The sequence below is a fragment of the Lissotriton vulgaris genome, chromosome 2_1 (assembly GCF_964263255.1).
Source record: "Lissotriton vulgaris chromosome 2_1, aLisVul1.2, whole genome shotgun sequence".
NCBI lineage: Eukaryota > Metazoa > Chordata > Amphibia > Caudata > Salamandridae > Lissotriton > Lissotriton vulgaris.
The window spans coordinates 1,218,964,279-1,219,036,367 of NC_141687.1; positions in this window are offsets into that span (position 1 = coordinate 1,218,964,279).

Below are 72,089 nucleotides of genomic sequence, written 5' to 3' on the forward strand. Positions count from 1 at the left end.
AGGATGGTTTTTACTTTTCTCTAGTTGGGGACCCCACGTCTGACTATCACTTAACCTAACTTAACTCCCAGATAGTCAAAATATGGGGACTTTCTCAAGGGGGATCCCCTCTATAAGCAGGTTTCCTCTATAAGTTCTATGAGCATTAATGGTCATTACTTTGGACGTTGAAGAATTTAGTTGTAGACCTCTTTCCTCACAGAGGGAGACAAAGACATTTAATTTTGCTTGGAGCCCCATTGGAGTGTGCGAAATAGGCAGGGTGTCATCTGCAAACATCAGAATAGGCATTGACACACCTGCTATTTTGGGGGCATCATGTTTACAGTTCATCAATCTACCTACTGCTCCATTAATGTATAGACTAAAGAGGGTGGGGCAAGGACACACCCTTGTCTAATCCCTTGATTGATCTCGATCTTGTCTGTCAAGTCTCCTGCATTGTTCCACCTGACCTTTGCATAGGTGCTTGTGTGCAAGACTTACAGTAACTTTAGTAGGTCTAGAGGAATACCATATCCATCCAAGACCTCCCATAGTGTTTCTCTTAGGACCAGGTCAAATGCCGCCCTCAAGTCTATGAAGGTGAGATATAGATGGTCACGCTTCAAGGTGACATATTTCCAAGGTATCACCTTGAAGCGGAGGACGTGGTCCAGTGTGCTGATCTTGGATCTAAACCCAGCTTGCGCCCCTTCTAAGATGTTGTTCTCCTCCATCTAGTCATTAAAGTTGAACAGCACCTGCCTGCAGAATCTTTTTTGGGTGTTATCCAGCAGGCTAATGGGTATGTAATTGGAGTGGTTTGATCTTTCTCCCTTATTAGGTCTCGCCTAGGCAGCGCTTGCATGATCTTGTTGAGGCATGCAGTATATACTATAGCAGGGAAGCTTTGTTTAAACCCTGTCCACTCTCCGCCCATCTTTTGCATTGGCTTGTATGTTAAATGCTGCCTTCCGATTGGGTGTACACTAGTTAGTCCCTCCTCCTGACAGCCATGTCATCATTTGTGTCCTTCCATGACTATTGGCCCCTTTACTGCACTGACTACTTTCTTCTGCCCCAGCAGTCCAATGCCTTCTCGCCCATCCCTCCGTCCCACCTTCCGCTGGCGGCAGACAGACTGCTTCGTTGAAATTAACCTGGGAGCCCGTGCAAAGAGGGTCGGCGGTCTTGGGCAATGCTGCCCTAAAGGATACTTACGCTCTTGTCATGGCGGCGCTGGCGGCTCTCCTCGTGCTGGGTGACAGCAGCTGCACACGCGGCTGCTGGCTTGGGACGCGCACTGCAGTCAGGCCTGGGTGCAAGGATGTATGTGGGTGGCGACTACACTACTTGTGCCGGGTGCGCTGGGAACAGAAATAGTTGCTTTGTTAATGCTCGAGGGCGAATGAGATACCTTCGGGTCGAGTTCGTGCTAAATAGAACTGCAACATACATACATACATACATACATACAACAAAAAAAGCACTTAATATTTTTTTTTAAAGTGCTTAATGTTTTGGTGTTTTGTTGCAGTTTACAATGAGCTTGGTGCCTTTCTCTCGTTGGCAATTGGGTGATTTAACATTGAAAAGAAACTCAGTTCGCAGGTTGTGTCTGAAACTCAAAGAGGGGCGGAAACTATGAACAAGCATATGACGGGCCTGGCAGCTGGCTAGGGAGTCGCCCATCTCCACTCAAAAGGCGCCTTTTTCACCCCATCCCATACTGCAGTTTGTTTCTTTTCCAGTCTAGGGGTTCTTCCTCCCGTCTGTACCATTAAGGAGGGTTAATCATTTTACAGTAAATACAGGCATGCTATCACAAAATGTATAATTGGCACAAATGACTTGCAATCTATGTGGGTATTTGGCTCTGTTAAATACAATTTCTACATAGCAAAAGCAGTCACGAGTGAGTCTTTAGGTGTACTGTATGGTAGTTTCCCCCTCGGAAGGCAGCACAATGGCGTGCGCTGACTCTGACGGTTCGGTGGCTCCAGAGGTCGGGGCTCCTCAGTCTATGGCGCAGAAAGAACACGCTGGGCTTGGATGTTTATGTGCTGGAAGCAGCATCTTCTAATGCGGGGATAGGGGGATGAAACTGCGGGCCGAGGCCATGCAGGAGCTGAAGGTCCCCGAGGACATGTTTAAGGATGTCAAGTTCTACCCGGTTGGAGATCTGGTTCCTCAGGTACTTGGGGCAGAAGGTCAGGGAGGTAGGACCCGGGTTCCGAGAGGGAAGGAGAGGTATCTGGCCAGTGCTTGCTGACCCGAGTCTTGGGTGGCAAGAAAGGACGCACCTGGGCATTAAAAGCACTGTCTCCGTCCTGCTCTTAAACCTTTAACACAACAAGAGGCCCATGTTTTGAGTTGCTGCGGATGGAAACTTGTCCACCGGCTATTAGCCGGAGGCCCTGCTACGCTTCTCCCAGATTGCAAGTTGCAGTGTTTAGCTTCCTATGTATGGCCCTCCAGGGCACCGTGTATCACCATAGGGACACTGCAGGGTGATGTGCGCCAACTGCGCTCGGAGCTACAGGTGGGAGTTCGGGAATCGAAAGGGCCAAGAAGGCTTGGCTAGTCCTGACTTTGCAGTCACAATGCGTGAGAGCTTAAAAGCTAGCATTTGGGGTTCTGATTCATATATGTTTCTTGATTGGTGGGCAATGTCCGTACATTGCACTTGGAAGGGTTTTTGTTTGCACACTTTTCCTCGTAAGATGTCTTTAGGTAATCTGTTCTTCAGCTTAAATTTTTCTCCGGGTTGCATGCACGTTCTCCCTGCTCGTGGGAGCCCTCTGCACATTATGCCTGCATATTGTGATGCCGGCTATGAGGAGGGTCCGATTAAAAAAAAGAAGAAACCCCACCAGTGGAGTTTACTACTCGCTTTTCACGACAGATTATCCAACTTAAACATGCAAATGGTAATGGGGAGAATGCTTGCAATAAGTCTAACCACTAGCAATCTCTTGACCATGCAAACTATATATCCCAAATCCATTGGTCTGTTAATGCTCGGTGAGAAAAATGGCATACCACCAATCTTGTATAATGTAAGATTGGTGGCATGCCATTTTTCTCACCATGTGAAATTTCCTTGTGGACATGGTGGGGGCACATTTAGAATCCTCTTTTTGTCAGTTCCTCATATACAATAATCAGTTGTTTAATGCATTCATTGTCACATTTCTCATTTGATATACACTAATGAAACTTTTTTTGTAGTGTGAATAGGTTAGAGTTTATATACAGGATAATGTTTTAGACTCTTCTGTCGTTAAAGACCTATTGTTTACACTATCAATACTTGCAGGGGGCTTTGTGTCAGCTCATTGCATATTAATGGTTGGCTTTCTTTTCAATTTCATTACCTGCTTATTATTCGGTGGTTTTCCTTTCTCTTATTGTGTTTGCCCCTGCCTGGAGCATAGCTTCTTAACCACCTTTTTGATTGGATAAAACATATCCTTCCACTGCTTGCATTCAGGGATCTACTGTTCTTTTGATTTTAGCATTCCATGGGAGTGCATGCATTTTATAGCGCTCTCCTTTGTGCCCCTCCCCTTCACTGGACAGAATACAAATATATAAATGAAATCCCCTGCTCAGATAATATTGCTTTGGCCTTCAAGGCTTGCTACTTTTAAATCTGCTTAAATAGAAAATATATATAGCATGTGCTTTCATTCACCCCCTTTTGGATTGTTTTGAAACTCTTCTCTAGCCCATTAACAAACCCATTGTCCCAATTCAGTGATGTAACCGCTGTGTATTATAAGGGAACTTTTTCTCCTGTTGTGCATTAAGGATTTGCGAATCCGTAGCTCTCTGATTAGCTGGTCTTCGCAGATAAATTGATTTGGCCATCAGTGGACACAAAGGCAAAGAAATAGGGCTTTAGAAGACAGGGTGAGCTTACCCTCATGCCCAGTGTGTGGAACCCCCATCAGTAAAATAAAGATTAAAAATGATGATAGGATTTATGGATATTTTTGTGGGGTCATGAATTCCAGACCCAGGATAGTCCTGTATTTGCAAACCCAACATAAGATTAGCAATTCCTGTTTAAAAAGTCAAATGAAAATAAAAAGTATTTACTGCTTTACCGCCCGTGGCATGTTGGGGCTCTTAGTGCACCTTCTGCTGTGTACAAGTAAAGGCCTTCCACAACAGTAGATGTTTCAGCACCCAGGCTAATATGCTGCATTGCTAAATATATATAAGGTCCCGAAGGCGAGACAGATGCATTGTAAATGCTTGTTGTAGATGGGTATGATAATGACCCTGTGCCATGTAGGTGGAATAGAATTGCCTTTTAAGATACTGTTGAATACAGCGTTCAGGTATGGTACCAGATGTCTGGTTGGGACAAAAAGAGATCACCTGGTATACCATCCAGCCCAAGCGCTTTTTCTTTTTTCATTTCCTTTACTGCTAAATGGGTTTCGGCTATAGTAAAGCGAAGATTAACTTCTGGTGCAGCAAATCTATCGGACTCTTCATGGATTATGTTTTCCTCATTGGTACTCTTTACCCCTGATGGAAAGCTAGTTGGGTTAATTTGATTCGATTTGCCTTCATACAAGCCACAAAAATGTGAAACTCATAAATAAGGTTTTGTAGTTAGTTCCACGTGGTTGGCACTAGTGGGGTTGACAGAGATTAATTGCCAAAAAGTCTTGTGATCACTCAGCCTTCTCTAAGGATTCGGCCATTAGTAACCACTGTTCCTCCTCCCACTCTATTTTGGCCTTTCCCAATATGACTTTATACCTCTTTCTGGCCTCTGCGATTTCGGCTCTTTGTCCCTTTTTGATCACAGTCAGTAAGAGGGATTTCGCTAAAGGACATGGTTTTGAATACCAAGAGGGGTTTGTCTTTTGGAACACCCCTCTTTTTTGGTTCTTGACAAAACATGATCTTAGTGTGCCCCTAAGGGCAAAGTTGATACTACCTATATCTATAAGAACTACCTGAGAAAGTTTCTGGACAAAAAGATTATATAAATGTGTCAATCTCTTTATGTCCATCTCCAGGGTTGCCCATTTAATATTTCTTAAATTAGATGTAGGGACCATGGACGACATGGTCACCACTTGATCAGATTTTGCGTCAGCAAACACAATCATGAAGAAGAATGTGCTTAACCCCTTAAGTGCTGCTGACGGCCAATGGTCGTCAGCAGCGCTACCTCCCCAGTGCTGCGCACGACCATTGAACGTCCATTCAGCACTAGTTCTAATGGACAGCGCAGCACTGGGGAGAAATGTTTACACGCAGCTAAGGTGTTAAGGCTTAGTGGTCACTAACCAGTCTGGGGACCACCATCATGTCATATAAATCTGGCCATATCTTGCTATGCACAAGGATGTAATCTATTCGTAAGGTAGCCATGCCTCTTTTAAAAGTTGGACAAGGGGGTAAATCAGACTTGGTGTTCCCATTAGCCACTCTTAAGCCATGGTCTAATATTAGGTAAACAAATTGGGGACCTACTTTGGTAATTTTGTTTTGTGCTTGGGGTCAGACAGGGGTGTCAAGAAAGTTTTTGTGTCCGTCCCGCTATAAAATTCTGAATGATTCTGCTCAACATTGGATGGTATTTGAGTGTTGATGTCACCTGCTACAGTCAATATGGCTTTTCCGTTAAACTGTCCTATTAGGCCATCTACCTTCTCCACTATTGAAGATTTAGTATTAGGGGGTACGGACCTAATATAAATATTAACTAGGGCTATATATCTTGGGCATGTTTGATTCGAGAGTTAGATTTCAATTGCTAATAAATCGCTAGAACTGGTTGGAACTAATCTAACAACGGGGAACAAGTCTAGCTGTAACTAAATTAGCAGCCCACCTGATGGACGTCCAGCCGGGTAAGGGATAGCATTTTCGCTAAAACTTTGGAAACCGGGTCGAGGAATTGGGTTGATTGCCCAAGTTTCTTAGAGGAGCGTAATATGGTGAGAGTGAACAAATGTGTTCCACTCTGGGTCTTGGAGTTTGGATTTGATACCCGCAATATTCCAAGAAAGCAAATTTAGACTATTTGGTTTAATCATTATTAGGGTCCTTGGAATAATACCAGTGTATTCACCCTTTAATGGCTTTTATGAGAATCCCCTTAGCAGTCCTACAGTCTGTTGTAAATCAGGGACAAGGTGTATATCTAGCTTGTGTCTTTCTAGCTTGTTTTGTCAAAAGAGATGAAAGATTTTCAAACAGCTCCGCATGTTTAGATCTGAACTTAAAGCTATTCACTTTAGATTGTGCAGTAGTATCAAGTGATTTAAACTTAGTCACAAAAGATTTATACTTGTTAGCCTTGATACATTTATCACTACTAATGGTGGCTCAGCTTCTATTTCTTTGATTGTTTGTAAGGACTAGTGAAAGAGTATAAGAACCATTAATAAGCTCAGGGATCTTACGAAATAGATCTGCACCAAACTTCACAACAAGGGCCTCATGGTCACTGTCTAATCTGTTGCCAACTTTCATTTCGGGCATATAAGACCAACATTTCAGATCTAGCAATATATAGTCTATATGAATAAAATACAGGCCTCTTTTGAAAGTAGGCTGAGGCCATTAATCAGCCTTGGTACTTCAATTTGCGGCTCTTAGACCATGATCTATACAAAAGTTTAAAAGTTGGGAAGTCACTTTTGGCCATTTTGTAGCTAGTTTCATTTCGAGCTCAGGGAGATCCCACTCAACATTTTCCTTGCCCATTAAAGCCAAACGAGGTTCGAGTGGTTCGAAATTTATATTACAGTCACCTGCTATAATCTTGGGCTATGTGTGGTGTAGGGTGTTCTCCAGCAAAAGATGTAATGCATGTAAGGACGATTATTCTGCATTATCTTGGGCAGAGCATATATGAACAAGTTACTTACCTTCGATAATGCTTTTCCGGTGGATACAGTATCGACCCATGGATTACTCACCTTTTGAATTACCGCAATGTGCAGCATTCCAAAGAAACTTTTCTCCTCAGCTCTTCCACATCGACATCATAATGGAACGGCCCGCATACGACTCCGTCAAAAGAAGACCTCGTAGGCGTGCTGATATCAGTTCCACCCATTTTTTCCATGCCTTTGAGGCGAACGGGTGAACCAACAACATTTTCACAAGTACACAAAGTATACAAACACAACCAAACCTGGAAATTCTTTATAATAGACATTGCCCAGTGCCAAGTATCACAAAAGATATACATTGATTATTATTCAGTATACGCAGATAGGCAACAGGGAGGCGGGTGGGCCAGTGAGGAATTTACAGGCAGATACTGTATCCAACAGAAAAAGCATTACCGAAGGTGAGTAACTTGTTCTTCTGATGGATACATCAGCCTGTGGATTCCTCACCTTTTGTATTGCATCCCCAAGCAGTCCAGCTCCTGGAAGAGGGTGCCTGCCTGCCAATACCAAAAATAGTCTGCAGCATAGAATGAGAAAAATGGTTGTCCCTCCTTGTAGGAAGGTGGATACCGGACTATGGTTACCCCAGATTTTTTGCCTTGTGTTTAGCTGGTTTTCGACTTAGTTGGCCTGGCTCCCTGCTAATCAGGGCCCCAGGCTATCTGCTCTCTCTGTAAAATGGATTCCATGTACCCTAGGTGCATAACTAAATTGGCTTGGGTCACCTTATCAGCCCCTGTACAGTGCACTATAGGTGCCCAGGGCATAGGTGCATCCAAGGCCTACCAGGGGCTGCAGCATATCTTTTGCCACCCCTGGCTGGCTATCCAAAATTGACACAACTGGCTGATCACTCACCTGGGGCAAGGTGGTGTAATCACCCCTTGCTTAGATATAGTATGCCTATATCTAACGCCAAACGCTGCACTTTACCGGAGGATTTTTGAGCTGTTGTCATTGGCCTGTCCTTGCCCGTGGGGGTTCCGCTTCTCACCGCTACTGCCCGCAGCACCCGCTTCGCGGGTGCCGCTTCGCGGAGAGGCGAGGGGTAGAGGAGACTTCTGGACGCTTGGGGCAAGATCATCGGAGGCAGCTGAGGGAGCGTGCTGCAGGGACTCTAAAGACCAGGAGTCCCTGCGCTGCACAGGTTTGCACGGCCGCGCCCCCAGCGAGACCCGCCCACCGCGCCTGAACAGTTAAAAGGTGTGTGCTCTCCTTCATCGCTGGGAAAACGCCAAACGCTGCACTTTACCGGAGGATTTTCGAGCTGTTGTCATTGGCCTGTCCTTGCCCGTGGGGGTTCCGCTTCTCACCGCTACTGCTCGCAGCACCCGCTTCGCGGGTGCCGCTTCGCGGAGAGGCGAGGGGCAGAGGAGACTTCTGGACGCTTGGGGCAAGATCATCGGAGGCAGCTGAGGGAGCGCGCTGCAGGGACTCTAAAGACCAGGAGTCCCTGCGCTGCACAGGTGTGCACGGCCGCGCCCCCAGCGAGACCCGCCCGCCGCGCCTGCAACGCCATTCATATTGGAGAACGCCGGCCGCTTCGCGGGATGCCGAGCGAAGCACGGGCAAAGGGCGGGCCTTCTACGGCCCTCAGAGGCCAGAGGAGGCCGGGCCGGGCCACATCTCTTTCCCGTTGACCAACGAGTGATAAAGGTCAGGATCCTAAGTCTTTTTTCCTTGTACAAACCCGGGTACCACCTCATTGCCCTGATATAAATATGAGGAAGGGTCTGAAAACCGGTAGAATGCCTGTTCTACGTTCTAAAACTAGACAAATAGAAATTGCCCCGCAACCGGTCCCTACCCTCACAGCAATCGATATCATGCTACAACAAACTATAGGGGCTGTATCTTCTGCTATTGCTAATACCGAAAGGAGGTTATCTTTGCCGCCAACAATATTTTTGTCTGACACCCAGGAGGCGGCAGTTGATCTTGTGGGTCCTTCACAAGATGTTACTGACCATCTGGACTTTAGCCACGGAGTCACCGCCTCCTTCGTCGATCTTCCATGTGGTTTGCCTTTAACTGAACAGCAGGGAAACCTTCAAAATATGTCACCCAATCCAGTTCCTTTAAGGGCCCACGGAACGACAATCAGTGCATCGCCAGGACTAGGGAACGCAGGTCCTACTAAGAGCGAACCTAAGCCAAAGAAAAAGCCCAAAAATAATACAAGGAACCATAACTTAGTGTCACCCGCTCCAAATTCTGCATCAGGCATACCCTGTTGGGTCGAAAATATGGTAGCTGACCTAAAATCGGATCTTGAAGCCACGATAACTGCTCATATTAAGCCCCTAATGTCCAAAATTGATAGATTGACATCACTGATCAACACTAAATGGACTGGTTCTAATAAAGCAAGTGGAAACGTGCCAATACAGTCACACGGAAAATCAAAAGAAGTGCCCCTGGGAAATACCACTAGTAGCAAACCCTCAAAAGATGCTACCACCAAGGCCAAAATATTACCAGTAAACTCAGGAGTAGTAACTCAACATCTGACTCAAATGGGGGAAAAATCTGCTGCCCCTCCCCCCACTCCTAGCGTTACTGGTTCTACCCTGGAGACTCAAACAAACTCAGGTCCTAAACAAGTGCCTAATCAACCAGTAAAGGGTTCTAAAAGTTTGGATACTAACCTAACATCAACCTCCTCTCCAAACAAGATCCAAGAACCAAAAACAAGGCCGGCTCGCTTTAAGACAATCAACTTGCCACCGGAAGTTTCACCTTTTGTGGTTGTATTGACGGGTGTACCACCACTGAAGGAGGGAAGAAGAGAAACCTTTGTTGAATTGAAAAATAAGTGTGCCCAGTGGCTCCAGCTGCACAAACCGTTACCCCTGCATATGTGTGGTGAAATACTTGCAGTTAGAAGAGGAGAGTGGGTGGGAAGAAATACCAAGACTATAGCAGGAGACGTTGTAACTGTCAACTTCAGGGATACAGGGGTAGTGAATTATATATGCAATGCACCTAGTAGTGGACCAGCCACCCAAATTCATCCACTTCCTCTATCCTACTTTCTACCTATGGCACCAAGACAACAACCCCCAAGATTCAGCTATCCAATCAATAGAGAGTACACACACGCTCCGCAACACACTATCCACCAGTGGCAGCAACCATGGCAAGGTCCACCTGTAGTCGACCCCTTTCTATCTCAGTTTGCTCACTGGAATAGATTTTGTGCCCTCGATGAGGTAGATTGACTCACTTTTGAGGAAACTTCCTGCTTACATCTGGACTTGAATAGTGGCGAGGAGAAGGGCTCACAAAGTATATTGCATCCGACAAGCCCCAATCCTCCAACCATGATAATCACTAGCCAGACTCAGTTAACATCTTCTGTTCCAGAAAGGGAATGTTCAGAACCCCAAAGCCATAGTGACACTATTAGCATTAAAAGCAAAACTGCAAAGGAAAAAATAAAAATCCTTAGCTGGAACCTTGCAGGCATTTATAGAAAATTGGGTCTACCCGAGTGGAGCGATTCGGTTGAAGCTCATAAGATCTGCATGTTCCAGGAGACCTGGAGCACTGAACCACTCCACCGGGTCGGATTTGTAACCTACTTTGTCCCAGCTGAGAAACCCAGGCATGGGAAGGGGCGTCCCTCGGGGGGTCTCCTTATCTGGGTAAGCATTTCCCTCAACTGCCGAATAACACCCAAGCAGGTAAACAGCCCAGATATTTTAGGAATCCTACTGACCAACCCTTGTAGAGGCTTATCCCTAGTCCTATACAACATCTATGCTAGAGGCACAAAAAATGGGTGTACTTCATCGGTAATATCTGACCTCGAGGTGCAGCTTAGAGACCACAAGGAAGTTAATCATATCTTAGTAGCAGGTGATTTTAACTGCACCTATGAGCCACTACCTATGGATGGCATCCCTGACTTAGGTGAGGAAGATAGTAGATGGGGTATTCCCACACTTACCATCCCTCCGATAAAACGATGGTCCCGTAGCGCAGTGCAGTTAAATGCACTGACACTAGAGTTTGGACTAAGAGCCACGAATGGCCGCACAACTTCAGATTGGATGGGTGCTCCTACGTTCAACAGAGTCGGTCACACCTCGAGGATTGACTATATTCTGTTGGACTTAAAACTCTGGAGCCTGGTCGAAGTTATGGCAGTTATACCTACTGTGGAGAGTGACCATAATTCACTTTCCCTATCTATAACGAATCCCTGGCTTAGCAATGCATCGACAGTACCACCCAATTGCACACACAAGGTCACTGTTTCTTCCTGTGGGAGACGCTTAAAGTGGAACAAAGTTGCCACTGACGCTGCCAAACTTTCTAGCATAGATGAGATTCTTATGGCCTCACAATTAGAGCTAGATAACATCAACCCAGTCATGCTAGCTGATAAGACAACATCCATTTTTGAAGCAGCCGTTAAGAACATAGGCGAAGTTTTTTGGGTAAAGGGCGCCACAGGGAGGAATATGTCCCAGCAGAAAATTAAGGGAATGCATGATTGGTACACCACAGCATGCAGGAGGGCTAAGACTCACTTAATTGAGGCCGTTAAAGGCAAATCCCAACCCCTGATACAGATAGCCAGGAAAGAGCACAAGAGAATACTGGCACAAGCAAAAAAGGAATGGGAAGAGGCCTATTGGTGTACCCTTAAAGAAGCTAGCTCCAAGAAAGATTCTAAATGTTTCTGGGATACTATCAGAGCTAGAAACAGGCCAGATAGCGATTTGATAACATGTAATATCCCAATCCAGGCGTGGGTCAAACACTTTTCAAAGCTTTATACCCGCCATGATGATCAATCTATTTCTACTGCTCCCAATGACTCTGAAGGGGGGGTAGTGGTTTTAACATCGTTCCCACTAAACTGGGACACCCACCCTGAAGATTTTGATTTCACAATTAAAGAAGTGGAATATGCGGTAGGCACTATCATGCCCCAAAAAGCTGCTGGCCCGGATGGTATTCCTGGCGACCTTTTGCGATCAGACATTCTGAAGTGGGGAAAATTGATTCACTGCCTACTTGTCGCCATCTGTAGGGGCGCCCCTATCCCCTCCTCGTGGAAAGGGGCGGAGGTCGTCCCTATTTTTAAAAAAGGTGCCAGAGAGGACCCATCAAATTATAGACCCATCGGCTTGTTGGACATTAGTCAAAAAGTAGTCGGCAAGGTCTTACTGGTCAGAATACTAGACTGGATAGAAGAAAATAAAATCCTTTCTGACTACCAGGCGGGCTTTAGAGTGGGTACCGGGACAATTGAACAAGCTTTTAGACTGATGATGGTGTATTGGAAAGTTGTGGTCATAGGCAAGGGCAGTCTTTATCTCGCGTTTATCGATTTAAAGACTGCCTTTGACCTTGTACCGAGGGAAACCCTATGGAGTGTTTTGGCTGATATGGGGTTGCCCCATTACTTACTCTCTCTACTCGTCAGGCTACATGAAAACAGCTTTGCCCAGATTAGGTGGGGCCCAGGAGGGGAAAAAACAAGTAGTATCCCGGTTGAGAGAGGGGTCCGCCAGGGATGTGTGTTAGCTCCCACCCTCTTCTCCCTTTACATCAATGGGGTGGTTGAGCATCTCCGGGAACATCCTTCAGACGAACCATCCCTGGCTGGCGAACGTATACCTACCCTCCTCTTCGCGGATGATACGCTTTTAATATCAAAAACCCCAATAGGCCTCCAAAGGCTCCTAAATAACTTTCAATCCTTTTGCTCTAAACGAGGCCTGGTAATTAACACGAGCAAGACAAAATACCTTGTGTTGAATCCTCCCAAAAAACCAGTCCGCTCCCCAACCCTGAATGCGGAACCCTTGGAGAGGGCAGAAGTTTTCGACTATCTAGGTATTCGTTTATCACATAAAATGCAATGGACCCCACATCTGGACAAAATGCTTTTAACCCATAAGAGGATAACAGGAGCCCTTTTGAAAGAACAACGCTCCTGCTCAACCAGACCTATTGCTGTTGTCCTCGAAATCTATTCAGCTAAAGGGGTTAGTTCTGCTCTTTATGGGGCAGAACTTTGGGGTTCATCTATCACTAACGACCTACCAAGATCAGAGAAGAAATTCTGTAGAGCGATTATGTCACTCCCACAGGGTACTCCTACGGTCCCGCTAATGCTGGACCTAGGTTGTCGCCCAATTGACGATCTTGCAAGATTTCGTCCACTTTTGCTATGGGCATGCTTGTGGCGAGTGGAGGAACTTGGTAAATATGCGCAAGGTCTTTCAGAAATCATGACATTACCAGGGTGGCATAAAATCAAATGGTTGAGAGATATGAAAACATTGTTACTAAACCTGGGCTTAAATGACGCGTGGGTAAATAGATCTTCACCCCCAAAGGCAATTCTTAAGAAACTTTATTGGAACTGGATCTCGCTACAAAGGAACACCAGTACATCCCTGGGCAGACTTACTGAAGACTTTTTGAGGTTCAAGGACCTCCCAAAACGGGAACTGTATCTTGACACTATTGAAAAACCCTTTGATAGGGCCCTGTATTTTAAATTTAGAACAGGAACTCTCCCTTTGTATTCTTTTACTTCACAATGGAAATCCCCTGCACAAACTACAGAGCTTTGCCCAGTATGCCTAGATAGACCAGAGACAGTGGCACACTTCATGTTTGAATGTGGAGAGTATGCCCTACCCAGGAGGGTATGGTTCAAAAACTTATGCCGTCAGCTGGGCACTAGGAGCCACATGGACGCAATTCGCATATTAATGTCTGATAGTCGCGCCACCTATGCTTGCGCCCTAGCCAAATTCTTATCATGGGCTTGGTCCATCAGATCTAAAAGGCTAAAACTAACTGTTTAATTCCTTTTTAAATCGATTATCAAACGACTTTTCTTAAAAAAAATTGTAACTTTTTAACAAATCTTTTCTTTTTGCATATAAACTCTTGTTGCTTGTTTATGCTTGCTTTTGCGTTTACTTTTAAACTTGATGTACTTGTGTTTTATGTGAAGCTTTTATGATAACTTTTTATCGAAATAAAACCTTTTTGACTTTGACTTTGACTATTTGGTTTAATCATTATTAGGGTCCTTGGAATAATACCAGTGTATTCACCCTTTAATGGCTTTTATGAGAATCCCCTTAGCAGTCCTACAGTCTGTTGTAAATCAGGGACAAGGTGTATATCTAGCTTGTGTCTTTCTAGCTTGTTTTGTCAAAAGAGATTAAAGATTTTCAAACAGCTCCGCATGTTTAGATCTGAACTTAAAGCTATTCACTTTAGATTGTGCAGTAGTATCAAGGGATTTAAACTTAGTCACAAAAGATTTATACTTGTTAGCCTTGATACATTCATCACTACTAATGGTGGCTCATCTTCTATTTCTTTGATTGTTTGTAAGGACTAGTGAAAGAGTATAAGAACCATTAATAAGCTCAGGGATCTTACGAAATAGATCTGCACCAAACTTCACAACAAGGGCCTCATGGTCACTGTCTAATCTGTTGCCAACTTTCATTTCGGGCATATAAGACCAACATTTCAGATCTAGCAATATATAGTCTATATGAATAAAATACAGGCCTCTTTTGAAAGTAGGCTGAGGCCATTAATCAGCCTTGGTACTTCAATTTGCGTCTCTTAGACCACGATCTATACAAAAGTTTAAAAGTTGGGAAGTCACTTTTGGCCATTTTGTAGCTAGTTTCATTTCGAGCTCAGGGAGACCCTACTCAACATTTTCCTTGCCCATTAAAGCCAAACGAGATTCGAGTGGTTCGAAATTTATATTACAGTCACCTGCTATAATCTTGGGCTATGTGTGGTGTATGGTGTTCTCCAGCAAAAGATGTAATGCATGTAAGGACGATGATTCTGCATTATCTTGGGCAGAGCATATATGAACAAGTTACTTACCTTCGATAATGCTTTTCCGGTGGATACAGTATCGACCCATGGATTACTCACCTTTTGAATTACCGCAATGTGCAGCATTCCAAAGAAACTTTTCTCCTCAGCTCTTCCACATCGACATCATAATGGAACGGCTCCGCACGCGACTCCGTTTGACATCATCGGAGACAAAAGAAGACCTCGTAGGCGTGCTGATATCAGTTCCACCCATTTTTTCCATGCCTTTGAGGCGAACGGGTGAACCAACAACATTTTCACAAGTACACAAAGTATACAAACACAACCAAACCTGGAAATTCTTTATAATAGACATTGCCCAGTGCCAAGTATCACAAAATATATACATTGATTATTTTTCAGTATACGCAGATAGGCAACAGGGAGGCGGGTGGGCCAGTGAGGAATTTACAGGCAGATACTGTATCCAACAGAAAAAGCATTACCGAAGGTAAGTAACTTGTTCTTCTGATGGATACATCAGCCTGTGGATTCCTCACCTTTTGTATTGCATCCCCAAGCAGTCCAGCTCCTGGAGGAGGGTGCCTGCCTGCCAATACCAAAAATAGTCTGCAGCATAGAATGAGAAAAATGGTTGTCCCTCCTTGTAGGAAGGTGGATACCTGACTATGGTTACCCCAGATTTTTTGCCTTGTGTTTAGCTGGTTTTCAACTTAGTTGGCCTGGCTCCCTGCTAATCAGGGCCCCAGGCTATCTGCTCTCTCTGTAAAATGGATTCCATGTACCCTAGGTGCATAACTAAATTGGCTTGGGTCACCTTATCAGCCCCTGTTCAGTGCACTAATGGTGCCCAGGGCATAGGTGCATCCAAGGCCTACCAGGGGCTGCAGCATATCTTTTGCCACCCCTGGCTGGCTATCCAAAATTGACACAACTGGCTGATCACTCAGCTGGGGCAAGGTGGTGTAATCACCCCTTGCTTAGATATAGTATGCCTATATCTAAACCTATCTGGACGCATATATACCTATAAGTCATTCCTATGGCAGGCCTTAACAATCCTGGAGGCAGAGTGCTTGGTTTTATGTGAGATGGTGCTCTATCATGAGCTGAGCCTGTCTACAGCTGTCGGGACCAATTCCCTAAGCTGTTCCGGGATAATGCCATACCATATACTATTAAGTGCATTATGATCCTCGAGGTTATATGTTAACTTTGGTTTGGCTTTATCAAAACATGTCGTGTAAGGTGTCATACGATTTGGAATACTATCCCATCGACAGTCCTGTCAACGGGGATAGCATTCCACCCCTCTAGAGGGAGACGACATGTTACTTTGCTAAAACGCGGTTGATTTTAATAGGAGCCTCATCACCACAAAATGGATGCTTCTGCCACAGACACGGGTCTGACCTCCTGCTGCTGACCGAAACTCAGCCAAGGAGGCCTGGACAAAGGGTTTCCTGTCACAGGGAGGTGTCACACCACCCCAGACAGGAGATAGTGGATTGTAGCAGGGAGGTTTGAAAGAAACCAGACAGTGCCTGGGAAGCACAAGGCTTCACCTTGCATAATCCGGTCAAACTGGTTCTGGGGCACACCAGCCCCAGTCCCAGCGTTACCTGGGCAAAGAGAAAGGGGTGTAACCACCCCTTTCCTGGGTCCCACCCATAGGAGGGGACCTAGCAGGTAATCCAGCCCCCTAGATTGGTATAAGAATGAGACCAGTGCCAAAGCACTCAGATTATCCTGACTGAAACTTATGAAACGAAACTCTGGACCCTTCAACATCCTACTCGACGTAGAAGACTGAAGAATCTCCCTTGTGGTCAAGGAGTGACCACCCTGTGCAAACAGGCACCATCCAGCACCTCGACGTTTGCTTTGTTGCAGTTCCCGCCGGAACTCGAGCGACAGAGATCGATAAGACTAAGCGTGCCTGCCTTCTAACAGCCCGATCCACAGTCCCTGCAGAGCTGAGACCCATGGAGGTGACCGGAAGCGTGGGGCCCGCCATCTTGGAAAGACTATGAGACGCTGACCGTGTAGCCCACGAGTGACCCTTGAAGCTGTACATCGGGGTTTGAGAAGCCCCAGCCCTGAGCCTCTTTTGCATCGAAGCTCACCCCTCTACACTCACCGAGTGCTACGTGGGGCCCTTGAGCTTCTTTTGGCTCAACGCGTTGGCCCGGTCACTTGCACGTTGGCTTGTGGCCCCTGTGCCGACGAACTACGAAATCTAACTTGTGATTCTGGTTGCTCCAGACTTGCACTCGCTCCTCTGAGAAGGAGCACCCGCTCTGACCCTCCTGGTTCGAGTGAGAAGCAATCTTCCAGTCCTGCGTGGATTGCTCTTGCCAAGTGTTGTTTGCTCCAATCCTGAAGGCAACACCGCCGACGGCGAGAGCCTTCGTGGGACAGCTCGTGATCCACTCCTGGACGTCGCAGATGCCCTAGAGTCCACGTGGCAGCAGGGAGAAGCTCCTCGACAACCACCTGATTGCGCCCGACATTGCCTGGTTCCGTCCTGGTTCCACCCTGGTCACTGCTGAGTGACCCAGAGTCTGTCCCCTCTGCTTTCAGGTACTCTACAACTCCGATCCACCCTTGGATCACACCGGACACTTCTCCTTCACAATGCCTGCAGCATCTTCAGCTCCAAGCACCATCAACCAGCGTGACAAAACCCGACACTACTTCGCACCTGTGCACCCGCTTCCTGTGGGTGAGGTAACTCATCAACGCCAGTGTTCCCACACTGGTACACACCTCTAGTGTATGTGTCTAAAGTTTCATCTTGCTAGGTTAAGCGGAAGTCTCTTTAAGCTATAACTTTATAACTTTTAAGCTGCACCCGAATCCTGCGGGCTTTTCCCGACTTCAGCATTGCTAGTCCCGACTGCTCCCAGCGATTCCCTAGGCCCTAGGCCTAACCACTGTTCGATTGGTATATCTTATACCATTTTTTTAATATATGGTTTGCGTGGCCCCCCAGCCTCATCCATAATTGTGCAACTTTCATATGTTTAACTGTGCTTTTGTTTAAACGCTTGTGCCTCTGCACTCAAAGAGTACAGAGGATTATTCTAGTAATAAATACATATATTTTTATAATATATACTTGTGTGGTGTCCTTTCATTTGATATTACAGGATTGTGATTGGTAAAACAGTTTGCTTAACACGATCTCTAGAGTTAAGCCTTTAAGGCTGCTTAGTCCATGCTACCATTGGGATAGCTTGTCTATAAGGTTGACTTACAACCAGACACCATAAGGGATTGTTTGGACTGATACAATGTGGTTCCAGAATTGGAAACATCATATATCAGGCCAACTTCTCACACTCCTCACCTTAGAATTCAAGCAATAGTGCTTCACAAAAGTGTTAAGAGAGGCCGAAGTTGCCGTCTTCTAGCTGTCTACCACAGGGACACCTATTACCAAAGTCGAAGAAGACTTAACTCTGGTAGAATCAGCGTGAATGCCTTCTTGGCCAAGGCATAGCAGATCTTGATACACCCGGACAGCGCTCTTTTGTGGACAGCCTTGCCCATCATCTTGCCCACATTACCAATGAAGAGTTGATCATCCAACCTGAAGTCATTGGTTCTGTCCAAGTAGAAGCTGACCACCCTCTTTGGGTCCAGGCGATAAAGTCTCTCTTCCTCCCTAGAAGGGGAGGGTAGAAAGTGGGTAAGGTGATGCACTGCCCCAAGTGGAAAGAAGTGACAACCTTAGGCAGGAAAGCAGCTCTGGTCCTAAGAACCATCATATTCACATGGAAAGATGTAAAGGGAGGCTTGGAACTAAGAGCCTACAATTCAGTCACCCTCCCAGCGGAAGTCATTGCAACTAAAAGTATAGTTTTGAAAGCTAGGAACCTTAAGAGACTACTATGCAATGGTTCAAAGGGTGAACCCATCAAGAATGTGAGAACCAATTTCAAAATTCCACTAAGGCATGATAAAAGGAGTGGGAGGAAATCTATTATTTAGACCCTTAATGTGTTGTGTAGTTCCTACCAATTTGTAGGATCAGCGCATTGTTTGGACAACATAAACTAGGGGCTTGGTGTCAAGACTGATTCCAGACACCCCCACAGGATATGTTGGCCTATAGACCAGCTAGCTCACAGTGCCACCGTAAGCCCCCCTAACCTACCAGGGTGCAAATGGTTTTCTGGCAACCACTGAACATGACCCTGACAACTTAGGGATCGTGGAAACAGTACAGAACTTTTCGCTCAATCACTCATACTCACTCACTCTCAGATAAATATAAAGATAACACACAGTGGGATGTTTTCAATAATATTTATTGAACCGTTATTCTTGCATAAAATATGTGCGCTGCAATGATTAGTAGACAGAAGCAGATAAACGCGATTTCAACACCAAAAGAGTAAATAGTAGATATAGTTCTACCATAGTGCTAAAACAATGTATATAAGCAGGTATAAAAAACAAGGCAGTAACCTAGCGTACTTTTACTATACAAACCCTACTCCAAGTGTATCTAGAGAGTGTGTAGGTGTAAAACCAAGAATCCCCTCAAGAGACAAACCAACCCCATTACCTGATGGGATAGAGTGAAGGACCCCGTCTTGGTCATGAAATGGATATTCCTCATGACATCTCAGATCGCTTTATGGTGATTTCTCAGGATGCAAGGACCTAGGTGTCAGCAGAAGTGTCTCCTCTGCTAATCTATCAGGATGTTCATCTTTTATAATACAAAGTAACCTTATGAAGTGTGTATAGATTAGTAATGTTATGGATCTGTAGATAGCCCTGACGATCAGCCGCGGTGCGTCCATTAGAGCGTAGGGGGGTAGCCCCACCAGCCACATGGACCCACATCACGGCTGCAATCCTTACAATAAATTACTCTGTACAAGTGTGTTGTACAGAGTCATTTATTGTAAGGATTGCGAGTCAGCCACCGGGACACACCCAGCGATTTCGGAATGCACAGGGGGTGGCGCCTGCTGGAGCTTGAGTGACAGTGCACTCAGGCTGCAGCAGACAGACCGTAGTGCGCAAGTGCAAGTTGGGATCCAACTTCCCCAAGCATGCGCACTACAGTTCCCCAGCAGAACCCAGGGGTACTTCTCAGCCTGCCGTAGCCCGAATTTACAAGGGGCGACAGGGCGAGAAGCAAATGTGCCCCCCTAGCCAATCCTGGCGCTGCATGCAGCACCAGGATTGGCTGGTCCACCGCGCAGCATCCATCATTGGATGCCGCGCGTGGGGGTGGCACACACTGCCTCAGCCACAAGTTAATGGCCAATCACTGAATCACTGCATGGCTTCACACAGTGAAGCCATGCAGTGATTGGCCATTTCACTGGGATGCGTGCGTCTGCTTCTTATCTCTGTGGCATGCTGTGGCTTTGCCTCCGAGGGAGCTCAGGCAGCTGCAGAACATGGGACCCCAGCCAGCCCAGGACCAGACCAGAAGCAGCGGACCCGTTCAGGTAAGTCGCCTGACTCTGTCCTACTGAGCCAGCACCTGATAAATAATGTTTTTGTTTTGTTAATTGTGAAGCGACTGTGCTGTGTTTTTAGATTGTGCTTGTTGTCTGATATCCATTATCCACGCAGAGAGTGTTCATGGCTTGTCTCTCGCCTGAACTCCTGGTCCTGGAGCCACGCCGGGCGCTTGGCTTGGCCAAGGCTTGGCTCCTCCTATACATGTCCTGGCGCGTCTCGTCTCCGCCATTTATAACCTGGGCTGAGTACACGGGCATCCGTCCCTTGATGACATGATTTGTGTGGGGCCGGACTGTAAACATACAGCCACTTGTATGACAACTCTACAAACAGGGCTTCCAATGTTCTGCCCTCCGTGTCACTCTAGACAGACCCCCCCCCCCAATGCACATGAGCACTGACCCCAATCCTCATGGAAACAGTCACCCTGAGCCCTGCGCATCTCACCCTCCAGCCCGCTGCATTTTCGTTGGCAAATTTGGATTCACACACCACAACTATCACTGACTAAGCTACGCCACGGGATTGGTAACATCAGGCTAGCTCTGGTGTGCAGTCTGAGTTCAGACCTCTGTGGGCACGGTTTGTGCACGTTGGGGCAGTACTCGTAGATTTAACTCCAGCCTGTGTGTGATCTCTTCACTAAATGCCGCTGTCTGGGACCTTCCTGTGCTGGCGGGTGGTGGAGGCCCAGGTCTGTGAGCTCTGCCCGACTCCCGAGCCTGTAGCATTTGTGTCCACTAAGAGCTTACAGGCTTCAGGTGGTGACGTGTCTGCCTCTTGGGGGGGTTGGGGGTGGGGGCTGGGCTTGTGCAATCTCTTTACCCCGAGGACAAGTTCTCACCCTGAGGCCTCTCTCGCAGGGGCTCTGCACACAGGACGGCTGTTCTCTGTGAGACCCAAGCTTGCAGCACCAGTGTCAACAGAGGCCCTAGCCTGTGGGCTTTGATTCATTTAAGGGATCTGTGCTCTTCAGAACCTAAGGGGGCATCTTCAGTAACCTCTGAGCTTGTAGCAGGATATGCTGGACTTGTGTAACCTGGTGGTAGAAGTGTAGTCTGACTCTTGACCCTGCAAGAGGTCTGTGTCCTTATACTCACACCTGTCTCTCTACCACCGACCTCCTGGTCTGTGAAGAAAGCCTGTATCCTATGGACTTGTGTAACCTGGTGGTAGAAGTGTAGTCTGACTCTTGACCCTGTAAGACAGGGGTCCCCAAACCGGTCCTGGAGGGCCGGATCCATGCCAGATTTTTAAAATAACTACATGTATCTCTATGGGGATATCCTAAAAATCTGGCATGGATCCGGCCCTCCAGGACCAGTTTGGAGACCCCTGCTGTAAGAGGTCTGTGTCCTTATTTTCACCTGACTCTACCACCGACCTCCTGGTCTATAAGGAAAGCCTGGATACTATGGACTTATGTAACCTGGTGGTAAAAGTGTAGTCTGACTCTTGACCCTGTAAGAGGTCTGTGTCCCCCTATACTTAGACCTGTCTTTACCACCGACCTCAAAATGGTTCATACGATTATTGACAGTAAATAGTGCCTAGAAGCCATACGAGTCTGAGAACCCCCTGGATTAGCGCCCTGAACTCCAGGGGTCTGCAGACTGAGGGTGAGCTCTACTTCCAGTGTTTCCTACCTAGGGAGGTGTCGCTCTCCTGCATGTGATACTGTTTCAGTTCATTCAGACCCATCTTCAGGTGGGCTTCAGTGGGTCTTCTGCAGGACGGCACCAGGCTGGAGACAATCATGGAGCTCATGTCCGCTCTTGCTCTGTCTTGCCAGTTAGGGGCAGAAAGGATCAGGGCAGTGTTGCCATCGCCCGGAGGAGCCTGGAAAGGGTTATGGACAGTGGCTACCGATGCACCGCAGACTGTGAGTTCCGCTGCCCTGGAAAGGACAGGTTTACGGAGAGTGACTGGTGACCGAGTGCCTCTGTCTTGGAAAGGACAGCTCCGAGGAGGGACATCTTCTCCTAGCCCTGATTCGCGCCCAAGAAGCATTCCTGCATGCCAGGCAGTCCGTGGCTAGCGGCTTCCTCCTCTGGCTACCACTGAGGTGCGCCCATGAACCGTTTGTCTTTGTAAGGAGACGTGTAAAAGGCAGTCACAGCAAAGGGCAAAAGTGGTGCCAACAGCAACGTGTCCTTTCTCGGCAGTCTTGTGGTTCACCCTGTCTCTCCCCAGCATGGCCTGGTGAAGGGTGCTCTGTCCTTGCACGATTACAGCCAGAAACATATGTGCGCAGAGTTTGTGCTTTATCCGTGAAAAGACAGGAGTAATTTTTATGAAATAAAAATTGTTCTTTTTCGTCAGGCTGACATAATTTTCTTTGCAGGTCCTCTACTTACGCTGAAGCTGCAACTCAGTGTGTGTTTCCGCTTTTATTTTAGATTTCTGGTATAGTGCTGTGCCGGTGACGGTTTGTTGGGCGTGATTTTGTCTAGAATTCAGTCTGAAGGGCTGTCTAGAACAGTGTTTGAAGGGCTGTCTAGAATACTTTGTGAAGGGATGTCTAGAACAGTGTCTGAAGGGCTGTGTAGAATACTTTCTGAAGGGCTGTCAAGAACACTGTGTGAAGGGATGTCTAGAACTGTGTCTGAAGGGCTTTCTAGAATACTGTCTGAAGGGCTGTCTGAGATTTTCATGCAAGTCTTATAGTCTGAATTCAACAGCGTAATAGGACGGAATGTATGAAGCTCTGTGGTTATACTGTATAAGCAGCTACCTACGTTATGCCATCTATTAATGTAATAACTGCACTTTCACAATTGCTTTGCAACTTCTTCTACTCTTAGAGCTGAGATTTTCATGAAAGTCTTATAGTCTGAATTCAGCACCTGAGCGTAATAGGACGGAATGTATGAAGCTCTGTGGTTATACTGAATAAGCAGCTACCTGTGTTATGCCATCTATTAATGTAATAACTGCACTTTCACAATTGCTTTATTAACCTTCCTGCTTTCTCAAATTTGCTTGAAAAATGCATGATTTTTCTTCTTTTTTTTCAAAATTTTCTTGGGGGCGGGGGGGGGGGGGGGTAACCCCCAGAAACCCCCCTTTTGGGGTTCGGGCTCGCTCACTCGCTACGGTGCTGTATGCAAATCACTTTGAGCCCCACCACTTTCAAATGTCACCTGTGACCCTGCTGACGATCCTTGGATGAAGATAGTGATGACATTTGTACATAGTGCAAAACGAGACCTTGTACATGATGTGCTGTGCATTGTGATAACGTTGTGCAAAGCTTGATATGTAAACAAGTTTAGTTTCAAGAAAATTAATCCAACTTTGTCGTGCACTGAAATATGTGCAAATGGTCACAGCTGAAAATGTTATTTGTGAGGACAATATAAGAAATAAGCTGCTTCGCTACATGGGCCTAACTTGGGAATATAACTCCCACTCCTCTTACTAAGGGTTGATAACTATAAAGCGATCTAAAAAGCCAGCAGACACATTTAACAAATGCAAGAAAAATACTCTAAAACGCATCTAAAAGCTGACTTCCCTTTAATATATTTATTAAAAAGTATTTTTGTCATCTGATATCCCAAGCACTCAGAAAGCCATGGTGCCTAGAAAAAGAAAAAGCTGTTTTGGTTCATTTTGTTTTAAAAAAGAGGCCAAATTGTTCCTACATGGAAAAGGCCAATTGTTTATGTGTTCCGAGTGGTATTCGCAACATTGGTGTTGCCCACATCCGTAGACATTCCCAGAGGCGCACCTCGTATCATGTTTATGGAGCAAAGGTGATTCTATCCAGTTCCCTCAGCAGCCGCTGAAGGAGGCATTGTATCCCATCAGTTTTCAGCAGAGCCGTTGTTGACATCATTAGGAGCTGAAGCTTCACAGGGTGGCTCTAAGAATGCCTTAAAGGAGTCCATCAGTACTTCAATGTCCGGTGGCGCAACCAATTCTGATCCGAGACATATATCCAGGACCATTCGTGGCTGCGAATTAGGCAGTGGAAGACAGGTTGTATGCAGTCAGGCAAAACTGGCCTGAACAATAAGAATCAGTGCTCATTTAGTTCTTGAAGCCGAGGTGTGCTGAAGCAGTGTCCCATGTGCTCACAGCAGGGCAGCACTAGCAGTGCTGTCTCCATTCCGAGTTGAACAGGGATGTCCATTGTGAATCAGATAGAATACAATCTGGATTCCCACCACATGTAGCAGAACAAGAGGGAGCCCTCTAAAAACGCTTCCCAACACAGCGTGAATGAAATATGGTATAACCCCAAATATCATTTGAAAGGTGCTAACCAAACCAGAGACAATACTTTTTTAAAAGTGCACTATTCCTTTCGTATCAGACATGTTAAAGATACGATAGACCAGCTCCCCAAAATGCAGCTGGAAGTTGGTGTAGAGTAGTGTCTGTATCTCAGACGAGGACCTTGCAACTTGGAGATCAAACGTCTCTATGGCTGAAGTTAAAGTCACATCTTTTTGCAAGAGCATGGCATTCAGTTTGCTTAGGGAATCACATTTTATGTTGGAAACATTTATTGTAGGCCACACCGCTGCCCCCCTAACTATGTTGGCAGGAGGAAACAGAACCTGTGTACAACATGTGACTATGGAATTAACCGTCAATAGATAAGCGATGCCCAGTTCCATTCATCAGCAACCTTGATCATTCAGCATCAAATAGCTCCCATCACAGCAGCTGGGGAACCCATCAGATAACAAGACAAGTTCCCTACTGAAGCATGCCCCGTCAAGAGAAATGTGCTTGCAAACCAAGGCGCCGCTTAAGGCATCTTCACAGTCGGCCCCACTAAGAAGACAAAAATGTGTCCCCATTCCTGCATCTAAACCTGAACGGCAATTCCCAATACTCATGCACCTATCCTTCCCGCAGCGCTTCATATCTGCCTACCTGTTGGAATTGGAGACAATATTGGAATTGAAAGGTTGTGACCGGTAGGGTGATGTAACCATGGATTATCCAGTCAGTGGATGGTGTTTCAGCCACAGTGAAAGGTAATCGGTCTACATTTTTCAATGTGCAACATGGTATATTTCGCATCTCTGCGTACCAATACTATCTGTCTTTCTGTTATATCATATGCTGAGAAGATATTAGTACTGTTTATGTAACGCCATGGCATGTGGCCAGAACGTAATGTTTGTAACCTCCAGCTTAGTATTACTATTGACCGCAATTGTGACTGTCCATGTTGTAATATAGGCATCTTGCTGTATTATGTCAATTGCAGAAGACACTATGTTGCCCAGTGAATACATTCTGAATGATAAAGTGGTCATACTGTTGTCAACCACAGCCAAAGCCATTTCTAAATCAACCCTATCAAACTCGTACAATTTCTCAGCAGCTTCCTGTTGAGAAATCTTCCACAGCTCGTTGTATATTCCATACAAATAGAACTTTTGATGTGGATTCTGTGGGCCTAATAAAAAATACATGAGATCCATGTCCTCAAAAAGAAGGGACAAGTGTTGTTTCACGTGGGAAATAGTGAAGTTTATAGCCAACCTAGGCATAACTTCCCAACACTATATGTGACGTCACCAGCCTGAGTCTTCTGTTTGTACATATCGCTGATCAGACCTATTGATCCTAGACCCTTCGGTGTTACCCAAGAATTTAGATTGAAACAAGTTTGTGTCCACAGGCAAAACAAACCATCCCTTCCAATTGGGGTCTGATGAATTTAAGTAACCATTACATATCAAGTGTGTAAAGTGCTGCCAATTCTCGAAGCCTGAGAATGCAGGAATACGTGGTGTGCTCAAATACTTTTTTTTTGCTATACCTAGTTGCACTGTCTTTTTAGGAAAATCATTTGATGTGGTATTAGGCATGCTCTGAATAAGCCTCCGTTCCCCGAACCTGCCAATCTTTTGACCCCAGATAGATTTTCTGTCTATGGTGTAAGTCGAAACCCTGTTTAGACAGTTGGGAAATAGAGGAAGTAGAGTATATCAGCTTTGTGTTTTTTAACATATTTTATTTTGCAGGTGTAGGTGCAAGCCTATGGCAATACGAGGCGGGGTCTCATGTCTCAAAACCTGAAAAATAAGCATATTTCTGTGCAAAGGAATTCGAACTACGTTTTGGCAGAGTTGGGCTGTGGTCACCCATTGTGTGTAATTATAAACAGGGCGCGGGATACTAGCTTTATGTAAAAAATGGTGACCCTAATGCTGGTAACAGAATATGTCTCTAAAACTACTAGTGTCATCATAAAAAAAATGTCATTAGAAAATGCTGCTGATTGCTCTAAATCTGAAAGCTAATTATGCACCATTTCAATGTCCCGATCACAGTAACTACAAGATGTGATGATGTGATTTAATTTTTTTAAAACAAATAAGGAATTTTCAAAAGTTTAGTACGACCATACACACCATACAATACTATGTCCCATACAATTCCTTCAGGAACTGGAACTGCTGTAATGTTCACCAGGGACAAGTCCTTCAGTTCACGGTGCGATGATGCATGAGGTTTAAGCACCAAGTTCACAACTACTGAGGAGCGTTCTGGGAGAAAGTGTCCATTCAGAAGCAGGAAAAAGACAGTCAGTATACCAATCCAAAGTACCAGGCAAAGTAATCCAATTGTAATCCAGAGATGTATCCAGGGGACAATGAAGTAAGTCTTTTTTAGCCACAGATAGAAAGCATACACTCATAGCTTGAAAGGGGGAGGTGGTGTTGGCAGCTCAGGTTCACTTGGATCTGATGAGAAATCGTCATGATGCAAGAAGTAGCCAGACGCCATCTGGTCTATTTTTAGCAGCTCAGCAGGTGTTGTAGAACTGGTTTTTGACTATTTCTGACATGTTTACATAGTCATCGTCAATTTTTCAAATAGAAATTTCTGTACTTGATGACTGTACAGTTGTAGTTCTTTCAACAGGGAGAAGTATAATTTCTCCGTCGGTCACAGCTTATCTTTGGAAAGTGGAGCCTTCCGTCAATATTAAAGCTTCCATCTGAACTTCCTGTATTGGAGCAAGAGGAGTGCAGTGGCTAACAAGGAGCCCACGTGGCCTACTTTTGAGAATCGGCCACATAGTGTGGTTTGATCGATCAATTGAGACAAATCTTATGTCTTGGCGACTGGCAAGCTGCAGAAGTAGTACAGTTCTGGTACCTTCAACAGCCAGGACAGGTACAGGTAAGATGGCCCAATTTATTTTTTATCCACAATTTTCTCTCAGACCAGGTCCCCTGTCTTTGAGACCCTGGCAGGTCTTCCACATACTGTTTTTACTTCCCCAGTGATTGTGCTCATAAATGTTTATAATCTAATACTAGACAATATGAATTATCAGCTTTTATTACGGGAAACAAGGGATTATTCATGGGTGAGGCGCAATTCTCTATCAAACCCTGGTATTCAGGTTGTTCTAGGATCTCCCTGACCTGTTTCTTTGCTTCATGCTTTATTAGGTATTGTCTCTGTGGTTGAGGAATTGATTTTAATGGGATTTTGTGATGAGGTAACTCGTCATCCCACCCAACATGATTGCTGTAATGTGTAGGAGCTAACGCTAACGCCCACTCCTGCACATATGAATTTTTAACTGATCAGGGAGGTCAGAGAAAGCAGGTAAAATAACATTTTCTCCCATTGGGTAATCCATTACGAACTCAGGTGACCAATCCTTTTTGGCCAAAAGAATGTGTAACCATAGGTCAGGTTCTCCCAAGAGAGACCCTTTACTTGCCTGTGTATGTACCCCACAATTTGGAGCATTACTTCTTATAAACAATGTGGGACACTTACCCTTGTATCAGGTATTTCTACCATGATATGCTCATTAAGCGCTACTACCCCTAGATAATCCATCAGGTTCTGGCAAGCTATTGTGACTTCTGCCGCGTTGCCCAGCATTGTCACTGCCCATTCCCCATTCAGAAGCAGAGTCCTCAGTAGACTGGGCATTTTTAATGTTAATCCCTGCTACTTTATTTTTTTTAAATTGAGGTTTTGAAGTCTTTTGTTTGTCTTCCTGTTTAATGATGTAGTCCGAATTGCAATGTGTCACCCTCTTTGGCTTGACTCGCTCTTCCAATCTGTGCTCTGACCATCCGACTCTCCGAACTTTTTTCGGATGACTCCTGAAAGGAACGAGACGAACCCTATGGTGAGGTTGGCTGTCCCTGACGGTTATAAGATTTCTAGGCTTGACCAGAAAACAGGGAGAGGGGGAGGGGTGGCCATTATCCATAGGGACAAGTGGATCCTTCATCGGGGTGAGGCCACATGGGGGGGGTGATTGTGAAGCACTTGATTTTAACATTAACATCTCAGCTCATTTCAAATTGGATGGTTCCTTGATCTACAGTACCCCGGCCCGGATGGGGGTTTCCTTAAGGCATTGGGGGATCTTATTACTCCCCGGGCTCTACACTTTTCCAAATTTATTGTTCTTGGGGATTTGAACATTCACCTTGACCAGGGATCTACGAGAGATACCGTAGAGCTTTTAGATATACTCAATGTCACCCAGCTCACCCAATGGGTTGACTTACCGACTCATTCAGGGGGTCATGTTCTGAACCCTATTTGTTCTCATTTCCCCATTCGGGTCGAGGCTCCCACTCCGGTCTCTTGGTCCGATCATTTCCTGACCTGCTTTTCCTTGGTTACAGTAGCTGTTACCTCCTTGACGCGACCCAAGGGTGATTTAACCTTTGCTAGAATTGACCTGATCGCTTTTAGCCAGGTACTAGCTGCATCTAGACCCAACTCCTTTGATGATCTCGAAGGAGGATTGACTCAATTTACCAACTGGATCGCTAGTACCATGGGTCACATTTCCCCAGCCTCATCACACAGGTACTCCAGAGAGTCTCCCTCTAAACCATGGTTTACACCCGCCCTTCGGGAACTTAAACAGGAGTGCAAAAAACTGGAACAGGACTGGTGGAAGGACTATTGTGCAGGGGCTAAACTAGGGCTGCGAAACAATCAAAAAATCTACTACACTGCCGTAGTTGATGCCAAAGGGGCATACTATTCGACTCGTATTGATGCTGCCAGTAAAAATCGATGATATCCATGTCCTCAAAAAGAAGGGACAAGTGTTGTTTCACCTGGGAAATAGTGAAGTTTGTAGCCAATCTAGGCATAACTTCCCAACACTATATGTGATGTCACCAGCCCAAGTCTTCTGTTTGTACATATCGCTGATCAGACCTATTGATCCTAGACCCTTCGGTGTTACCCAAGAATTTAGATTGAAACAAGTTTGTGTCCACAGGCAAAACAAACCATCCCTTCCAATTTGGGTCTGATGAATTTAAGTAACCATTACATATCAAGTGTGTAAAGTGCTGCCAATTCTCGAAGCCTGAGAATGCAGGAATCCGTGGTGTGCTGAAATACTTTTTTTGTTTCTATACCTAGTTGCACTGTCTTTTTAGGAAAATCATTTGATGTGGTATTAGGCATGCTCTGAATAAGCCTCTGTTTCCCGAACCTGCCAATCTTTTGACCCCAGATAGATTTTCTGTCTATGGTGTATTTCCGAAAGTCGGAACCCTGTTTAGAGAGTTGGGAAATAGAGGAAGTAGAGTATATCAGCTTTGTGTTTTTTAACATATTTTATTTTGCAGGCGTAGGTGCAAGCCTATGGCAATACAAGGCGGGGGCTCATGTCTCAAAACCTGAAAAATAAGCATAATTCTGTGCAAAAGAATTTGAACTACGTTTTGGCAGAGTTGGGCTGTGTTCCCATTGTGTGTAATTATAAACAGGGCGCGGGATACTAGCTTTATGTAAAAAATGGTGACCCTAATGCTGGTAACAGAACATGTCTCTAAACCTACTAGTGCCATCATAAAAAAAATGTCATTAGAAAATGCTACTGATTGCTCTAAATCTGAAAGCTAATTATGCACCACTTTAATGTCCCAATCACAGTAACTACAAGATGTGATGATGTGATTTAATTTTTTTAAACAAATAAGGAATTTTCAAAAGTTTAGTAGGACCATACACACCATACAATACTATGTTCCATACAATTCCTTCAGGAACTGGAACTGCTGTAATGTTCACCAGGGACAAGTCCTTCAGTTCACGGTGCGATGATGCATGCGGTTTAAGCACCAAGTTCACAACTACTGAGGAGCGTTCTGGGAGAAAGTGTCCATTCAGAAGCAGGAAAAAGACAGTCAGTATACCAATCCAAAGTACCAGGCAAAGTAATCCAATTGTAATCCAGAGATGTATCCAGGGGACAACGAAGTAAGTCTTTTTCAGCCACAGATAGAAAGCATACACTCATAGCTTGAAAGGGGGAGGTGGTGTTGGCAGCTCAGGTTCACTTGAATCTGATGAGAAATCGTCCTGATGCAAGAAGTAGCCAGACGCCATCTGGTCTATTTTTAGCAGCTCAGCAGGTGTTGTAGAACTGGTTGTTGACTCTATCTCTGGCATGTTTACATAGACATCGTCAATTTTTCTAATAGAAATTTCTGTACTTGATGACTGTACAGTTGTAGTTGTTTCAACAGGGAGAAGTATCATTTCTTTGTCGGTCACAGCTTATTTTTGGAAAGGGGAGCCTTCCGTCAATATTAAAGCTTCCATCTGAACTTCCTGTATTGGAGCAAGAGGAGTTCAGTGGCTACCAAGGAGCCCACGTAGCCTACTTTTGAGAATCGGCCACATAGTGTGGTTTGACCAGATCAATTGAGACAAATCTTATGTCTTGGCGACTGGCAAGCTGCGGAAGTAGTACAGTTCTGGTACCTTCGACAGCCAGGACAGGTACAGGTAAGATGGCCCAATTTATTTTTTATCCACAATTTTCTCTCAGACCAGGTCCCCTGTCTTTGAGACCCTGGCAGGTCATCCTGATACTGTTTTTACTTCCCCAGTGATTGTGCTCCTAAATGTTTATAATCTAAGACTAGACAATATGAATTATCAGCTTTCATTACGGGAGACAAGGGATTATTCATGGGTGAAGTGCAATTCTCTATCAAACCCTGGTATTCAGGTTGTTCTAGGATCTCCCTGACTTGTTTCTTTGCTTCATGCTTTATTAGGTATTGTCTCTGTGGTTGAGGAATTGATTTTAATGGGATTTTGTGATGAGGTAACTCATCATCCCACCCAACATGATTGCTGTAATGTGTAGGAGCTAACGCTAACGCCCACTCCTGCACATATGAATTTTTAACTGATCAGGGAGGTCAGAGAAAGCAGGTAAAATAACTTGTTCTCCCATTGGGCAATCCATTACGAGCTCAGGTGGCCAATCCTTTTTGGCCAAAAGAATGTGTAACAACAAATATTAGCGGTGGGTCAAGACGAAAAAAGGGGAATGACTGACTATGCAACTGACAGTTTGTGCTCACAAGTCGTGTAGTGTAAACTGACAAGACTAGGATTACCAGGGGTACTTCATTCAGGTTTGAAGAAAATACCCATCAGTATTCGACCTGTACCACCCTTTTCATCATATGGGTTCCTCCATACCACGAAGGAAGATAGTCTACGATAGTTGTTTTTTGTAGGTAGACTAAAATGCAACCCAGTGATGTGTAGATAGATAGTTAGGGCGACAGGAGATTACTGTTAAGCAGTGCATGTGAAAAAGGTGTGATAATAAACAAAAAGGTGTTATTAAAATTAGATAGACAGGAGGCAAAGAACTTTAATAAACATCTCACTGCTTCTAAATCAATAAAAAAGTAGTGCGAGTCTAGTAGTTTTAACTAATAGCTACTAGTGAATTCTCAACTGGTCGACATGTTTCTGCAGATTTAATAGACCCAAGTGGTATCTACTGCATTCTTCAGGACCGGCGATGCTACTGCTTATAATACATAACTGTGAAACTCATAATGAAAAGTTATCACCTGGGTATTTTTGAACATCATTCTCCCAGCTGGTTTTTTTCAACCGAACAGGACACAAGTGGACAGTTGCAAAGAAAGACAAAACATACAATTAATACACTCTAGATATTAAATTTCTCACATTTCTATGATATATCTGGTGTATACATATTGGGCGACTGATTTATTTATTACGCCCTCACGCTGTTCATTCCATTTCAGCAGGGTTACCTAATTACGGTAGCTGTTCTCTCACTTACCAATTTATACGGGAGAGGAAGACTCCACCTCACCTGGCTATGGCTCAGGTAGTTGAAGCACCGCTCTGAGGGGAAGGGAAGAAACACATAAGCATGTCAGCAACTGCTGACTTCACAGCTGACACTCCCACTGGCTAGGTCTGTGTCAAAACTCACATCACATAGGTCATTTGCATCAGTGCCTTACAGTTTTTTTTGTGAAATTAAAAACCATTGGTGCTGGTCTCATTGCCTCATTCTTTTTGATCAATTGGATATTTCAGTTGATATATTAGTAATCAACCGTTTATTACACGGTACGATTGCGATTTCATCTGTGCTTCTAGTGCTAGTTCTTAAATTATGCTGGTTTAACCCCTTCGAGGCTAATGACGAGCTGGCCTCGTCATGGCGCTTACCTGCCGTGCGCGGATGACAAGGCCAGCTCGTCATGAAATAAAGGAAAACAATAAAACTCAGCGCAGGACGGGAAAACGCCTAGCAGCCATGGGGTTAATATTATTCGCTTAATACAGAGTAACCTCTAAATTTAAAGATGTCCGATTATAGAGACTAGTGACAATGTACCTTCCGTTTCTATAAAAGTGGGAATCGCCGAAAAAGCGATTCGATTACCAGGACCCGCCTCCGTTTAAGGGGCCTCAAAACGGCAGGCTAAGAGGTAAAGTGACGGTGATATAGTCTCTTACCTGGCCGTCGATACTCCAGGCGTCCATCCGAGCCATTCGGGGAGGTGGCGGGCGGCTGGAACATTGGACTATTTACTTCCTGATTCCGTGAGCGCGTGATGACGTCGCGCTCACGTATTCTTGTCACGTGGTGTTTTACAGATTCATGGGAATTGTAGTAGGAGTTGTAGTAGGAGCCACAACAATCTCGGCTTCCAAAATAAAGAATAAAAGCATTCTACATTTCTGCATATCGCGATTATTATCTTGAATCAGACACAATCAGATATGGGCGTTTTTTAAGAATAATTATTTATGAGAGCTCACTTCATCAATGGAAGTGTATAGATATTTATATCGTTATTTTTCTTGACGTATTTATATTGGTCAAGCGTTATCATAGCGTTTTTACTCTAACAAAGGTTGAAAACATATTGGGAACTGACCATAGAGCTATACTTTAAGGAAACTTCAAGATGGAGAATACATATTACTCTTAGGGTCCAATCAGAGATACAGGCAACTGTGTACTAAAAATACATGTCTCTAGGGCCAAGTGTACTACTGTTTATAAGGACATCCATGGAATGTTATCATTTAGACCTCCCTTATCAGAATTAAGTGTGTATACCCATTTTTGTTCTTTTTTGAACAGAAGCTTCTGGACGTCTGTGACATTGCTGGGTATCAAAGGTTGTTCTATTACAGTCCATCTAAAGTCAGTATGGGCATGGCCTACTTCAAGAAAATGGTTGGTCATCTTGGTAGATTGTTTACGGCATCTGATAGTGCTCTTATGTTCGCTAATGCGTGTCTTTATTTTCCTCGTGGTCATGCCCACGTATTTTAGGTCGCAGGGGCAGGTTATCAGATAGATAACATTTTGGCTGTTACAATTAGTAAACCGCCTCTGTTCCCAGGGCTGCCTGCTACCTATATCGATGGCGATGGTCTTGGTGGTCTGAGGACACGCCATGCAATTACCACACGATGGTGGCGCTTGACTGCTGGCATATCCCAGAGTGTGCCTACTGCTCTTGGGATGACTGATCGAGGTCTCGTATGGACCAATTGGTCGTTAAGGTTTTGGCTCCTTTTAAACGCAAACAGTGGAGGGGGGAAGAGTATCTTTGCCCGTGTTAAGGATACCCCAATGTTTTTTTACGATCTTCTGAATTTGGTTCGATTGGGTTCCAAAGGTATTCACACATGTGATACGATTTTGTTCAGCTTTTCTCGTTGAGGGTTCTAATAGGCTCTCTCGGTTGTTGTTGAAAGCCCTCTTTTTTGATTTACATATTAGATGTTTTGGATATTTCTTTTCAATCAAATTCTTCTCCAAAGTTTTTGGGTGTTCGTTGAAGCTCTCCTTCGTAGGGCAGTTTCTCTGTATTCTTAAGAACTGCCCATAAGGTAGATTGTCTTTTAAAGCTTTAGGATGACAACTTTCATAGCTTAGTAAGGAGTTGTTTGCCATTGGCTTACGATAGAGTTCTGACTGCAAACCCATCGAAGTAGCTGTTATCTTCAGGTCCAAGAACGCAAGATGCTGTTTGCTATACTCCACAGTGAAACGTAAGAAATCGTTTCTACTGTTCAACCAAGTGTGAAAGGTCAATAGGTCCTCTGTTGTTCCACGCCATATGACCAAAACGTCATCTATGTAACGTTTCCAGTGGCGTATCTGGTTGTAAAATGGATTAGTGTCGTTCAGAATAAAGTCTTGTTCGAATCTGTGGACATATAAATTCGCTAGACTCGGGGCGAAAACACTGCCCATACAGGTCCCAGAGACCTGCAAAAAGAATGAGTCTTCGAATTGGAAGTAGTTTTCTGTCATAGCTAAATTGGCCAGAGTCATGATGAAAGCGACCGGCGTGATTGAGCCTAAATCACGTTCCAGTAATAGGGTCTCTATCACTTCGAGAGTCTCTCGCTGGGGAATTGATGTGTATAGAGACTCTACGTCGAAGGACACTAAAAGATCGAGATCCATATCAAAATCCACATCTGGTAGCAACCTCAGAACGTCCTTAGTGTCTTGTATGAACGTCGGCATTTCGCGGACCATAGGTCTCAAAAAATGGTCCACGAATGTGGATAGGGGTTCTAATAATGACCCTATGCTTGATATTATAGGGCGGCCTGGGGGAGGTCTTTGAACTTTATGTATTTTAGGCAATACGTAAAAGTACGGTATCACCGGATGACTGGTTTGTAAGTACAGGGCCTCTTTTGCTGTTATCCATCCTTCTGACAGTGCCTCTTCCACATTCTGATCAATAACTAGTGATAGTCTTTCTGTCGGATCCGCAGTTAGTTTTGAATAGGACTTTATGTCACTTAGTTGACGAAGGCATTCTTCCCGATATGTTGTGGTATCCAATAGGACTATTGCTCCCCCCTTATCGGCAGGTTTAATTACCACCGATTCGTCTTTGGTTAAATTTCGTAGGGCCTCTTGTTCCTTCTTTGGAAAGTTTATGTAGGGCCTGTGATTCTGTTGGAATAAATCCTTTATGTCACTATCCACCGCTTCTTCAAAGGCCAGTACCTTTGCAGGAAGACCTATAGTTGGTGGATTATAGGTGGATGGTCTTTTTAGACCCGTGTTGTGCTCTTCCATAGTTTCATCCGCTGTATCTTCATTCTTTTTTGCAAAAAGAAAGTGTAGGCGGATCTTCCTAAAGAACTTACTCATCTCAATATGAGTGAGGAAGGGATCACCAGTATTTGTGGCCACAAAACCCAACCCTCGGTTCAACACTTTGAGTTCAATCTCCAAGAGTGTTCTTGAGCTCAGATTTATCACAGTGTTGTCCCTGACGTGGTCGCTGTTTGTTGTTCCTGGGGGATCTTTTTCCCAGTCCTCAGGTCCATTGTCTGTGGTACAGGATGCCACTGTACTTGGCCCTGTTGCGCTCACCTCTTCCCCCTCACTCTCCCTCTGCCGTACCCTAAAAAAGGCTGAGAATTAAATTTAGGATAGAACTGTGGAGGACCATAGGGGACCATTTGTTGGGGAAAGGGGGCTCCTTGAGGCCAAGGATTTGGCTGCCACCATGGTGGAAACTGAGGTTTATTGTAACTCTGATTGGGTCCTCTCCAATTACGTCTGTTTCCTCTGCCTCGATTTTTATTGGTATTATTCCCTGACTGAGATGAGTCTAAATCACTAGACCCTTCTCCTGAGCAAATGGTTCCATACGTTGACCCTCCTGAGCGTCCCTTAGCGTTGTAGGTTGCAGGGACATATGTTTCATTAGTATAGGGGTAGACCCGTTCTGTCGCAAATTTGGCCAGATCTTTTTTGAATTTCTCCAATTTGTTGAAAAGGATAGAATCCTTAAATTCTTTGTTCGATTTGTTGCTCTCATCTAGACCTTTACTAAAGGCTTTCCCGGAAAGTGTAGTTCTAATCTGTCCCTCCAGGAGTTGAATCTCGACCATGATGGTGTCGGCCGCTTTCTTAGCTGTTTTTATTATCAACACTAGCCAATCGCGGGTGCATTTCCACGCGATTAGGGACCAGTGTTTCAAAAAGTCTTTGTCATCCAAGAATACTCTTGGTGTGTTGGTCACGATCAAGCCACTAGGTGCGCAATTCCCGCGCAGATATTCTGCCATAGTTAATCCGTGAACACAAGTACGTGAATGGCTCTTTTTCAAAATTAAGATTTTGGCCCAATCCTCATCGCTATTAATCTGAGGCGTTGGTATGCTATCTAAAATACTTGGATTCTCATGTATTAATTGTATGTTTTGTCTTTCTTTGCAACTGTCCACTTGTGTCCTGTTCGGTTGAAAAAAAACAGCTGGGAGAATGATATTCAAAAATACCCAGGTGATAACTTTTCATTATGAGTTTCACAGTTATGTATTATAAGCAGTAGCGTCGCCGGTCCTGAAGAATGCAGTAGATACCACTTGGGTCTATTAAATCTGCAGAAACATGTCGACCAGTTAAGAATTCACTAGTAGCTATTAGTTAAAACTACTAGACTCGCACTACTTTTTTATTGATTTAGAAGCAGTGAGGTGTTTATTAAAGTTCTTTGCCTCCTGTCTATCTAATTTTAATAACACCTTTTTGTTTATTATCACACCTTTTTCACATGCACTGCTTAACAGTAATCTCCTGTCGCCCTAACTATCTATCTACACATCACTGGGTTGCATTTTAGTCTACCTACAAAAAACAACTATCGTAGACTATCTTCCTTCGTGGTATGAAGGAACCCATATGATGAAAAGGGTGGCACAGGTCGAATACTGATGGGTATTTTCTTCAAACCTGAATGAAGTACCCCTGGTAATCCTAGTCTTGTCAGTTTACACTACACGACTTGTGAGCACAAACTGTCAGTTGCATAGTCAGTCATTCCCCTTTTTTCGTCTTGACCCACCGCTATTATTTGTTGTTACTGTATTCCCGGGGGCTATAGCAGTGTGTGGTCGATAAATATTCCCTTGGACCCTCCAATCCCTGTTTTGTTTATGCAAAAGAATGTGTAACCATAGGTCAGGTTCTCCCAAGAGAGACCCTTTACTTGCCTGGGTATGTACCCCTCCATTTGGAGCATTACTTCTTATAAACAATGTGGGACAATTACCCTTGTATCAGGTGCTTCTACCATGATATTCTCATTAAGCATTACTATCCCTAGATAATCCATCAGGTTCTGGCAAGCTATTGTGATTTCGGCCGCGTTGCCCAGCATTGTTACTGCCCATTTCCCATTCAGAAGCAAAGTCCTCAGTAGCCTGGGCATTTCTAATTTTAATCCCTGCTACCTTCTTCTTTTTAAATTGAGGTTTTGAAGTCTTTTGTTTGTCTTCCTGTTTAATGATGTAGTCCGAATTACAATGTGTAACCATCTTTGGCTTGACTCGCTCTTCCAATCTGTGCTCTGACCATCCGACTCTCCGAACTTTTTTCGGATGACTCCTGAAAGGAACGAGAGGAACCCTATGGTGAGGTTGACTGTCCCGGACGGTTATAAGATTTCTAGGCTGGACCAGAAAACAGGGAGAGGGGGAGGGGTGGCCATTATCCATAGGGACAAGTGGATCCTTCAACGGGTTGAGGCCACATGGGGGGTGATTGTGAAGCACTTGATTTTAATATTAACATCTCAGCTCATTTCACATTGGGTGGTTCCTTGATCTACAGAACCCCGGCCCAGCTGGGTCTTTCCTTAAGGCATTGGGGGATGTTATTACTCCCCGGGCTCTACACATTTCCAAATGTATTGTCCTTGGGGATTTGAACATTCACCTTGACCAGGGATCTACGAGAGATACCTTAGAGCTTTTAGATATACTCAATGTCACCCAGCTCACCCAAAGGGTTGACTTACCGACTCATTCAGGGGGTCATGTTCTGAACCCTATTTGTTCTTATTTCCTCATTCGGGTCGAGGCTCCCACTCCGGTCTCATGGTCCAATCATTTCCTAACCTGCTTTTCCTCGGTTACACTAGCTGTTAACTCCTTGATGCGACCCAAGGGTGATTTAACCTTTGCTAGAATTGACCCGATCACTTTTAGCCAGGTACTAGCTGCATCTAGACCCAACTCCTTTGATGATCTCGAAGGAGGGTTGACTCAATTTACCAACTGGATCGCTAGTACAGTGGGTCACATTTCCCCAGCCTCATCACACAGGTACTCCAGAGAGTCTCCCTCTAAACCATGGTTACACCCACCCTTCGGGAACTTAAACAGGAGTGCAAAACACTGGAACAGGACTGGTGGAAGGACTGTGCAGGGGCTAAACATAGGCTGCAAAACAATCAAAAAATCTACTACACTGCAAAGGGGCATACTATTCGACTCGTATTGATGCTGCCAGTAATAACTTCAAGGATATTTTCTCCATTGTTCAGAGTTTCCCGACTCCCAAGGCACACTCGAGCATACTCCCCGATTCCAACTCCTGGTGTGAACACCTTTCCAGCTTTTTCATGGAGAAAATCTGCACTATTCAGGTGTCTTTTTCCTCCTGCAGTAGGGATACAGCTACACCCCTGGCCCCAAGAGTTCCACCTGCTCCCCCCTTCAAGCCCTAGTCACTTTTGCCCCTATTGATTTACCCAGCTCCCTTAGAATCCTTAAAAGCCAGAAATCAGGCTCACCATCAGACCCCTGTGCTACCAGACTTATGGCTGCCGTTGCGGAAATTGTCACTACTGTAGTTAATAGGCTTATTAATATGTCCCTTCAGGAGGCGTGTCCCGACGACTTGGACGAAGGCCAAGATCCTGCCTCTTTTGAAAAATCCCTCTCTTGATCCTATCTGCCCTGGGAACTATCGCCCTATTTCCCTCTTGCCCAGTATGGCCAATGTGTGCGGAAAAGTAGTGACCAGATAGCTGACTGAGTTTATAGAATGCCCAGGCCTTCTACCACCAAGCTCACTGGGGATTCAGGGCCAATTATAGTAAAGAACTGGCCTTGGTTGAAGTCTCGGAGGCTATCCATGACTGCTTGGATGCCTGTGGGAGGGCAGCCCTGATTTTTCTTGACCTCTCAGCGGTATTCAACATGGTTCCCTATTCACTGCTGTTGATCCGATTGGCTGAGATTGGCATCTCTGGCTCTCCTTGAGGCTGGCTTAAATCTTTCTTCGAGGACCTAATGCAACAGGTCTGGCTCCCTCCAGCCTCCTGCTCACCCTGGCTACAGGGGTCCCACTGGGATTTTCCCTGAGTCCTCTCCTGTTCAATATCTATGTTACTCCCCTAGTTCAATTGGCAGAGGACTTGGGTGCAAAAATCATCGCCTACGCTGATGATACGCAGCTTCCGTTCACCTGGAGAAAAAATGAGGACTCTATTGACGCCGCTCAAAAATGCCTGATTACAGTCTTCCACTGGTTGTCTTCCGCGCAACTCAAGTATAGTGAAGAAAAATCTGAAATCCTTCTCTTCGGGGAAGTTTCCCTCCCACTTTAGAGAAACATTCTGTCCCCCGGCTCAGCGTTGCCATCTTCTAAAGGCCAACCCGTCAAAAATCTGGCGGATTTGGTTCGAGGAGAACCTCACCTTCCCGACTCAGATTAAGAAGCTGGGTGGGACATGCTTTGGGTTTTTAAAAACTCTCAGGAAATGTCTTTCCCTTCTTCCTAGGGCGGCAAGGGAAACGGTCACTCGGTCACTATCTCGGATAGATGATGCCAAAGCGCTTTATATTTGCACTCCAGGATATCTGTTGAACAGGTTACAGGTGTAAGAAGTTGGCCTGGTATATGATGTTCACTATTCTAGTGAGCACCTTGCACCAGTCCAAACAACCCTTATGGTGATGGTTGTAAAGTCAACCTTATAGACCAGCTATCCTAGAGTTAGAATGGACAGAGCAGTCTTAGGCTAAACTCAAGAGGGCATGTGAAGCCAGCTGTTTTACCATATGTAACCCCTTTAATACCAAATGAAAGGACACCACACAGGATATATATAAAATACATATGTTATTTATTACTAGACAAACCCTCTGAACTCTTTATGAGGTCAGAGGCACAAGCACAATACAAGATAATCAATTTAAATACAATAAGTTGCACAAAATACAGTAGGGCCCTAGGGGCACGCTAAAGCATATACTATAATAGTGGTATAAGAACCACCACACGGAAAGTGAATAGGCCTAGGGAATCGCTGGGGCTATGCTGAGCTACCAAGAGTTAGGAAGCAGGAGGCCCACAGGATGCGTGTGCAGTGTCTAAATACACACGCGGGTTATCATAGAGAATGAATGGGAACGTAAAAGATGAAAACGAGTTCTTTTAAGGTACTTCTGACTGGACTCGGTGAAAGTTACTTCAAACCTAGACAGTTCGATAGTTAATACCACCAGGAGCACCGGAGTACTCGCGTTACCTCGCCCACAGGAAGCGGGTGCATAGGTGTCAAAGAGTGTCGGGTTTCTTCGTCGAATCCTATGGAGCCTGGAAGAAAGATGCTGCAGGCGACCAGGAGAGAAGTGTCCGGGTGGATCCAAGGGTGGATCGAAGATGAAGAGGACCTGAAAGCAGAGGGAACAGAGTCTGGGTCACTAGCCAGTGACCAGGAAGGAACCAGGCGATGTCGCGAAGCAGCCAGGTGCTGATGGGAAGCTTGTCTCTGCAGCCACGTGGACCAAGAGGCGTCGACGACGACCAGGAGTCAGGCACTGACTGTCCCACGAAGGATCTCGCTGTCGGCGGTGACGGCTTCAGGATTGGAGTCAACAAGCCTTGGCAAAGGCAACCCACGCAGGAAACGAAGTTGGCTTCTTACTCAGACCAGCCAGGTTTGAGGGGTTGCTTCTTTTGAGGGAAGCAAGGGCCAGTCTGGAGCAACCAGACCCGCAGTGTAAATTCAAAGGATCGTTGCCAAGATGGCCACTAGCCAACGGGCAAGTGACCGGGCAAACGCGTTGAGCAGGAAAATGCAGAAGGGCCCCACGCAGAACTCGTGGAGTGTGCAGGGCTGATCTTTGGTGCAGATGATGCTCGGGGCTGGGGCTTCCCAATCCCCAATGCACAGCTTCGAGGGGGCCTCGGAAGCTGCACTGTAAGCAAGTCGCTGACTTTTCAAGGTGGCCGGTCCCAAGTCTCGCGTCACCTCTACGGGTCTCAGCTTTGCTGGGGCTGTGGATCGGGCAGAAGGAAGTCTGGAAAACCGGCTCTTGTCAGGCTCTGTGCTCGGGCTCCGGCGGGAGCATCGACAAAGCAAGTCATTGATAGCTTGGATGGTGCCTGCTTGTGCAGTGTGGTCACTCCTTGACCACAAGGGAGATTCTTCAGTCGTCTTTTTGCAAGTAGATCGTTGAAGGTCCAGAGTTTTGTTTCAGAGTTTCAGTCAGGATAATCAGCTCCTACCTATATACCAAATCTAGGGGCTGGATTTCCTACTAGGTCCCTCCTATGGGTGGGACCAGGGAAGGGGGTGGTTACACCCCTTTCCCATCTCCAGTTTTGCACCAGAGCTGGGGCTGGAGTGGCCCAGCACCAGATTGAACTGGACTATGCATGGGACACCTTGTGTGCCCCAGGCAGTGTCTCCTTTCTTTCAGCCCTCCCTGCCCTAATACGTAAGAGCCTGTCTGGGGTGGTGCTAGCACCTCCCAAGACAGGAAACCTATTGTCCAAGCCTCCCTCGTTGGAAGGACTCCCAGCAGCAGGAGATCAGACTTGTGTCTGTGGCAGCAGCATCCATTTTGTGATGCTGAGGCTCTGGTTAACTTTAACCGGGTTTAGTAGGAACAACATGTCTTCTCCCTCTAGAAGGGTGGAATGCTACCCCCGTTGCCAGAACTGGCGAGGGGGTAGCATTCCAAATCGTATGACACCTTACTCGACATATTTTGATAAAGCCAAACCAGAGTTAGCATTTAACAGTGAGGTTCATAATGTACTTAAGAGTATATGGAATTGCAATATCCTAGAACAGCTATAAGGACATGGTTCCGAAAGCTGCAGACAGGCTCAGCTCATGCTACAGCACCATCTCACATAAAACCAAGCACTCTGCCTCCAGGATTATTAAGGCCTGCCATAGGAGTGACTTATAGGTATATATGTGTCTAGATATAAGGTTAGATATAGGAATACTATATCTAAGCAAGGGGTGATTACACCACCTTGCCCCAGCTGAGTGATCAGCCAGTTGTGTCAATTTGGATGGCCAGCCAGGGGTGGTAAAAGATATGCTGCAGCCCCTGGTAGGCCTTGGATGCACCTAGGCCCTGGGTACCTATAGTACACTCTACAGGGGCTCATAAGGTGACCCAATATCCAATTGGAGATGTACCTAAGGCACATGGAGTCCATTTTACAGATGTAGCAGATAGCCTGGGGTCCTGATTAGCAGGATCCCAGGCCAACTAAGTCTAAAACCAGCGAAACACTAGGCAAAAAATCTGGGGTAACCATAGTCAGGTATCCACCTTCCTACAACAGGTAGTTCAGAATGTGGCAGCCAGGTTTCTTTTGAACCTCCCTGCCAGAAGCAGTGTGAGCTAACTAACAAAACTCGGGGATGAACTAGAGGAGGGTTAAGAAGGGCTTGGGTGTGGGGGTGCGTATTTGTTGCTTGTGACTATGTTGTTGGGGGGGCTTCTTTGGGATGTGGCTCTCGCCATGGCATTGCGATTACCCGTTTCACCAGTAGGAGGGCCACGGACGCAAACCGTGTTTGGACTTTGGACTGCCTCCGGCACCGGAATACTCACAACGCACAGGCTTCCCATGTGGTGATGTCGGTGAGCCCCGTAACCTCCCTCAGTGTACTGTGGACAGTGTCCCTATAATGTTGTAAGGTGTGGCAACTCCAAAACATGTGTTGGAATTTTGCGCTAGAGGCCCAGCAATGGGGGTAGGAAAACTGTGACTCTGGGTAGAAGCGCTGGAGATGCACCGGTTTTAACTATGCATGGTGTAAGATGTGTAATTTATATATTTATAAATCGAGAGTTACGGAAAACTTTCTTATGGTACTCCAGGGCATGTTGCCATTCCCTGTCATGTAGTGGCCTTTCAAATTCCTCCTCCCATTCATGCCTCAGTTGAGTGAGTTGTACAGCTGTGAGCTCCCATATGTCTATATATATCCAGGTGATTAAGCGGTGTCCTGTGCCCATGTGCAATATTGCATGGAGTACAAAATGTGTTGTGGGTTCCCCTTCAGATAAATCCCAGACAGTCGGAGATAATTTATCAGTGGAGCAGAAACTCCCCACATGGGAGACCACACTCCTCTGTGAGTTGGTCAAATGAAAGGATTTTAAAATCAGTGAAAAGGGATTCCCCCTTGGAAATTGAATGTCTGTAGAGCTTGGGCTGTATAATAGCTTCTATCTCGGGGTAGGCCCACCTGAGGGAGAAAGAGGGTGTACAGTTGGTATTTGCGAGACAATCCATAGACCCGTATCCTGCAGGATCTGGCCCCTGTCACCAGGATTGAACTTGTTGAGGCCGGTCCGGTTCCCAGCAGGAGTAACCAGCGAAGTGCCGGTGCCGATCAGGGCCCGGTTTCCGAGCTGGTCTCCCCATGATGCCGTCCCGCTGTCCATCACAATAGCTATTAAAGCTGCGCTGCACGAAAATATGCCTTGAATGACAGGGCTCCTAACCTTCCCATGTCAATTGACAGTTGCATCTAGGCCAAGACGACTTTGCGCCATCCGTTGCCCCAAATAAGGGAGCAGAGCAAGGTGTCAAGTTCTTGGAAAAAGGAGCGGGGATGACTGGGAGATTAGTGAAATAGTAGAGGAGACATGGTACAAGGACCATCTTCACTAAGGCTATTCTCCCGATAGCCAAAGGAAAAGTCTTCCATAAGCCCACTTGAGCTCGTATGCCTGCTAGGGCCTTGCGATGATTGCCCTAGTAAATGTCCCCAGAAGAGTGGTAAGCCGGACTCCCAGATATTAAGGGGTCTGTGCGCTTATACCTCGTGTTAGGGTAGGTCGGGACTAAGGGGATAAATAGTGGATTTCGCCCTGTTGACTTTCAACCTAGCTGCAACAGCAAATTCCGTCAGTGTGGCCCAGAGAGGATCGAGGTTCAGTGTAATGTCCCGAACATAAAGTAACAGGTCGTATGCGTACAGGGATACACTATGAGGAACTGCTGCCAATGGGATTTCCCAGTCCTTACCCTCCCCATGAATATGGACCTCTAGGGCTCCAAGCTGACTTTTTTAATAGAGATATGGTATGCACAATGCAGTAACTTCTAATCCTCCAAGCTTGATTAACCCACAGCCAGTACATAGAGTATACCTACTCAACTGAGGTGGATTTGTTTCCCTTCGCACGAAGGACATCTCCGGTTTAAATGTGAGTAGGGGTCTCTGAAAAAGAATGACTGAACTACTCGGATTTGACGGTTAAATAAGAGACAAACCAATGTTGGAACGCCATGTCATGTAGTTCCTACCAATCTGTAGGATCAGCGCATTGTTTGGCCAACATAAACAAGGGGGTTGGTGTCAAGACTGAATCCAGACAGGATATGTTGGCCTATAGACTAGTTAGCTCACAGGGCCATCGTAAGCCCCCCTAACCTACCAGGGAACAAATGGTTTTCTGGTAACCATGAAACATGTGAACCCTGACCCCTCAGGGATCCTGGAAACAGTGCAGAACTTTTTGCTCAGTCACTTGTGCTCATTTATTCTCATAGAAATATACAGAGAATACACGGTGGGACGCTTTCAATAATATTTCTTGAACCAACGTTATTCTTGTATAAAATTTGTGCGCTGCAATGATTAGCAGATAAACGTGATTACATGCACCAAAAGCATAAATAGTGCAAAATGAGACCCTGTACATGATGTTCAGGGCATTGTGATAATTCTGTGCGAAGCTAGATGTATAAACAAGTTTAGTTTCAGGAAAACTAATCCAACATAGTTGTGTACACAAATATGTGCAAAAGGTCATCGCTGAAAATGTTATTTGTGAGGACAATGTAAGAAACAAGTTGCTTTGCTACATGGGCCTAACTTGAGAATATAACAAATTAATCACAAAACTAAAGGAGATTTAAACGAGGGTTGATCTGGTAAACATGGAAAAGCTGACAAGGCAGACAAGTAGCCCTTAACATTAGTCCTGCACATAACTGTTGCGCTAGGGAAAGAGAGAAACTCGGCACATCAGACAAATGGGCCTGTAAAGGATCAATCGATCTCTCTCCACACCATTTAACAAAGTTGGCCCCTCTACCAGAATATACAGATTTGGTGGAGTGTCTTTTGGCTGATAATGTAACGTCCATCACATATGGTGGGAGAAAGAAGGACCTCAGGTTGCCCCATTCAATCTCCAGGCATGAAGGTGCAGACTCTGGAGGTTGAACCTGCCCCTGCAATTACGAGAGGAGGTCTGCCCTGAGAGGGAGATGGAGCTGAGAGTGCAATAAGAGGCAAATGAGGTACCCTTCACTGCCATTCTGGGGCAATCAATAAGACTTGGACCCGATCTTGGCATAACTTCCTCAGAACTCGATGAATCAAAGGTATGGGGGGAACTCGTAAAGAAGCTGTGAGCCCCAATCTAACTGAAACGCGCCTCCCAACGCTCCCCGCGTCGGATACTTGAAACTGCAGAATGCCGGGCAGTGCGTGTCCTTGTGAGTGGCAAACAGGTCCAACTGCAGAAACCCCCAAGTTCTGAAAATGTAAAACACCATCTCGAATGGAGACGCCACTTGTGATTGGCCGACTGAGACAGTTTGCACGCACATTCAGTTCGGATTTGGGATCACGCAAATCCAGTGGTCCTGAAATCAGGACCAGAGTCGCAGAACCTCTCTGCAAAGAAGATACAACACTACCTCTCCCTGTTTGTTGATATACCACATTGAGGTAGTGTTGTCCATTAGGACCTGAAACGACTGACCACGAAGGGAAGGGGGAAAGCCTTGAGAGCCAAATGTATCGCCCGCAATTCCAGAAGATTGATGTGAAACAGTCTTTCCTCTGGAGACCATAGACATTTGATCTTCAGATCCCCCAGATGAGTTCACCAACATAGAGTGTAGACATCATTTATCACTGTGGCTATCGGAGAAGGAGGTTGAAGCTGCTTCCCTTGAGACAGGTCGCCTGGAACACTCCACTACAGCAGATCCGCTGCAGTGTCTCTGGAGATTCTTACCACCACTTTGCAATCTCTGTTGTGTTAAAACCACTGCCTATGGGGGCACCACTGGAGGGCCCTCATATGCCAGCGTACATGGTTGACTAACAGTATGTAGGAAGCAAACAGACTGAGCAGGCGCAAGACCTTCAGGACTGGAACAGCCACTCCATTCTGAAAAAGGGGAATACTAGCCTGGATGTCTTCAATAATCTGTAGAGGTGGGAATACTGGAGTTACAGTAGTGTCCTGTACTGCCCCTATGAACAGGTTGCGCTGAGAGGCCACCGGGTGAGATCTGGGTACATTTATCGAAAATCCTAAATCAAACAACAGTTGTGTTGCTACCTGCAACTGATGCAGCACAATCTCTGGCGACTTTGCTCAGAGCAGCCAGTCGACCAGATAGGGAAAAACAGGAGTCCCCGACCTTCTCAGATGAGCTGTCATGACCTTTGTGAAGACCTGAGGTGCGGAAGTAAGGCCGAATGGAAGGACCACAAACTGATCATGTTGAGACCCCCATAAAACAAAGATACATCGGATGCAACTTCAGGATGGGAATGTGAAAACACACATTTTTTTAAATCGATCGAAACATCCAGTCTTCCTTCTCCAGTGCAATGAGAACCTGAACCAGGGTCAACATTTAGAATTTCTCTTGTTTGAGGTAAGAATTCAAACTCAGAGGTCGAGGATCGGCCAGAAACGAATGTCCTTTTTGGGTATTAGGAAGTACAGAGAGTAGCACCCCTGACCCCTTTTCTGCTCCGGAACCACCTCGATTGTACCCTTTTGCAGCAATGACAGGGCTCCCTGATGGAGAAGCAGAAGATGCTCTTTTGAGCAAAAGCCCTGATGGGAGGGAAAGGAGGGGGAAACTCCTGGAAGGGTAGGGCGTACCCATTCTCTACAATGTTCAAAACCCTGAGATCCGAAGTAACAGACGTCCAATGCTTTAGAAATTGGGACACCCATCCTCCCAAGGGACAAGCATGCTCTAGGATGGTGCAGCTAGAGCTGCTTCCCTGCCACAACAGCTGGAGGGGCAGAAGAGGAGGAGGAGGAGACTTGCTGCCGTGCCTCACCTTACAGACGATCTCTGCCCTTTCCCCTGAAGGACCTGTACGATTTGCCTGCTGCTGCTGTGGTGGTTGTTGCCTGGCTCGAAAGGACAAGTTACTTCGAAAGCCACAAAACTTGCCGAACTGCCCAAAGTTGCTGGGTTGCGATTGATGCCCCAAAAACCTCACTGTGGCTTTGCTGTCCTTACAGCGCTGAACCCGCTTCAGCCCTGAATAGGCGAGATCCATCGAAGGGCAAATCCAGCAATGTAGCCTGGACCTCAGGTGAGATTCACAAACCACGCAACCATGTGTGCCTCCTAGTTTCCACAGATGATCCCATCACCTTGGCTACAGAGTCGGCCATGTCTGGACCAGATTGGATTATTTGACGGGCAGCAGCTTGGGCATCTGACAAAACCTCAGAGAAATGCCCTTGTACCTCCTCGGGCAACTTTGGGACAACCTCCCTGTCTGAGTCCATCAGGGCATGGATGTGGAGGCCCAAAAGACATGTGGCATTTGTGGACTTAAAGGCCACACTCCCCGACGACAAAACCTTCTTTGCCAATTGCTCCGTATACTTTGACTCCCTATCCACAGGCGTAGATTGGAAGGAACCAGCAGATAGCCTTGTAGAGCATGAAGCCTAGACCACCAAGCTTTCCGGCAAAGGATGGGTGGACAGAAATTCAGGATCACCCGGAGCCACCTTGTACCTCCTTGCCACGGCCCTGGAAACCACTGGAGTCACATTGGCTTCTGCCAGACATCCAGAATGGGCTCTGTCAACTCCTCATTAGAGGGAAGCAAAGGTTCTGAAACAGAGGAAAGGGAATGGAGCCACTCCATAAGAATATTAGATTTTAACTCTGCTGTAGGAAGAGGCAACTCCAAGAGGTCTGCAGCCTTTCTGAAAACAGCATGATATGTGGTGACCTACTGGGTCGGCAGGCACTTTGGTGATGAAAGTTCTCACTCAGGAGAGGTGTCAAGGCCACTAGCCTCCTGTAAACTCTCAAACTCCAGGTCAGGATCTACAATCTCTCCTTCCTCAGCCCCTGCATGTTCATCCTGGTACTCGTCTTACTCCAGCAGCCTTTGAGGCTCTCTCTGGGATCTCATCCTCAGAGCTGCCATTGGTGGTGCCAGAGGCGGTGGCAGTGACTTAGGGATTGGCATCGAAGGAAAATCCACGTGAACAGGAGGCGAAGCCAGTCGAGGTCAAGTCAGCAGTGGTTTGGAACCTGACGGTGCCGGGGATGAATCATCTAGAGGAGCTCGTCCCTCCAAGGACTGCAAAGGAATTGACAATCTCGGTGTCTGAAGAGGCCAACTCCCTGGAGCCATTAGCATGAAAGGCATGAGGGGTGTCTGGGGAAAGAGAGGTGGCAAAGCTCCCAGGGAATATGCGTGGACCCATGGGGCCAATAGGGCACAGTAGGGTTCGCAGCTCTGGTGAACAAGCCAAGCATTGCATTTAAAACATGCAACTGATCCGATCCCAGAGACGAGAAAGAAGGCTATGCTGGATCCAGTATCACAGGCTCTGGAGACGTTCGAGGAGGCACCAAATTCGGCTCCGGTTGCAGCGCCAGGGACTCCAAAGCCAGAGGTGGATTGGTTTACTTTGGCAACCGTGAAGGTGTCTCTTGGGGCCTGTGGAGTCACTGCTCTCAGACCCACAGACAGGGCCGGAGACACCCCCGGAGAAGGTGTCGGAGAGATCTCATCCTTGCGATGATCTCTGGGACACTAATTTTGGAGTCATATACTTCGAAGAGTGACACAGAGAACCATGGTGCCATTTCTTCTTGTGCTTCTTAGAAGACCTCGAAGTGTGTGGAGTCGGCAACTTCGAGCGGGTCTTTGACCTCCTACAACCTTTCTTCTGCTTTTTGGCCTTGGCCATGAATAATTTGACCTCCCTCTCCTTCAGCGCCTTTGGATTCATGGGCTTGCATGAAGTGCATGTCCTGACATAATGGTCGGATGAGAAACACCATAAACAATTTTTATGGGGGTGAGTGATGGACATGTGGCCCCCACATTCTCTGCATGGCTTGAAACCTCACTTCCTCGAAGTAGTCATTTTCAACGGCTACAAAGTTGCGACAATAGCAACAAAGAAACTCACCGAAATGGTAACCCTGGGAATAAAAATGTTATGCATTGATGGGACGGAAAAAAGGGAACTGACGTAAGCATGTCGAGGAGATCTTCTTATGGCTCAGGTAACGTCACGCGGAGTGGAGTGTGGAGCTGTTCCATTGTCACGCCATCATTGATGTGGAAGAGCGGAGGATAAAAGATTCTGTGGAATGCTGCGCATTGGTGTAATTTAAAAGGTGAGGAACCCACAAGCAGATGTATCCATCAGAAAGATGTTTATCACCACTATATGTTTAATCACGAACAAACTATTAGAAACAAGGTGAATACCTAAGATGTCCTTCGAGCCTGTGTTTAATGCTTTCACCCTAGAGTCATATGAGTTTTTTTGCCAAATTATTAAGACACATGAGGGACGGGGAGATTTAGTTTGGGTAGCATTGATGTAGTAGGTAAAATACCCAGGCCTATAAGCTGGCTCAATCGCCCATGTATCCTGCAAAAGGAGAATTTAGTGAGAATCTATAAATTCACCCCAGTCTGGATCATTTAACTTGGCTTGCAATTCAGCCACATTCCAGGACATAAGTTTAACTGGACCTCCAAGTACTAAGTGTGAGAAGTTAGCCTGGCATATGCTGTCCATTATTCTAGTGGGCACCTTGCACCAGTCTAAACTACCCTTATTGATGGTGGTTGTAAAGTCAACCTTATAGACAAGCTATCCTAGTGGTAGCATGGACCAGCAGTCTTAGGCTAAAACTTCAGAGAGCATGTAAAGCAAGCTGTTTTACCAATTATAATCCCTTGAGTACCAAATGAAAGGACACCACACAAGGTTTATATCAAATATATATGTATTTATTTCTAACACAACCCCTCTGCACTCTTTATGAGGTCAGAGATCAAAATACATCACAAGTTACTCAATTAGCATACTATAAGTTGCACAAATACAGTTATGCCCTAGGGGCCTCACAAACCATATACTAAGTAAGTGGTACAAGGACCACTTCAGAAAAAGAGAATAGTCCTAGGGCCTAGGAAATCTCTGGGGCTACACTTGCCAACCAAAGGTTAGGAAGTAGGCTACCCACGGGAGACGTGTGCAGTGTCTAAACACAGTCGAGAGTTACCATTGACTTATAATGGAGAATGAAGAAGTTACAAAGTTACTGTTTAAGAACACTTCCGGATGGACTACGGCAAAACCCCTTTAAACTAGGACACTTTGAGAGTCTAGACCCACAGAAGCACCGGAGTCCTTGAGTTACCTCACCCGGGGAAGCCGGGTGCACAGGTGTCTTTTCGGGTCGGGTTTCGTCGATGTTTTCTATGGAGATCTGCAAAGAAGTGCTGCAGGCGACCATAGGAAAAGTGTCCGGTGGGTCCAAGGGAGGATCGAAGATGTGATGAACCTGAAAGCAGAGGGGACAGAGTCTGGGTCACAAGCCAGTGACCAGCAAAGGAACTAGGAAAGAACCAGGCGATGTCGAGTGGATTTCAGGTGAAGAGGTGAAGCTTGTCTCTGCAGCCACGAGGACCAGGAGGTGTCGACGACAACCAGAAGCTGGATTCATATTGTCCCACAAAGGATCTAGTTGACTGCGGTGTCGGTATCCGAACTGCACCCAACAAGCCTTGGTAAACGCAATCCACGTAGGAAGTGAAGATTGGCTTCGGAGCAGACCAGCAAGGTCTGGTGAGCTTCTCCTTTGCAGGGAAGCTGGAGCAAGCCTGGAGCAACCAGGAAAGCAGTTTGGTTTCAAAGGAAAGTCTTCAGAGGGCTAACTAGCCAGCGGGCAAGCAACCGGGAAGACGCGTTGAGCTGAAATGCAAGAGCGGGCCCCACGCGGAACTCGTGGAGTGTGGAGGGCTGAGCTTTGGTGCAAATGGCGCTCGGGTCTGGGGCTTCTCATACCCCAATGCACAACTGCGAGGGTGCCTCGGTAGTTGCACTGTTAGCAAAATGCAGGATGTCCAGGGTGTCCAGTCCCACGTCTCTTGTGTCCGCCACGGGTCTCGGCTTTGCTGTGGATGTGAGTCGGAGTCAGAGAAGTCTGAGAGTCCAGTTCCTGTGTCGCTGTGTCTTCGGGATCCGGCGGGAGCGTCAACAAAGCAGACCGGCAAGTTACTGAAGGTGCCTGTTTGCAAAGGGTGGTCAGTCCTTGACCACAAGGAAAATTTCTTCAGTCTTCTAGTCGTTATAGAACGTCGAAGGTCCAAGAGTTTTGCATCAGAGTTTCATTTCAGGATAATCTAAAGTTCTGGGGACACAGCACCTATCTTTATACTAAAGAAATGGGCTGGATTACCTACTAGGTCCCTCCTATGGGTGGACCTGAGAAGGAGGTGGTTACACCGCTTTCCCTTTGTCCAGTTCCGCACCAGAGCGGGGCTGGAGTGCCCCAGCAACTGGTTTGAACCGGGCTATGCATGGAGCACCTTGTGTGCCCCAGGCAGTATCTGGAAAAGCATCTTTCCATTCAACCCACCCTGCCCCAATACACTACAGGCTGTCTGGGGAGGTGCTAGCACCTCAGTCGACAGGAAACCTATTGTCCAAGCCTCCCTTGCTGGAGTTTCCCCCAGCAGCAGGAGGTCAGACTTGTGTCTGTGGCAGCAGCATCCATTTTGTGATGCTGAGGCTCTGTTTAACTTTAACCTGGTAAAGCAGTAACTACATGTCTTTTCCCTCTAGAAGGGTGGAATGCTACCCCCGCTGCCAGAACTGGCGGGGGGTAGTATTCCAAAGTGTTTGACACCTTACACGACATGTTTTGATAAAGCCAAACCAAAGTTAGCAATAACACGAGGATTATAATGCACTTAAGAGTATATGGTATGGCTATATCATAGAACAGCTATAAGGAGATGGTTCCGAAAGCTGCATAGGGGCTCAGCTCATGCTAGGGCACCCTTTCACATAAAACCAAGCACTCTGCATTCAGGATTGTCAAGGCCTGCCATATGAGTGGCTTATAGGTGTATATGTGTCTATATATATGGGTAGATAAGGGTATACTATATCTAAGTAAGGGGTGATTACACCACCTTACCCAAGCTGAGTGATCAACCTGTGGTGTCAGTTTGATGGCCAGCCAGGGGTGGCATAATACATGCTGCAGCCCCTGGTAGGCCTTGGATGCACCTATGCCCTGGGTATCTATGGTACACTATACAGGGGCTCATAAAGGTGACCCAATACCCAATCAGGTATGTACCTAAAGTTCATATTATCAATTTAGAGAGAGAACAGCTGGGCTGTGGGTCTGATTAGCAGGCCCACAGCAACACTAAAGTAAAAAAAACAGAAAATCACAGCAAAAAGTGGGGGTGACCATAGGAAGCAGACACTACTCTCCTACACTAAGTTGTTAACTACAGGTGCTGGGATCATAGCAGGGTCTGAAAGGAACGTACAGCGAAACAAGTTAGCTTGTCCATTGGTGGAATCACAAATGCCTTTTTTCAAAACAGGCAATTGTCAAGACAGGTCAACATAATATCCGGCGTTATGGATGTTAGAAGCATAAATAAATCAGTGCAAAACAGTACTGCAAAACTTTATAATGGCGGTCAAAGGTAAAAAGCACTATTGAAAAATGGTCACTTTCAGTTTGAGTTGGGTGGAACCCAAGGAGGGTAAAGGTGATGTGGGTTCCAGGACCAGGTCCCCACAGTCAGCGAGATTTTCACTGGCTCAAATAGTCTGGGTGCAGAGCTGTCCTTGGTGCTAAAGTGGGAGCAGCGGGGATCTGGTTTTACAGCCTAGATGATACTGGTGGGGATCCGGGTGCAAAAAGGCAATAATGAAGCCACTGCTGACGTTGGATGAAGCTTTCATGGAATTCCCTCAAAGTGCATCATTGAGTAAATAGGTGGTTGCCAGGCTGGTGACCAACTAGCCTTGGAAGTGGTAAGCTCAGCTGAAAGTTATGTGGGATAGAGCACTAGTACTGGGGTCCGGGCAGCAGGCTCCAGTGTACTTTCAGACTCATAACCATCAGCACTGGAGCAAACGGTGGTGGGGGGTGCCTGTACAAAAAGGGCACTTTCTTACATGACCCCCCAATGAAAGGAATGAGCAACTAACCTTTCCCCTGATAGTTCTCATCATCTAAGAGGAAACACCTAGAATGGCAATCTGCATTGGTATCAATCAATCAATCAGGATTTATATAGCAGGACTACTTCACCCAAGAAGGTCTGGAGGCGCTGTGGGGTCCTACCCGTTGCTATCGGTTGAACATCCAGGTCTTGAGGTCCTTCCTGAAATGTTGGAGCGAAAGAGCTGCTTTGAGGTGTAGGGAAGGGTGTTCTAGGTCTTAGGTGCCAAATGGGAGGAGTGATCTCCGATGCCCGACAGATGTGCTGGGTAGCTGCTAGGGAGAGGGACCTGGAACTGAATTGCCTGGTAGGCTCGTGGAAGTTCACTGGTTTGTTGAGGTACGCCGGTCCTTCGTTATGTAATGCCTTGTAAGCGTGGATGAGAAGCTTGAACAGGCATCTCTTTGCGACTGGTAGCCAATGGAGTTTCCTGGTGTGATGTTTGACTGCTGTGTTCTGGATGGTCTGGAATTTCCTCAAGAGTTGCCTGGTGAATTCTACATAGAGGTAATTGCCGTAGTTGAGTCTGCTAGTGACGAGAGCTTGCGTGACAGTTCTCCTGGTGCTGGTCGGAAGCCATCTGAAGACCTTCCTGAGCGTAGGGTGAAGAAGCAGGCAGAGAAGATGGCGCTGACCGGCTTCTTCATGGACAGCTGGCTGTTGAAGATGATGCTGAGGTTGAGGGCGTGTTCAGTTGGTTTGGGTGTAGGGCCCAGTTCAAGTGATCACCAATCTTTGTTTCATAGGGTGCCCTTGCCTTTCCCAAAGAGGACTTCTGTCTTGTCTGTGTTGCGTTTGAGAAAGCTGTTGTTCATCCAGATGGCCCAATCCTTCATGCATTTTTGGAACCTGTCTTTGATGTTCATTAGGTTATTTGTCAGGGAGAGAATGAGTTGGGTGTCGTCGGCGTAGGAGATGATATTGAGCCTGTGACTCCTGACGATTTTGGCCAGGTGTGTAATGTATATGTTGAAGAGGGTTGGGCTGAGGGATGAGCTTTGAAGTACACCACAGGTGATGTTCTTAGGGATTGAGGAGTAGGGAGAGATGATTATCTTCTGCGTGCTCACTGTGAGGTAGGAAGCAATTAACTTGAGGGCTGCTCCTTGGATTCCAATCTGGTTGAGTCTCTTGATCAGTGTGTGGTGGGATACAGTGTCGAAGGCTGCTGAGAGGTTGAGGAGAAAAAGGGCTGCTGTTTCTCTGTGGTTTAGCAGCATTCTGATGTTGTCGGTGGCTGCAATTAGAGCGGTCTCAGTGCTGTGGTTTATTCTGAAGCCAGCTTGATGCCATGGCCTGTCGCTGGTCTGTGTTACACTGAAAAGTCCATATCCTGTAGGGAAATGGACCACCTCAACAATTTGGGGTTCTCTCAACTGCATCAGCTTTTTGAGAGACCTGTTGTTGGTTTGAGCCTTGAAGTGAGTCCTAAACAAGTATGGTCTCAGCTTCTTTGGGGAACAAACCACAGCAAAGGCTTCCCTCTTAATTGCACAACAATGCTGCTCTCTAGGAGTGGCCTGCTGATATAGGCCACTAGTTGATCCTGGCTCTTATCATGTTTGTGACAACACTGTTCCAGTCTCATGTTCAGAAACATATGTTTGGACAATGAACAACTTTCCACAGCCTGGTGCCTTTTGGACAGGTGCTGAGCACATAGCCTGCTTCAGAGTGTTATAGGCCCTTTGCCATCCTGTGGTCCAGACGGCCTTCTTAGGCCGAGTTGTGGAGCTAAATTCAGTGAGTGGGGCCACAATGGTCCCATACCCCTTTACAAACCTCCTGTGGTACCCAGTCAAGCCAAGGAAAGCCCTGTCTAGGGCCTGGATTTTGGGATCCTCCAGAATGGTCTGAATGTTGGGTTGCAAATGCCCTAACTGGCACTTACTGGCCTTGATAGGTAGGCCTGCCTGTTTAATGGCCTATAAAAGGTCTCTCATGTGGACCAGGTGATTCTCCCAAGTGGAATGAGAGACAGCTATATCATCTAGATGTGCTGCACTAAAGTTGTCCAGGCCTGAAAGAACTCGATTCACCAATATTTGGGAAGTGACAGATGCATTTTTCAGACCAAAGGAAATCACATTAAATTGAAATTGGTCTTCTGGGGTTAAAAATGTTTACCTCTCCTTTTCTCCCTGCGTGAGTGCAATCTACCAGTACCAGGATGGCAAATCAAAAGTACTCAAGAGTTTGGTTGTACCCAGCGTTTCAATGAGTACATCTGCTCTTGAAATGGGATGTACGTCAGCTTTAGGGACTACATGTAAATCCTTGTAATCGACAAAGAATTAATCACTGGTTTTCTACCTCTTGAGTGAGGTTTGGGGACCAGTACCACTGGGCTAGCCCAGGGACTATCAGAGGTTTCAATCTTCACTAGCTTTAGCGTATTGCTTAACAGAGGTTTGATGTAGACTTTGCCTTGATCAGACAGTCCGAATATTTTGTTTTTGGCAGGGAGACTGTCACAAGTGTTCACATCATGTTATCTGAGCAGGGGTAAAAAAAAAGAGCTCATCAAACTGGCCTAGGTCTTGCTTGCAGACAGATGTCTGTTGCACAGTCAGAAATTCTGATAAAACAACACCCTCTACTAAACCATCTTGGGGGTTATTTGACAGTAGGTCAGGGAGGGGTTCACCTTCATGTCAGCTTGGTCATGTCAGCTCTGTCCTGGTGTGGCTTTAGGTGATGCACATGGAGAACTGCATGAGGACTCCTAGGGGTGCCTAGGTCTACCAAGTAGGAGCGTGCCCTTTTTTCTCCAAATCTCCAAATTGGGATAGGGCCCAGTCCACTTGTCTTGGAGGGCCGTGTGAGCCGCAGGCACCAATATCCTTGTCAATTGACATGGTTGGTACTCAACCAGTCTTGACTTTTAGTCATACCTGTGCTTGATAAGCTCCTGGCTGGCCTCCAAATGTTTTTACTCTCTTCATGTACTCAGCCACAAGTGAACGCAGCCCCAGTACATAGTCTACTATGTCCTGTTTGGCTCTTTTCAGAGGTTTTTGCATCCTTCCTTTCCCAGACTTCGAGGACTCCTCACAGGATAGTGGAACAAAAGTTCAAAAGGGCTGAATCCAACCCCCTTTTGTGGCACCTCACTGTAGTCAAACAACGGTCAAGGTAACAGGACATCCCATCTCCTACTGAGTTCTTCAGGGAGGCTAATTATCATCCCTTCCATGCATGGTTTTGTTGAACCTTTCAACTAAACCATTTTTTGGGGGTGGTGAACTATTAACTCACTCCACATTCATGCCAAATAACTTTTTGGGATGCAGACATGAAATGTGTCTCTCTATCAGAGACCACCTCTTTAGGGAACCCCACTCTTGTGAAGATACCAAAGAGGACCTTTGTAACTGAAGGGACAGTGACAGTCCTGAGGGGAATTGCCTCTGGGTACCTAGAGGCATGGTCCACTACCACTAGAATACTAAAATGAATCTGTTCCCAGATCCAGTCTGAGAGTCAAGGGGACCAACAATGTCAATCCCTACAATCCCAAAGGGAGTCCCAACCAATGGAAGTGGCTTGACAGGTGACACAGGAGCATCACACTCCTTCACCTTTTCAGACACCTGGAACCAATAAAAATGGACAACCAACCTGCCCCAGGTTTTTGTTTGTTCCAGATGTCCAGCAAGGGGGATGGCATGTGGTACAGCCAGAAAGCTAGGTGCACTTGGGGAACCACCACTTTCCAGGCTGCCTCTGGTTTGGGGTCCCTGGCCTCTGTGTACAGAAGCCCATCTTCCCAATAGACTCTATGGGTGCCACTAACGTCTCCCTCTTCGTTCCTTGAAGCTTGCCGCCTAAGGCCTTCAAGAGTTGGGCAGGTCTTTTGCCCTTGGCATAGGTTATCTCCAGATGGTCGAACTACACTTACGAGCTCTACAAGGCCAAGCCAGACTCCTTCAGCAGCAGTTCCCTCTCAAGCGCCAGGGATTTACCCTCAGGAGAACTTTCCCCCTGGTCCTGTGGCCTCTTTGATGCTGCCTTAGCAGACATCTTACCCTTTCTCTTGCTTTGGTGCACTACTTCAGGATCCAAGCTCCCATGACTACCCTGATATGCTGCTTTTGCTCTTGAGGTAACACGGCCCCACTTAGGGAGACACTCCACTTTAATGGCAGTTGACACAACCGCCGTCTTTGGGCAAATAACCCCTTCCCACTCTAAGCTTACCAAGGCCATTGGATGGGGCTTACTCTCATTGTCAGCATTGCGAACCTGGTGACTAACACCAGGTATCATTGGTCAGGAGAAACCAGTCTAGCAGCCACCAGATTGATACTGGCACTGGTAGCCCTCAGAGCCTCTACCTCAGTCCCATTTATTTTAGGCCTTTGTCTACACTTCCCAGGCTTGGAGGTTAAGACAACCAGGGCTTTAATATCCACCACATCTAGGGAAACTAAAGTAGCCTCAGTGTATCCTCTGGCCTCTCCAGAGTACAATTCCACTCCCACTCCTATGCTATTCAATCCTTTGGATAGTCCACCACTGGGAGACGTTTTGGAGCAGGCTTCATCTCCTTTCTTGTGTCCTGCCTGATGACAGTAAATGACATAATCCAGAAGCCTATGCTGGGTCCCAGTTCTTACCCTGATACCCTGTCTTTGGTCTCTGAAAAGTCTTGGACCTACCCTCCTGAGAACTTTGGGGGCATTTTAAGAACTCCTTTTTATTCTGTGTGTTGCTAACCTCTTTCCCCTGTTGGTAAGTCTGAGCACCCTTTTTCTGGTCACTCCCACCCTGGGTCTTTCCGGACACCTTGGTTCTAACCCATTTGGGAGCTATCCTCTCCAGCTCTCTGGGAGAAGACAACTTTGAATCTACCAAATGCTGATGCAATTTCTCTTTGGTACAGTTAGTTCAAATGTGTACCTTCATGATTAAATTATATAGCCCATCATAAGTGTACACCTCGTTGCCTTTTATCAAGCTATCCAGTGCTTTGACTAAAGAGGCCCCAAATTCCACGTCTTGTTTTGACTTTTATGAGTGTCTCGAAACTTCAATCTGTATCCCTCTGTGATGAGTCCAAAACCTTCTTTTAAGGTGTCCTTCATATGCTGATAGGACTCACCCACATCCTCATTAAAGGTCAGAAGTCTATCACAGAGAATAACTCCCACAGTAGGGAGCCCCAGAGCTGTGATCTATCTTCCTCATTTTGCAGGCCCTCTCAAAGCCTGCAAATAATGTATCAATTTCATCACCATCACTAAACTTGGGGACAATCCCTCTGGGGATTTTAGGGTCAAAAGATTCCTATTTCTCCTTATTAAAGTTGCTGCCACCATTATCTTTGGGCTTCAAGCTTGTCTTGACCATTCTTTCTTAAAGGGCTGGTTTCCTTTCCTCGAGTTTAATATTTTTCTCCTCTAGTAAGAGGAGATCAAGCTCGTTCTCAAGACTTGTTACCACAATACCAGTAGAGGGTCTGCTAGAGTGACCCCTGATACTTCCCACTGGTGAAGGGTATCTGGGAAAAGGTGAAGAGGTTTGGTCTTCACCTTCTTGCCCATCAGCTTCAATTTTGGCCAGTTCATCATCCTAACCATCTTCAAGGTCTTCCTCTGAGGTATGGCAATCCTTCCCTAGTTTTTCTTTTTCATAGGAGCTGAGGGCTTTTTCAGGTTCTTTTTTTTAGATGTCATACTATAGCTAATGCCCCTAGCTTTGCACAAAACCCTCAGATCACTGATCTTCAGGGCTCAGATGACTGGCAGGTTAACGTTCTTACCAGCCTCCATTGTGCCTAACCATTTACTTGAAAGTTGCGACCTTTTTAAAACTTACCAAAAACATTGAAACATTTTCTTAACTTCATAAGTCTTTTTGTCGTACTACTGGAATGGGGGGCTATACAGGGCCCTTCAATTCTAATTTACACCCCAGTAACACCAATGTAGGAAGGTGAAGTAATAAGCGGTGATGCTGGTTAGGATTCACCATGCAATACTCTCACTATACCCCAAAGATGATCCTTGGATTCACAATATTAAATCCTTAGCTCAGTCCTGGGAGGGTGGTAAAGAGCAGTCAACTTTGCTAGAGGAACTTTAGTTAAGCATTTCAGAGTACCAATATAGATGATAAGAAATTGACATGACTCGAATGAAATATGACACCAATTAATGAAAATAAAGTAGATTTTTTTTCAAATTTCTTTTTATTCAGCATTTTAACCAAATACATGATGGCAGCATTCGTATTGACAAGAAAAGAGTACCAAATCCACTGCTGGAATGACCATCTAATGAAGTTGCAGTTTCAAACAGTGGGGGAATCAGCATGTCTCTTTTTATACATGCCCGCTCATCCTGTTTTACAAGAAAAATTTATCAAACAATCCCAAACAATATGACCCCCACCTATCCCGCCCTGCCCTCCCCCAACAGCAAAACAAGTAGAGAACAAATGCTAGAGCTTGCGAGTGTTGGTCTCTAATTCAAATGCATGTGTCTATCACCTTTTTGTATTTTATCAGTGATTAGCTGGTCCAGCCAGTTGTTCCCTCATATCTCAACTAAAACAGAAACAGGTGCATATCACGTAGTGTAGGTGGGCAGACCGCCATGGGAAGGCCCTTTGTCAGGTAGGCGACCAGCGGCCCCCATTTATATTCAAAGTTGTTATATTCATCCCTAAAAACATGTCATCCTTTCCATGGTCAGGCGGGAATGCCACTGTGAAAGCGCCAACGCTGCCTTCTTTTTCCAGGCTGCTGCAATCGCTATCTTGGCTGCTCCTAAGCAAGACCCCACAATGGCTCTATCAGCTTTGGTTTGGTGCTCTGGTTCTGGTCCTCTCAGTCCCAGCAGGGCACCCTCCATGGTTGTCGGAATAGGATATCCCAGCATCTCCTTCATATGTGATAGGATTTCCTACCAAAAGGGGTGTATCGTAGGGTATTCACACCATGTATGACAGAAATATCCTAAGAGGCCGCATCCCCTCCAGCACAAATCTGATGTCTCTGGGAATATCTTTTTGAGTTTGGACGGATATAAGTACCAATCAAAGAGAATCTTATACTGTACTTCCCTTAGATCGAATGAGTGGTTATCTTTGGCCTTGTCCGTCCACATTTGCTTCTACTCCGCTTCTGAGATCTCTCTCCCTGCCCACTGGTCCCATGCCTGCATGAATCGAGGTCTTGGTGCATGTGTAGTAGTGAGTAGGAGATTGTATGGAAAGGAAATCACTCCCCTCATTGAGCCCACCCTCTGAACATATTTCTCTATTGGTGTCTTCTCTCGCGGGGCAGCCTCCAGGACCTGTGGTTGTAGTGCCCAATGTTTAAGTTGAAGGTAGTGGAAGTGTTCACTTGGTGGAACATTGAAATCCCTCTGGCAGCTATCAAACGTTAGAATATCATAATTATAAAATAGGTCAGAGAGCATCAGGCACCCGCCTTCCTTCCATGCATCAAATGGGCCCTCATGGAGTGCCGGGGGTAATTCCGGGTTGAAATGTGTTGGGGTGTATGGCAAAAGGATAGAGGACCAATCTCGACCCCTGGAAACCTCATCCCAAACCTTGAGTGTAGTGCGCGTGGGGGTGCCTCGATATGCGTTTGGCGGTCTGTCTTTCTTAGGCTTCCATATCACATCCCAGATCGTACTACCCACTATGTTTTTCGGATTCTCTTTTGGACCATTCTGTCAGAATTCTTAACTGAGCAGCTTTAAAATATAGCTCAAAGTATGGGAGTGCCACTCCTCCCTCACTTCTCGAACGATGCAGAGTGTGGAAGGGAAGCCGAGCTCGGTCGTTTTGTCAGATAAAACTAATAGTGAGAGTGCGTAATCTGGCCAAGAATCCCCTCTCTAAATCTATTGGTAGGGCTTGGAACAGATATAACAGTTTGGGAAGTACAGTCATTTTTATAGCATGGATGCGCCCCACCATGATATAAAGAGAGGCTTCCAACGTGTGAGATCTTGTTGGGTTTGAAGCAACAGTGGGGGCTAGTTAGCTTTAAATAAGCCTTCCAGTCTTGAAGTTAAATGGATGCCCAGGTAGTTCAACGAGTGCTTGGCCCATTGCAGCGAGGTGAGCTCCCTAAGCCTGGTAGTTTCGCCCTCCGAGAGTGTGAGAGTCAGAATAAAAAACTTTGACAAATTTATTTAAAAAAATGATACCGCCTCGAATTCCTGCATTTCTCTTTGTAATGATTACAGTGATTGGACAGGGGAAGTGAGGGATAACAACACGTCATCAGCGAAGAGTGATATCTTATGCTCCTTGCCTCCAAAGGAAATACCCCGGATATCTGTCGCTGCCCTGACTCGGAGCGCCAAAGGTTCTATGCTCAGAGCAAAAAGTAGAGGCGAGAGCGGGCAGCCCTGTCTTGTCTCCCTCTCCAGGGAAAAGAAAGCCAAACTAATACCATTGACTTGAACTCTGGATCATGGAAGTGCAAATTTAGCCCTGACCCTATCTATGAATGACTTGTTGAACCCAAAGTGTTCCGGTGTGAGAAAGAGAAACGCCCAGGTCACCCTGGCAAATGCCTTCTCTGCATCCAGCCCCACCTCAACCGTCGGTATCTTAAATTTGGAAACTTTCTTGATCAAATGTAGTGTTCTACGGATGTTGCCGTGAGTCTATCTGCCCTTTTTAAAGCCAGATTGATCAGGGTGGACTAACCCAGGCAACAGGTCCCCCAGCCTCGCTGCAAAAATCTAAGTATATATTTGGGCATCCAGGTTTAGGACCGCTATGGGCCTATATGAGGCGCAGTTTTGTGGATTTTGTCAAGGTTTGTGGATGACCAAAATCACGGCTTCCGCCATCGATTGCAAGGTAATCGTGCCTTCTGCCATTGCATTGAATACTTTTGTAATCTGCGAGGTGATGTCTGGTGCAAATGTTTTGTAAAAGTTGTCCGTTAGGCCGTCTGGGCACGGAAATTTATTAGGTTTAAGCGCAATCTCCTTTCCCACCTCCTCCTCTGTGATGGGGCATTAAGATTTTCATTGCAAGCCTGGAGAACCTGTGGAAGCCTAAGCGATTGTAAGCAGCGATGTGCCACTTCATCGGGTAATTCTCTACTGTACAGCTCTTTATAGAATTCTCCAAAAATGTTAGCCTCGTCGGCATCGGCATTCCTTAGGGTTCCCCCAGAATCCAATACTCCCCCTATGTACTCCTTTTCTCGTAATTGTCGTGCGAGATGTGAACCTATCTTATTGCCCTCAGCGTAAGAGACATGGCACATTCATAAAAAGGTAGACTCCACTCTTTGGTATAGATGCATTTTACCTTCCCCCTTAAGGCACTCAGTTTGCGCTGCAACAGGTGAGAAGGGTTCTGTTTGTGTTCCTTCTCAGCGGCCTCCAGGGCTTTTCTCTCCCTAGCTCTGTTTTTGTTTGGGGCTGAGTTAAGCTCCATACATTTCCCCCTTATGACAGCTTTAAAGGCGTCCCAATTATCCAGGGGAGAAGTATCCTGAGGTTGGTTTATACGAAAGAATTCAGAGACCGACCCCCCCACTTCCTCACACATTAGTTTGTCTCTTGTCAGGGAAACAGCAAAGTACCATCTTGGCGGTGTTCTTTTCCCAATTTAAACTAATCGCGACTAAGCTGTGATCAGAGATAAAGACCTGCAAGATTTTTGCATCCTGAAGGGACTCCAATAACCCCTGGCTTATAAAAATATAATATAATCTCCAATAGTTTTGATGGACATGAGAAAAAAAGAGTAATCTATGGTATCAGGATGTACTTGCCGCCAAGCATCTAATAAGCCTAAAGTGTGTATGGAGTGTTTTATTGATTTGTGGAAACTGCCTGTGGGCACTCTGGAGGGTGGGTGCTATTCAAACTTTCATGCCACATGAGGTTGAAGTCACCCATCAATATTGTTGGCCCCTCAGCAAACCCTCCCAGCATATTGAGCAAGGAAGACAAGAATGCCTGTTGACCTGTGTTAGGTGCATATGCCGATATAAACGTACACAGCCTTCCCCTCAGAAACCCCTTTACCATGATAATCCTCCCCACCTTATCTGACTTTATGGCTTCAGGTTGAAATTTGGAAGAATTGTGAAAAAGTAAAGCTACCCCCCTATGTTTTGTAGCCGCTGAAGATCTGTAGGTTAAAGCATAGCGTTTGTGGTGCAACTGTAGCTCCTTCTCCCACTTTGGGTGTGTTTCCTGTAGGGCCACAACCTCAAAGGAGTGGTCCAAGAAATATTTCCAAACTTTTTGACGTTTGAGGGGTGAATTTAAGCCATTTACGTTTCAAGAAGCTATTGCAATCGGCATAGTCCCACCTTGATCCCCACCCACGTAGATTGGACCTGAAACCACACAATCACCATCCCTTCATATTTTACTACTAACGGAATAAACATAGCTTCTTCAAATTTCGAAAGCACTTTTTAAGCCCCCTATGATGCATGATTATTGACCCTAAGAGACCAGAATCCGTCCACCATAACCCCGCCCTCTTCCCAAACAGTTAACAAAACTAAATATCCAAAACCTGCGCCAGGCAGCTCGTGCTCCTTCGGCTATAGAGTCTTGGAAAATACAGTACATGATTAGGGCATCCGGCCCAGGTCCAGGCACCCCCGGCTGTTTCTCGAAACTGGTTATCCATCTCCAACGTATCTTATAGAATTTCAGAGTTCTAGTGTAGGTGTCAGCAGAAATTTCAAAAGCAAAACCTGGCTTCCCATTGATCCCTAGGGGAAGACTCCACCCTTTTAGAGCTTGTGGACCATGACGGATTCCCCATCTCAAATGCTTACCACCCGGAGTTCCAGGTTGGATAATTCTAGTCCTTGGTGTGATGGCCCTTTGAGCTCAGGTCCACTGTGACAGTTTGTTGGTTCCTTTCCCATTGGCAGGGTCTCCCATGTGATCCTCTGGCCCCGGAGGGAGCCCCACAAATCTCAGACCTTCCTCAAGCTCCGTGACATGCTTCATTTTATTATAGAACTCAAAGGCCAAACCAAAAGGGTAAGTCCATCTGTATTTAATTGTGTCAGCTCTTAGTTTCGTAGTGAGAGGTAGAAATTGCTGCCGCCGTAGAAGAGTCGAGGGCCCCAGATCCTAATAGAGGGTACAGCAAAAGCTCTAAAATGAAATCTCGTCCTTTTTCCGGGCTGCCTGTAGGATGGCCTCCTTTACTTTGAATGAGTAGAGCTTCACCAGTACGTCGCGTGTGAGAGGTCGCTCCCCCCCAGGCTGAGGGCCCATTCAATGCACCCGCTCGATCTTGATCTTCATTTGGTTCGCCCCCAGAATTTCCGTGAAGAGACCCTCTGTCTTTAGCAGCGCTGACTGTAACTGGGTGTGAAGCTCCTGTGTTTTAACCTGGGATGCCGACATTCTTTTATCTAGTTCTTGAGCTGGTGCCTCGATGTCCAGCACTCGTGTGCCCACAGAGTCCAAATGCTGCTGGAGCGTAGCCATCCGCTCCGAGAGGTCAGACTTCAGTTGATCCATGGAGGATTTGAAATCCACTTTAATCTCAGAGTGGAGCTCCGCCTTAAAATCCCGGAGGGACACAATTATCTTCATTGATGAGAGCCATGGCTGTGGCGTCGTCAGCACAATCCTGCGACAATTTCTTCTCTGAAGTAGTGAAGTAGCTGGACACCTTAGCAGGGGCTTTTTTCTGTGGCATTTGTGCGACTCCTTCACCTCTTACATCCGCAGATGGAGGAGCCCGCACTTTTTATTCGTGTCGCTTCACCAGCGCTGTTCCCTCCCGCTTGTCGATCCACCACTTCCTTGAGGGAATTTCTACTTCTTCAAAAAGGGATAAGCTTGTGCCTCTCCCAAATTCTGAGGACTAGGTTCAGCACCTGCAAAGACCAAGGCAGGTATCCATTCTTTCCATTGGGGGTGGCGACCTTGAAGCTCCTGCTCGCCGCTGGCCATCATCTCCCAGTAGTCCTGTATGCAGATTCCCAGTGGGTCAGTTAGGTTTAATCCTCATGCTGCTTTGCTGTCTGGTGGGTGCCATATTAAGGTCAGGCTAGTCTCTCCTGGGCGCCATATTGGAGTCAGGCAAGCCCAAGTCAGTAGCCCCGCAGTTTATGTCAGCCCCCCAGGCCCCCAAGCTAAATTCATACATGTTCTGCCCCCCAGGCTGACCTCCTAAATGTAAGGGGGCTGCTCGCGCTGGGAGTCCAAGCTTTCTGTTGTTGGCAATCACGAGGCCTCAGACGGGCGTCCGCGGTCGCGCAGTCACTCTGCTTTTTGTTACCTCCGCATACACTGCTGCTCTCCTCCGCTAATACTGCTTTTCGGGGGATGACCGCATCGTCAACCAAGAGTCACAGCGGCCGCTGCAGGAGACAAGAACAATGATCCTGGGTGCCGCCCCCATCTTGTGGGATGCTTGCTTCTCTCTTCACGCTGTGAGTTTAAATGCAGCCTTAATTCAGGCCTGCTTGTCTTTCACAACTGCCGCCATCGGCACCACATGGGTCTCCTCGACCCCCGCTCACATTTGGCGATGAAATCGCTTAAATTAAGCTCTATTTACAGCTCTTGGTCCCAGAGCCAGGGTGAATTACGTCCACCCGGCCATTTAACCTGGCCAGCCCCCCCCCCCCCATCATAAAGTAGATAAAGTAGATAAAGTAGATTTTTACATACATTTAGACACCAAAACTAAAAAACTAAGTCAATTGAATAAGTAGAACCGGAGATATGGATTTTAGAAGCAAAATTAAATCAGTGCAAAACACCTCAAACCCAAAGGTGTTGGGAACTTTTTTGTGGTGGAGCGGGCTCACAGGGTCCCAGGGGGTCGTCCGAAGCCGGGGGCCCCCCCACGACCAATCCTGGCCAGGATCCTCAATTATCGGGACCATGACGCGATACTTCAGCGTGCCAGAACAGGGGCCCGCTTCAATTTGAAAATGCTGACATTTCCTTCTTCCCCTTCACTCAGATGGTTCAGAAACAGCAACAGTCCTTTCTGGGTGTTAAGAAACAGCTACAGGATAAAGGACTGAAATATGCAATGCTTTTTCCGGCTAAACTTCGAGTGGAGGCAGATAGAAGGGCCTGTTTTTTTTACCTCCCAAAGTGGCGGCACACTGGTTGGAGTCTCGTAAGGCGTGAGTGCGGCAACAAAGGGGCCAGAGAGTCTGGCTCCAGAGAGTCTGGCTCCAGAGCGCTGAAAACAGACTGGGCACCATTTGAACACTTGTGTAACCCGCCAGAGAACTGAGGGTCCGTGGTGCAATTTTGGACAACTGCTGTGAACGGTAAAAGGGGTGATGCTGATCAGACTTTCGTAACTCTCTATGATAGTTTGTTTCCTCTCAGAGCCCAGTGAAATGCTTACCAGGGGTGGGGTGGGGGAACCGGGGACTTTGCACTCCCCAATTTTCTTCTCTTAGTATTAGACGTGGGGCGACAAGCACTCTGCCAGTTTGGTATGGGCAGTTACAAGTCCAGAGAGCAGGGAAGCATGGATGGGGGTTGTTGGTGGGGGGTTTGAAGTGTTTTTTTATTGTTATTTTTCTCATCGACGAAAATGTTGTAGGCGCAGCGGGCGATCAAAAGGCTTCTTACATTAGCAATGCATACACAGTGGGATAAAAGTGGCAACATTTTAAGCTGGAACGTTAATGGGTTTGGGGACAAAGTCAAGCGAAGTATCATCCTTCAATATCTTAGGAAACATGCCCCTGATATTGTGCTTCTTCAAGAGACTCACTTAATGGGTCACTCCTGTGGGGCGTTGAGCAGGGGTGGGTATAAACTAATGGCACATGCAGGGTTTACGTCTGGTTCCAGAGGAGTGGGCATTCTGGTAAAGAACACACTCCCCCTTAGTGTGGACTCCATTTGGACCGACAACAGGGCATCACTGGGTCCTGGGAGGGGCGTGTTATCACATTATTGTCCTTGTACGTTCCTCCTGGCCTTCAGACCACCATGTATCACGACCTCCGCACTACCCTTCTTTCTCTGCCGGTGGGATTGTTGGTGCTGGGAGGTGACTTTAACTCTGTGGGTTTGGGTGGGTTGGACCGCCACCCCCCTCGTGATGTGGGGACCGCCTCTCGCGGGCTACCGGACTTCCTCAAGGCTATGGAACTGGTAGATGGTTGGCGCATGTTCAACCCTGACAAAAAACAATACACTTTTCATTCCGGTGCTCACCACAGCTTCTCTCGTCTTGACTATATCTTGGTCCCCAGCTCCCAAGTCTCACATATTCATGAGGTCCGACACTTAGCCAGAGGTATATCCGATCACTCACCGCTATGGATACATATACGCCTGGATCACGTATGGATGGGCAAGGTTGCTCCGATCAACCCCTAGTTCCTTCATCATCCCGAAATCCGCAAGGGTCTTCTAACCACAATGGACAGCTATTTTAGTGAGAATGAGGGTACTGTGACCTCTGTCCAGACGCTCTGGGAGGCCTTTAAGACTGTGATCAGGGGGGAAGCCTTATCCTTAATATCAGGTCACAAGAAGGAAGGACAAATAGAGGTCTCCGACATAGAAGACGACATCCACAGACTTGAGAGGGAGTTGGAGAGGCAGGATACTCCTGAAACACTCCATCTATTGCGACTTAAACAGTACGAATATAAGGCGTTAGTCACAGTGGCAGCTCAAACACTGGGGAGAGAAAAACTTGGGAGAAATTACGATCTGGGTGACAAAGCCGGGAAACTAATAGCCTGGCTTGACAAACGGGAATGGGCAAGTAGACTTGTTCCGGTCCTTCAAGACACTACCAATACTAGTATAGGGGACCCACAAGCCATTGCACATCACTTCGCCATCCACTTCGAGGCAGAGTATAAAGCGGTGGCACCCTATACTGAAGACGAATCCACCGAATTGTTGAGACATAACTATGCCCACCCTTTCTTTTACTGAAAGATTAATGGGCAGTCCTCTGACTACGGATGAAGTGGCACAGGCAATTAGGTTGCTTCAATCGGGCAAGGCCTCTGGTCCCAATGGGATCCCCATAGAACTGTTTAAACTTCACCCTGATAAATTGGTAGCTTATATTAAAGTTATGTTTGAGGAGAGCAGGGAGATAGGGGAATTGCCACTTGATCAACGCATAGCTAACATTGTAGTAATTTACAAAGAAGGCAAACCCAAAACAGACTGTACTTCGTGTCGGCCTATTTCCCTTCTTAATGCTGAACCTAAAATTCTTGCAAAGGTCCTATCTAATCGCCTAGTTAAAATCATACCAAATCTCGTTCACCCTGACCAGTCTGGTTTGATCCCACGCTGGAATACAGCGCTGAACCTGCGCTGCGTTCATGGGGTTCTTGGCAGGGCAGACACTATACGTTAACCTGCGGTTTTGGTCTCCTCAGACACCACTATGGCGTTTCAACATGGTCGAATGGCCCTATCTCTTCACAGTGCTCCAGAACCTGGGGTTTGGTTCTAAGTTAATTCGGTGGGTACGCCTCTTGTATGTGGAACAATTGGCACTGGTAGTGGTCAACAACAATCGGACACATTTGGTTCGAGCCGGGGCACCCGTCAGGGATTGCCCGCTTTTCCCTCCCCTTTTTGCATTGGCACTAGAAACATTGGCAACCTGGATCTGGCGAGACCCAGTGATCCGTGGACTCCGCTGGTCACCTGATTGGGAGGACCGCATATCACTTTCCGCTGACGACGTCTTGCTCTATTTAACCGACCAAAAAAAACTTTAATAGCTTTACTGGACATCTTGGCGGTGTTGGGAGGTATTCGGGGTTCAAGGTTAACTGGACCAAGTCCCATTTGTATCCCCTTTATGAGGGAATACCAGCCCTGCCCTGTAATTGTCCAATACAAGTCAGTACATCAGGGTATAAATGTCAGGGCCCGACTAAGCGCCTGCATTACAGCGTTAAGTGGAAGATATGACTGTCATCTGAGTCGGGCATGAAAAGACTACAATTCCCAAAAGCCTCGGCTGAGGCTATTTCAGACTGTGTGACACGCTTCCTGTTGCGTGTTATTCTGTGTTTTGGACTCGAGCAGGAGGAAGGAGGTTCTTCTCTGCTGTTTCGTATGAACGCCAGGGACGCTGCCGTGGTGAACTTTCCGCATCAGGTAGGAGCGGTCCCCCGCCCTTCTTTGACCGTCATTGAGCGGAGCGCTGTGGGGGCTCCCACGCGTTGCCGTTTCGCGGTGCGCGCAGTGAAGGAACTGCCGCGCCTTGCATTTGTTTGAATATCCATTGAGCGGAGAGTGTTGGTATCTTACTACTCGCTGCCGTTTTATAAACTGTATCAAAGAATGATCTAAGGGTTGATCTTGTTTGGAATGAAGAGCGGAGCGTAGTGGTGAAGGGCACCACACGCCGCCGTGTCTTCTTGCACTTTGACTGTATTACTGTCGACAAACTATATTCCTTACTACCTTGAGTAGGTGGTGCACGGTGGCGGTCGCAGCTCCGTGTATCCAGTACAAGCGCTTGTTAAAGATTGGATCAAACGAGTTTAGAAACGCTTGCGGAGCACGGTGGCGGTCGCAGCTGCGTGTTGCCGTGTAAGCGTACTGTCAAGTCTTGAGGAGGTTGTGCTCTTATGGTATTAGCCATTCATAATACTGTTTAACAGCCTTCTGCTTTTGTTTGTGGAACCCTATTAATTATTGTACCTGTGGATCATTGGGAGACTTTGTGTTCTATTACCAAATAGAGCGGAGTGCTGTGGTTTTTGCTTCCCACGCATTACCGTAGTCTGTATTTCGACACAGCTGCTTCTATTCTTTTCCCCCTACGTTCAGTTAATCTTTTATGTTGGAAACCCACATCAGGAACTCCTTATTTCAAATAACTTAAGCTCTTACTCAGGTATGATAGGAGGTGTCTTGTCTGGTCCTTTTGTTTCAGTATTAGATATGAGATTGGTCTTAATCTATGTATATTCCTTATAGGGCTCAAGCATATATGACCAGAGGGGGGATCAGAGAACACCTCTTACCAAGTCCTGCATTTCCACACAGGTATCTAGTTTATTAGGGAAGTAAGTTAGATATTAACAGTGCTGGATGAACGGTGTTCTTATCTCTGTATGTTTTGTCGTTTCAGGTACTTCCCTTTCCCAGCTGACCCCTTCCCTGTTTATTATTTTGCATTTACCCCTCACCTAATGGCTCAAATCCTCTGTTGATATTAATCAGAGTGTTTGTGACGTTTGGAGGTGGGCCTTATATTCATCATCCGGATCCTGTGGAGCGTATCTGACAGAATAACACGCCCACAAATTAAGCTACACCCGATCCGGGTGGAGACTATATGGCTACCTTGGAGGATGTGCTTCAGGCCTTGGTGTTGGTGCAACAGGAACTTGTTGCTTCCAAGGCCGAGGCCACTGCTCTAAAAGAAAAGGTGGACAGGTTAAGTAGGAACCCCTTTGATGCCTCCCCCTCACAAATCCAGGTTACTGTTCCGCCTCCTATACCCCTCGCTAGTCCAGAGAGATATTCAGGGGATCCAGCAAAAACTCAAGTTTTTCTGACACAAATCTTGATGCATTTTTCATGCAAGCCGGCCTCCTTTCCGACCAATCACTCCAGAGTGGCTTTTGCCATTTCCTATTTAATTGGTGATGCGGCTAATTGGGCAGTCCCATTGGTACGCAATGATGACCCTGTGTTGAACAACTGGACAGCGTTTAGGGCTGAATTTGAGCGAGTGTTCGATCGTCGAGCCACTACCTTCAGTGCAGACAGAGAGCTACTTACGCTTAGACAGGGAAAAAGAGACCTGATATCCTATATGACGGACTTCAACAGGTTGATAGCTGAAACTGCTTGGCCAGAGGAAAAGAGAATGTCACTTTTTTATCAAGGATTGAGGAACGGTCTCAAGGACGTCATAGCACAGATAGACCCTCAGCCAGCTACCTGTAAAGACATGATTAACCTAACCTTACGTCTGGATGGTAGGTTGAGTGACAGAGGGGGTGACAGGAGACGATGGGACCGGGGGTATTTTGGGTCCGACTCTAGTCCACGTAGGGCGTTAACGTCCACAGAGTCGAGTCCCGAACCTATGGAGTTAGGGGCCGTCAAAACCCCATTGTCCAAAGAAGAAAAGGAACATCGTCGAGCCTTGGGCCTTTGCCTTTATTGCGGTAAAAAGGGTCACTATGTTA